The sequence below is a fragment of the Cheilinus undulatus genome, linkage group 6, assembly GCF_018320785.1.
Source record: "Cheilinus undulatus linkage group 6, ASM1832078v1, whole genome shotgun sequence".
Classification (NCBI taxonomy): Eukaryota; Metazoa; Chordata; class Actinopteri; order Labriformes; family Labridae; genus Cheilinus; species Cheilinus undulatus.
This window is the reverse complement of record NC_054870.1, coordinates 817,623-889,711: the sequence shown is the minus strand read 5'-3', so window position 1 is coordinate 889,711 and position 72,089 is coordinate 817,623. Positions and strand designations below refer to the sequence as shown.

The 72,089-nt window shown below is 41.5% G+C and overlaps 2 protein-coding genes across 3 annotated transcripts; one reads left to right on the top strand and one right to left on the bottom strand.

Annotated features, from left to right (window-relative positions):
• Positions 1-15,474: 15,474 nt before the first annotated feature.
• edaradd (EDAR-associated death domain) lies at positions 15,475-50,564 on the bottom strand. Its single transcript, XM_041788818.1, has 6 exons — positions 50,432-50,564; positions 28,076-28,134; positions 27,659-27,701; positions 22,061-22,134; positions 16,906-16,951; positions 15,475-16,588 (listed from the first exon to the last, which is right to left on the bottom strand). The coding sequence occupies exons 1-6, from the start codon at positions 50,448-50,450 to the stop codon at positions 16,200-16,202; spliced, it is 630 nt and encodes a 209-aa protein (XP_041644752.1). The 5' UTR covers positions 50,451-50,564; the 3' UTR covers positions 15,475-16,199.
• On the top strand, positions 50,261-70,112 carry calhm3 (calcium homeostasis modulator 3). 2 transcript variants are annotated; one of them, XM_041788816.1, is made up of 6 exons: positions 50,261-50,345; positions 50,541-50,649; positions 53,981-54,286; positions 61,244-61,371; positions 61,453-61,580; positions 69,454-70,112. In XM_041788816.1, the coding sequence occupies exons 1-6, from the start codon at positions 50,297-50,299 to the stop codon at positions 69,901-69,903; spliced, it is 1,170 nt and encodes a 389-aa protein (XP_041644750.1). In that variant the 5' UTR covers positions 50,261-50,296; the 3' UTR covers positions 69,904-70,112. The 2 variants fall into 2 exon arrangements, with proteins under 2 accessions (XP_041644750.1, XP_041644751.1); XM_041788817.1 differs by lacking the exon at positions 50,261-50,345 and having other exon boundaries at positions 50,569-50,649; positions 53,922-54,286.
• Positions 70,113-72,089: the final 1,977 nt, after the last annotated feature.

Genomic DNA, 72,089 nt, shown 5'->3' with positions numbered 1-72,089 from the left:
ACCTTCAGGTATGGTGGGGGTCCCTGGTCTCTGGCACCTTTATTTCAGGGCTGAAAAGGTTGAGAACCACTGTTCTAGGTTATTGACAACTCAGTTTTAGATCATTCATGGCAGATTTTATCATGTTTCTTCATGTTCACAATTTCTTGATGTCTTAAACTTACCACAGGCCATGACGAGGAAGTATGGGGGCCACATGTGGCCCTCAGTCTGCCAGTTGCTCGCCCCTGCTGTAGACGATGTGTTTCAGGGAAACATGCAGAATATGACACTTCTAATAGATTGCTTGTCCTGTTTTAGGGGATGAGATTGTTGCAGCCACAATTCACCTGGATCACCTGAGCAAAGATGAAGTGCTGAACATCCTGAAGGTCCTGGAGCCGTACGATAACAACATGAAGGTTCTGACCAAGAAGGAGCTCAACGCAAGTGCTGGCCTTGGCTCCTTGGGATTGGGTCTGCCGGACCCTGGAGAGGTACGACAGGCATCTCAGCCATATTTAAAAAAATGTGACTTTAGTCTGTGGGCATAAAGCTACTGCTTTTACCTGCAGTGCAATGGCAGTAAATGATGGGGCATTTGACCTCTGCAAAGTTCCACTGCAGCATTTAAAAGAGATACTGTCTGTATTCTCACAGCAAGGAGGAAGATCCATGCACTGTCCAGCTCCAAATGGTCAGTTTTATTCAGCCAGGGAAAAGTTTCAATCCACGAGGTCCCTCAGACCTGAGGACTGTGAAGTCTGCCATTTAGAGGATTCTAGAAATCCTTGTATGTTCACAGGACTGGCTAGGATTTTAAGTTTCACATAGCAGTGCGCTGGCTGAACTAAGTGGCCCAAAAATACACAGTGACTCTCAGATTCTGCAATAGCAGATTTTGTCTGCCTGACAATAAGCAAGGTAAAAGTCAAACTGTTATATTTTCTATATTATGCTGCAGCTAAATAAGTTAGAATACTGTTTGAGTTTCACTGATGGACCAATGGCCACACTAGTTTAAAGAAGCTCAGACATGAAACATGTCTAGTGAAGTCACATGACTGTAGTCCCTGACTAATGGCACACTGATGGTCAGGGTAGCATTACTGTATACAATATACATACATACATACCTGCATATATATATATATATATGTGTCTGCTTGTGTAGAGGGCAGCAGATTGGTACGCAGTTTTCTCCACAGCTGTAGTGTCAGGTCAGGTATGGGAGCATATGTCTGTTCAGCACTTCACCACATCAACTTTGGTCCTGTACTACTCTGACCTCCTGATGGCCATTGTCCAGACCTGTGCCACGCCCATGCCCCATCTCTCCCAGCTGAACCAGCGTTGGGTTCTGGGCACCCTGAGCTGGATCTGACTCAGACAAACCTGCCAGGTGCCCCTTAAAGCACAGCTGACCCTTCCCATCCCCGCTCTCCTGAGCATTAGACACATGGTTTTGCCAATGATACCCAAAAATGCTCCATGGTGTCAAATCAGCCAAAAAAGAGACATAAGCAAATGCGGTATATAATGTTTACATGGTAAGGTACAGAGGAGTCATGCTTTTCCACTTTAGTGTTGTAATATATACTGTACAGTCATGGACGAAAATATTGGCACCCCTGAAATTTTCCCAGAAAATACACCATTTCTCCCAGAAATTGTTGCAATTACAAATGTTTTTGGTATACACATGTTTATTTCCTTCATGTTCATCGGAATAACACAAAAAAATTGAAGAAAAAAGACAAAATTGACATAATTTTACACAAAACTCAAAAAATGGGCCGGACAAAATGATTGTCCCCCTTTTAAAACTGTGGGTAAATCATTTTATTTCCAGCATGTGATGCTCATTTAAACTCACCTGTGGCAGTAACAGGTGCTGCAATATAAAAATCACACCTGAAGCCAGTTAGAATGTCTAAAAGTTGACTCAGCCTTTGTGTCGTGTGTCTGTGTGTGTCACACCAAGCATGGAGAAGGTAAAGAGGAGCCCAGAATTTTCTGAGGACTTAAGAAGTGAAATAGTGTAAAAATATGAACAATCTCAAGGTTAAAGACCATCTCCAGAGATCCTGAGATTCCTTTGTCCACTGTGTGTAATATAATCAAGAAGTTTATAACCATGGAGCTGTGGCTAATCTCCCTGGACGTGGACGGAAGAGAAAAACTGACAAAAGAATGCAACGCAGGATAGTTGGAATGGTGGATAAACATCCTCAGTCAACTTCCACACAGATTCAGGCTGTCCTGCAGACTCAGGGTGCAAAAGTGTCAGCTGGGACCATACGTGGTCATCTGAATGAGATGAAGCGCTATGGCAGGAGACCCAGGAGAACCCCACTGCTGACAAAGAGACATAAAAAAGCCAGACTGGAGTTAGTAAAAATGTACCTGAGTAAGCCTCAATCCTTCTGGGAGAACATTTAGTGGACAGATGAGACTAAGGTAGAGCTTTTTGGAAAAGCACGTCATTCTACTGTTTACAGAAAACAGAATGAGGCCTACAAAGAAAAGAACACAGTACCTACAGTCAAACATGGAGGAGCTTCAAGGATGTTTGGGGTTGTTTTGCTGCCTCTGGCACTGGGTGCCTTGACTGTCTGCAAGGAATCATGAAATCTGAAACTATCAAAAAATTTTGGGCCGCAATGTAGGGCCTAGTGTCAGAAAGCTGGGTCTGCATCAGAGGTCATGGGTGTTCCAGCAGGACAATGACCCCAAACATACCTCAGAAAGCACCAAGAAATGGTTGGAGACAAAGCTGGAGAGTTCTGAAGTGGCCAGCAATGAGTCCAGATCTAAATCCCATTGAACACCTATGGAGAGATCTCAGAACTGCTGTTGAAGAAGCACCCTTCAAATCTGAGAGACCTGGAGCAGTTTGGAGAAGAAGAGTGGTCCAAAATTCCAGCTGAGAGGAGTAAGAAGCTTGTTGATGGTTATAGGAAGTGGTTGGTTTCAGTTATTTTTTTCTGAGGTTGTGCAACCAAATATTAAGTTGAGGGTGCCAATAATTTTGTCTGGCTCATTTTTTGAGTTTTGTGTAAAATTATGGCAATTTTGTCTTTTTTCTTCAGATTTTTTGTGTTGATCCAATGAACATAAAAGAAATAAACACGTGTATACCAAAAACATTTATTGATTGCAACAATTTCTGGGAGAAATGATGTATTTTCTTGAAAAATTCCAGGGGTGCCAATATTTTCATCCATGACTGTATATATAAATATAACTGAGCCTGGCGTTGTGGTTTAGGACAAGAAGAGAGTTTTAAACCATAAGTCATAACTGCTAACTTTTTTCCTCTCATGTACCGTTCTTATGACGCTATCCATGGTTTCTAGCGAGCCTGGAACTTGGGGGACTTTCTGGGGTCTTTAAAGATTAGATGTCCATGCAGTTCTGACACTGAACGTCTTTTTATCCATTTTATAATCCATATTTTGATCATTTACTAGCTTTAGCCTCAGTCACATATCAGTTTCCCACAATGCATTAGGAAGGGCTGTGACAACCAAGTACAGGATGTTCCGTCGTCACGTCGTGCTTTTGCCCAACAGCTCATGTGTAAACAATGTGACACTGGAGAGGAGAGCCTGAATGACTCAGAGAGAAAGAGACACAGAGAGCCCGTGACGTGTCTCTCTGTGTCTCTGCAGACAGGAACTGCAGGATAACTAATTCAAAAGAAGCCAAAAAAAGCATGAGGAAATTATATGTAAATATTAGGGAGTGTAACGGTTCACAGAGCTCACAGTTCGGTTCGTACCTCAGTTTTTGGGTCACATTTTGGTACGGGTTCGGTTCATTGATATAAATTAAAAAGTCCCAGATTTGTAATTCTAGATGTCCCTCGCTTATTACTACTTTTTTCTTCTGTTAACTTTATTGCAGCTAATATATATATATATATATATACACACACACACACACATATATATATATATGTGTGTGTATATATATATACACACACATATATATATATATAAATATGTATGCATTGAAGTATGCATTTGAATCAGTAAATCAATACTTTGATCCATCTAGTGTTACAAAGAACTATCAGTGATACCTGGTACATCCTGTGATATATTCAATGTAAGACAAATAAATAAAAAACAAAAGTATAAGCAAAATGGAAAAAAAACAGCCTAATATCTCATGATATGAAAAATTGAAAATAAATACAACATAATATGAAATAAAAATACGTGCTTTTTAGAACAATGTATCATATTTATGATTTTTGAAGAATGCTGAGACACTGCTTTTAATAAAAAGGCGGGACAGGGAAACTCAGAGTCACAGCGGAGCGCTGAAACACATGTTAGCTGTTGGTGTTTTTTACTTTTACCCATCCATGCGTAGTCTTTAAAGTGTTTGAGCAGCGGTAATATCTTCGACATTCTCTGCCTCCCTCCCCCTCTTCTTGGGGGTTAATCGCCATTAGCTAACGCTTAGCAGCACTGCTGCCACCAAGTTTAACGGGTAAATACTGCCACATTCCTTTTCTTAATGGTTTGGACATATTCACCAAACTGTGACCCCTGAACCGATACTGTACGGGCCGAATACAAAAACAAAAATACAAAAAAACAAAACAAAACAGCCCCAGGAAAATATGTGAATAAGATTTTTTGTCATAGAATGATTATTTTTTCACTTTTTTCACTGTCCCAAAGAGATGGGAGAACAGGATTGTGTTCAGGAAGTGTCACATGTAAAACTCTTTGAGTTTTCATTTCCAATTGTTTTTTGTTTTGTCTTTATAGTCCTATAACTTTTGTAAAATTCAAGTGGCATTACTGCAGCACACGTATTCTTAAAGTCCAGGTTATCCTGTTAAAAGGATGACTGTGCACTACAGGGTCCATGATTTACAAGCTTTAGAACACATAGTCCAGGGGAGACACAATGGTTACCGAAACAGCTGAGTGCTCAGAGGGTTTGGGATTTTATTCAGATAGGACAGGTGGGGCATGCAGCGAATAGCGCCTAGACCTGGAACCAGTGCCATGACCAGTGTGTTGAGGACTGCAGCCTCTGTAAATGGGTGCCTCCTGGGACCACTGAGCTGAACTGGCGCCCTGTTTGTCACTATAAAGTCTAATCTGTCAACATTATTCACACATTAAACACTGAAACAGACTCTATCCCACTTGTTCCTGGCCCCCATTGCACACTGAATTCTGGGTGTGAGTTTTAGTGCCTACTGTCACAGGTGTGTTCAGTAAGAATGAGAAAGTTAATCCTGAATATTAGAGCAGTTAAGAGATTAAAACGAGTGAACTAACAAAGTTAAGAAAATGTGATTCAGAAGGGAGCCAGGATGTTTGCATCTTTACAAACAAATATTTCCATGTTCGTCTTTTTTAATGTTAACCCTCTATGTCTCTTATTTCTTACCAACAGATCAACCTGAATGCACCGACTGAGGCGCCTGCTGTGTCCCTTAATGGCCTGGGTGGAGATCTGAAAGCTGGGCAGGGGTTAGGGGGTGAAATTAGTGGCCCCACTCTCAATGGAGGCCTTCCCAGTATCAGTCTGAATGAGCCCTCAGCCGACGCTGGGACCACGTTCACAATGCCCTCCCTTGGGCTGACTGGACCAGATGTGAAGGGAGATCTGGATGGAAGCCTACAAGCACCTAATGTCGCTGTTGCAGCCCCCCCGATAAACAGTCCCTCTATCAGCCTTGAGAAACCAGAGATCAAAACAGGCAATGCAAAATACAAGGCCCCAAAATTTGCAATGCCACACTTCAATTTGCCCAAAGTCAAAACCCCCAAAGCAGAAACAGATGTTTCAGGAGACATCAGCGGTAACATCGGGACCCCCAGCCTGGCTCTTTCAGGCCCAGACTTGAATCCGCAATTAGATGTGAAAACTCCTGACTTAGATGTAAAAGCCCCAAATGCTGATTTGGATTTAAAAGGGAAGTGGCCCCATCAGAACTGGAAATTTCCTAAAATTAAAGGTCCAGCTGCTGACCTGAATACTGATGCAAGCCTCTCAACGCCAAAGATCGACGGGGAGTTAGGTACCGTAGATGTTAACCTCCCCAAAGCAGATGTTGAAGGACCTGCTGTTAATGTTAAAAACCCAGATCTCAACGTTGATGCCCCGTCTGGAAAATTCTGGACATGGAAGATGAAAAAGCCTAAACTCCGTGGCCCAAAATCTGACCTTGGCTTAGATGCAAATGTGAACACACCTGATGTTGATGTCTCTCTTCCCAGTGTGGAGGCTGGATTAAATACCCCAGGTGCAGATGTTGATTTACCAACAGCTGGCCTTAATGGTCCCTCTGTGGACTTAAAGGGCCCAGATGTTGGTGTAGATTCTCCAGGGAAAGGCTGGCTTCACCAGAAATTCAAGCTACCCAAACTTCATGGCCAAAAAGGGGATCTGAATCTTGATGCAGGTCTGAACCCACCAGATGGGGAAGTCTCTCTTCCAAAAATTGATGGTGATTTAAACACACCAGGTGTTGATGTGAAATTGCCCACAGCCGATGTTGATGTTCCAGACGCTAACATTGATGCCCCCTCAAGCAAAATCAAGTTCCCCACACTCAAAAAGCCCAAGTTCATGCTCGGCGGGCCAAAGGTAAAATCACCAGACGTTGACGTTGATTGTGATGTCAAAGCACCTGACCTCAGTGTTGCTCCTCCATCCATCAATGGACCCAGTGTCGATGTTAACACACCAGGATTAGATGTAGATGCTCCATCAGGAAAGGCCAAGTGGCTCACTCTTAAAAAGCCAAAGTGGGGATTCTCTGGTCCAAAGGTTAATGGTCCTGATGTTGATATGGACGCTGGTGTCCCCGCTGCAAACATTGATGGTGAAATAAACGCTCCGGATGTCAGAGTAAAGGCACCTAGTGCTGACCTGGACATTGATACTCCAGATGTTGAAGCTCAGACTGGATTTTTCAAATGGTTTAAGAAACCTAAATTTGGCACACTAAAGAGTCCAAAGGCTGACATTGATGCTGATTTGAATGCACCAAACCTCAAGGGGCCAGATGTTAATGTTTCAGTACCAAAAGTTGAGGGTGGAATTGCAGCTCCAGGCCTGAATGTTGACCTGCCTGATGCTGGAATCAAGGGTCCAGATGTGGAAGTTGGAAGTCCAGATCTTAACCTGGAAGGACCAGATGGTGGACTAAAGCTGCCTAAATTTAAACTACCAAAATTCAAAGGACCCAAAGCAGACACACCAGACATTGATCTCACCGCCCCCAAAGTCGATGTTAATGCACCAAACCTCAAGGGGCCGGATGTTAATGTTTCGGTACCAAAAGTTGAGGGTGGAATTGCAGCTCCAGGCCTGAATGTTGACCTGCCTGATGCTGGAATCAAGGGTCCAGATGTGGAAGTTGATAGCCCAGATCTCAACATAGAAGCACCAGATGGTAAAGCATGGCTTCATAAACTTAAACTTCCAAAATTCAAAGGACCCAAGGTAAAGGGTACTGAACTGGATGCTGATATAGAGGCCCCTGGTTTTGATCTTACTGGCCCCAAAGTTGACGTTAATGCACCAAACCTTAAGGGACCGGGTGTTGATGTTTCAGTACCAAAAGTTGAGGGTGGAATTGCAGCTCCAGGCCTGAATGTTGACCTGCCTGATGCTGGAATCAAGGGTCCAGATGTGGAAGTTGGAAGTCCAGATCTTAACCTGGAAGGACCAGATGGTGGACTAAAGCTGCCTAAATTTAAACTACCAAAATTCAAAGGACCCAAAGCAGACACACCAGACATTGATCTCACCTGGTTTTGAGTCGATGTTAATGCACCAAACCTTCAAGGGGCCGGATGTTTCAGTACCAAAAGTTGAGGGTGGAATTGCAGCTCCAGGCCTGAATGTTGACCTGCCTGATGCTGGAATCAAGGGTCCAGATGTGGAAGTTGGAAGTCCAGATCTTAACCTGGAAGGACCAGATAGTAGACTAAAGCTGCCTAAATTTAAACTACCAAAATTCAAAGGACCCAAAGCAGACACACCAGACATTGATCTCACCGCGCCTAAAGTTGATGTTAATGCGCCTGACATAGAAGTCAATCCAGCAGATCTCTCTCTGTCTGCACCAAAAATCGATGGCAAAGTAGATGCCCCAGATATTGATGGTGATGTTTCTGGAAAATTCCACATGCCTCATTTCAAACTGCCGAAGCTAAAAGGAACAAAGGCTCAGCTGCCTGATGTAGATGTTGACACTGTTGATGTAAATGCCAAACTGCCAACAGCTGGTGTCAACCTTCCTGAGGCAAATATTTCTGCCCCTTCATTCAAAGGAGATCTCAGCCCTCCAGATGTAAATCTGAACACTGATCTCAACACAAAGGGAGTCAGTCTAGATCTGCCCAGTGCAAATGTCAAAGCCCCTGATGCACAACTGAAAGCACCAGATTTAGATGTGGATTCTGGTCTTGGTGACTTTAAACTACCCAATTTCAAGCTACCAAAACTGGGACTCTCAGATCCTTCAGTCAAGGCTGATGTAGAAGCCCCAAAGGTCAATGTAGACACTCCTGATGCAAACATCACCATTCCTGCAGTAGACTTGAATGCAGAGGGAGATATTAGAGCACCTCAAGTAGATGTGAAGGCTCCAAATATAGATGCAAATGTTGACAAGCCCAAATTGCCCCATTTTAAGTTGCCAAAGTTCAATTTGGGAGGAAAAGATGTAAAAGCTCCAGAGATTGATGCATCTGCAAACCTTGACGTCTCCCCTGACATGAAGCTCAAAGCTCCCAGTGTTGGAGGAGAAATCAGTCCACTCGACGTCGCCGTCTCTGGTCCCACAGTGGACGCTAACCTCAACAAACCAAACCTGGGAGTTGCAGGTGAAGCAGATGTTGACATAAAGGGATCTCCAAAATCAAAGCTGAAAAATTTCTTTAAATGGGGAGGGCGGAAGTCTGTTTCTGGTGATGATGACGGAAATGGTGTTGTAGTGGAAGCCGATGCCTCAGAATCCGAGCGGGAGGTTCCTGCATTCATATTCCACAGACTACCCCAAAACAGCAACATCACTGAAGATGCTAGCAGCGCCTTAGGCTTACCAAAATTCGACACAGATCCGAAGGATTATGTTTACAGCAAAGGAGTTCGCTTACCGATAATAAACACCACAGCAAAATCGGGAGAAAAAATCAACATCATGGAGCGATTAAAACTGGCAAAGGAGAAAATACCTTCAGCTAACGTGTCGCCAACAGAAATAAAAGATAGCATTGATCTGAAGATTGGGACCCCTGGTGTTGATGTCAGTGCTGCTACAGAAGACTCGTCTCTGGTGAGAGGAGGCACATTCAAGGTGGGGAAGCCTGATGGTCTACAGAGCCTGTTAGCTCCTGCAATTCCCTCATCAGATGAAAACGACAAATTGTCAGTGGGCCTGACCAACATGCTCGGCCTGAATATCAAGGACTCCGATCCTGAATGATTCCTGTATGGCACACGTGACATTTAAGGCTTGAGTTTTTAATCATTGTGAATACATGTAACTAATCCGCCCCATGCCATAGTTTGTGAATGTTACTGTTTATTGACACTTACCAGCTCCAGTATCCTTTTTGTGCAGTAGTTTTCAGTAGACTAACAATGAAACTTGTGTTATAAACCATGTGTATATTTCTGTTATTTATACAAGCTGTCTTTCTCTAATGTCTGTAGAAGTATGTTACGTTTTAAATGTCTGCCTCAGTATTTTATCAGAGAACATGGAGCTGTTTAGGACTCTAAAGCCCAGGTCAGACTACATGATTCTTCTCTGCTACGGTGGTCGCTGTGTCAGATTAGCCAATCACAGAGCTGCAAATTTAGGCCATGACCAATCAGACATGGCAGAGGTCAATCAGTGTGATGACGGGCAGGGCTAGACAACACACATAAAGATGACTGCACTCAAACATTCTGTCTTTACTGTGCTACACTGTACTTGTTTGTGTAATGATGAAGGATAGGATTAGCTTGATGCTAATGCTAACGGCAGTGACACCGGTTTTCTGCTATTTCTCACTTACATTTCTCTTTTTTTAACCATCGTGGTCCCTTGAAGACGCGTCATAGCTCTTTTTTCGTGTTGCCATGTTGTTTGTTTACGTTTGTGACTGCTGCACATGCAAAGAGCTCTGTGCTCTCATTGGTCAATGTCACTGACGATGGACAGAACTACAACCATGCTAGACTTCCTGATGGGAGGCGGGGAGGTTTCTCAAATGTGCTCTTGGCCCTCTGAGACATTCTACACAACAGATCCTCGGGGCTGACCAGTCCAGAAATCTTAGGACTTGTGTTGAAAGCATGTGGTCTGACCTCAGCTTTAGAGAGCTTTGATTTAGCTTTTCTTTTTTTTTAAAGATCAGAAAATTGTGTGAGTAAATATATTTGTTCAATAAACATACTGTATAATATAACAGAATATTCAATATTTCTGTCATTCTTTTAGTTATTATAGGTTAGGGACACACATTTGGTTACAAAAGTACACACATGACTTCGTGGTATAACATGATTTTACACCAGTGCACCTCTCAACTAGGGCCCAACCATTTGGGGAAATCATTTTGTTGTGATGTCTTCTCTCTATATTATGATTGCAATTTAACATGCAGATATTTACCCTGTTCTACATCTAATGTATTTCTAAAAGCAAGTAACAAGTCATCCTATTTTACAATGGACTAAATGTTTCATAGATTAAATCAAGACTTACAAAAAAAATCTAATTGTAATGATTCTGACTCACTGCAAATTTAGTCTGAACTGTTGTATTGAGGGAAATAATTACTTTTTTTTTTTTTTTTTAAAGATTTGTTTTTGGGCCTTTTCATGCCTTTATTAGATAGAGGAAGACAGTGGATAGACTCGGAAACTGAAGGATATCCCCTTAGCTCCATTATAACTTTTGTTCCGTTTTAAGTGTCTATGATGGCAAAATGTAGGAAATTTGGTTTGTAATTTGTTGTTAAAGAGAACTCCTGCTAGAGCACATCATCTCTGCTTCTGAAAAAAAAACAAATAATAATAATAATAATTATATATATATATACAGTGCTTAACAAATGTATTAGAGCACCCTAACCCTAACCAAAGTCAGGTTTCTGCCACAGCTGCCCTAAATTAACAGCATTGCTAATTACCAAAATCATTTTGATGTTTCTGCAATGGTTAATACACCAATATGTAGAAGCTCTTTAACCCAAATGATATTTTTAATGCTAAAATAGAATTATTATTGTTATCCATGAATTTTCAGATTTACTGATTTACAAAAGAACTGAAAAAATAGTAAAGCACATTAATTTTTTGATTGATATGTCAGATTATAGTTATTTACTGTCATTCCTGAACAGAAAAATGAGTTTTAGTGCTTGAATGTTATGCTTGATTCATTTCTGACTTCTCAGAGAAGCCCAGTGAGCCGGCTCAAATTTGGGTGAATTCAGTTTGAAATTCCTCATTCCTGTTCAAAATGGTAAAACGTGGAGAGCTGAGTGAAAATGAAAGAGTCCGCATCAAAGCACTTCATGATGCTGGATGGTCTCTGAGACAGAGATGACAGGTGGGTTAATACATTTGTTAAGCTCTGTATGTATGTATATAAAAACTGTAACTTTGACACATATTTTGTATAAAAAAAATGATTGCACCCTCTGTGATTCGATTTAACTGCCCAGAGCCACTTTTGGCTCCATTAAACATGCCTCAGCAGATGAAATGTTGACTCTCAAAGAACAACGAAATATTTTAAAATGTAAATAAATCACCCCAGTAAACAACACGAAATAATAGTGTTGTGTTACAACATATTCACTAACACATCCATCATATGATAGAAGATATGCATCTAAATATTGCATGAAGCACATGGAAAGAGAGGCAGGAGCGCCCCTGGTGATCAAGGAAGGGAGTATAAACTGGCACTCAGGTTTGTAAAACAAAAACATTCAAAATACACCAACATGTGACAGCTAGCTCCTTCTTCAGGATGACACACTGAGACATAGAGAGACATCTATACTAATGTTTGGGGGTCTTCATTTTTTGGCTAGAGGTGTCCTCCAGTTACTAGCCACTCTGGGTTTTCACCAGCCACAGTTTCGCTGTGGGGAAAAAAGATTTTATATGGCTCCGGCACGCTAAAATGAGCTTGAACTGGATTTAGAATCCTTCATTTTCAGTTTAAGACATTTTTCCTCATCCAACTGATAGAGAACACAGATTAATATTTGTGGTGTCATATCAAAGTATCGCACATCTGGGGTATGCCAAGTCAATGTTCGCTGTCCCTCACAAGGAAAACAACATACTACAGCGAAACCAGTCACACTTTTCTGTAAGAGACATTGGGTGAGAAGTCTTCAATCCTTTCTAGGTCTGATCTGATCCTCCAGTATGTTGAAACTTTTTCTCTCTGGCAGACGCACCTCACCTCTACACTGTTAGCGTGTGTGTGTGTGTATGTGTGTGTATTGATTTGTGCCACTGTTTAAATCGTATTAAAGCGTCTGTGCACAGAGACACTGAGCCACTGTGCAGTCATCTGGGGAAAAAAATGCCTCATTTTTGAGTAAACTGGCCTCACTGTAATAAGCAGCACCTTAGTCACAAATACTGGCAGTAACGGCTGAGCACGGCCAGAGTGAGCTAGCTAAAACAGCCAGCTGGAGTCACTGCTGCACACACCACAGCTCAAATCCACCCACATTTGTTGGTGGGTGTTAAAGTCAAGCCCTGCCTGGGTCTCAGAGTGAAACACGCCAAAGGAAGCAGTGGCCCATCAGTGTGAACACAGAGCTGATCACAACAAACACAGAGGGGGTTTGACTAGGAAGTTGTCACTCCAGAATATAAATATCTGGGTCCATAAGGTAGATCTGATTTTCCCTACATTGATACTCTGAATGTCACACGATAAAAGAGCTGAGGATCATGGGAAATTCATGTTTGTGTCAGATTTTGGCCAAATGATGGTACTAAAGAAATAAATCAGAGAGCACTTTGATAAACATTTATCAGTTAAACATTCAAACCATACTTTTGGCCTTTTGTTAAAAAACTGTTATGAAATTGTCAGAAAAGTACAAATGTATGTGTGGCCAGAGGAAACGTGAGTGAACCATTATTATTTTATTAAAAAAGAGGAACAGTGATCATTATTGTCTCAACAAAAGTTCAGTTAGATTTAGCCACCGATTGTTGAGATATTTTCAGCGTGGATGACCATTAACCACAGAGATGGACTAAAATAATCAAACCAAAGAAAATGACAACAACAAACAAAAACCTAAAATGTTACTGCTAACATGGCCATAAATGTTCATCAGTAGATAGATAAGTGCCATAACTGATGAGGGCCGCACCCGCTCCTTTCTGGGTGGAAACACCTGTTCACATTCATCAGCAGTGCATGGGAGAAACAGATTCTCTGATGGTTTAAAAGCTTAAAAATATTAAAAACAGTACAGTTGCATGTCTCCTAAAATTACTTCCATGTTAGAGGTGTTTAATGAGAGTTTTTGAGCAGGAGTAAGAGTAACTGATTACATTTACTCGTGCTACTGAAGTTGAGTTGTTTTTTATGTTCAGTCATTTTACTTGAACTGCAAAATACAGAGTGGCATCAAAAACAGAGTAGATCGAAACAGAAAGCCAAAGGTAGGAGGTCCATGCTTTCTGACATCATGAAACTGGCCGGTTGTTCGGCTTTTTATCATTTATTTTACAGGGAATTTTTATAAAATCAACATTTCTGTAACTATGCCAGAGTTAGCCATAAGGCTAGCTTCCATCTGCAGTCCCTGGCTTGATGTTAAACTTGGCTCCCTGACCTCTGGACATCCAGTAGCACATTGAGAAAACCAGCGGCTGCATCTGACTTTAGCTTAAGTCAGGCCTGGTGAGAGATCCTCTGGTTGTTAGTGCGCATGAAGGAAAGCTCTTATCTACTGTATACGCCCATATCAAAAACAGCTCCTCAGTACTGTGAGTAAACCAGATTTACTTTCTCTTTTTACAGAGACCGAGTTTAAATTCTACCTGAGTACATGTTTTACCCAGTAAGTGTGCTTTAACGTGAGTACAGCCTCTGGTCACAGAGCTCTTCTTTACACTCATTCCTCCTCTGAGAACAGGAAACAGACATTTACTGCTTAAGATAGCTTCAAGGACAGAATGCCACATGGTTGCACAGATCCCCGTGCTGTCTCTGTTATATTCTCAGAGCGTGTTTTCATCAGAACGCTGGTGTGGTTGCTCTGAGTGGGGAGCGAGGTTTCACTGCTCTCATAAATGTTTGACCTGAAACTCTCAGTGATGCTGAGGTTTTCTGCAGGAAGTACTCAGCTATTATCTCTTCTCAATGATGACTCATTAGGCTGGCCATTTGCGCCCATTTTGGGCTCTATTTGTCCCTCCTCCAATGATCTGGAGATTCGCTCGATTCAAGACTTGTCAGAAATGATTGTTAGTCCAAATCCTCCTCCGCTTGGTCGTCTGATCAGGCTCTGAAATGGCAGTGAGAACCAAGGGACTGGAGGATGTCACCAGTCGAATGTTACATTTTTTACAGCGAACAAACCCTCACAATGTCATCTTCTTCTTTTCCCTGCTCATCATAATGCCCGCCCCAGCAGCCAGCTGATGACGTCCTCCATGATTACGTTCTGCCTGCTTCTTTGAGATTTTGGTTCTCTAGGACTGCCACTACGCTGTTGTTACTAAAAGCAGCAGCTGTGAAGTCTGGACTGAACTCTTTAGTGCAGGGGTGTCAAACTCAAGGCCCAGGGGCCAAATCTGGCCCACAAGACCAGATCACATTTTTTATTCTAGCTGGCCCACTGAAGATTTAATAATGTAGACTAGACCTTACTGATGTGAAATATTCTTGGTAAGCACTAAAAATGAGAGACCGTAAAAAATAAAGAAAAAAGATAAAAAGTCAGAAATGTGGGAGGAGAAATTAATTTGTTTTCATTTTTGTATCTCTATGAAATAAAGTTAAGATTTTTATTGTTATCATGCATTTAGATCTTTTCTACTCCTAACTTTGAATTTTAATCCCATATTTTGACATTTTAACCCATTAAAGCCTAAAAACACAAATTATAGCCAGAAAGTTAGAATTTTTTGGGACCGAAATGATTATTTCACTTTCTACTGAAATCCAAAAAATCAAAATTCCCATAAAATTTGACATGTATATTTTTGTATCTCATTTGATACATTTGGTGTTTTTGGTAACTGATAATCCACTTGAGAGCATTTTTGTCAATTATCAGATTGTATTCAGAAGTTTTTTTTAGTAAGTTATAGATCTTATTGATTAGATAGACCCAGCAACTGACCGGCGACCAGTCCAGGGTGTACCCCGCTTCTCGCCCAATGACAGCTGGGATAGGCTCCAGCCCCTCCGCGACCCCGAACGGGATAAGCGGTATAGGAAATGGATGGATGGATGATTAGATAGAGGTATCATAAAAGTATGTATCAATTATGATACAACAGGCTTTAAGGGGTTAAAATCCTGATTTAGAATTTTAGTTCATATTTTTTAAAACATTATTTTGACTTTTAATTTTGGGTTTGACCTCTTGAACTAATACGTTTTTACATTTCTGTTTTTTCCTACTTATTATTTTGACTTTTTTAAATCATTTATCATCAGTGCTTTTTTCCCATAATTCCTCAGTGGTGATGATGGCAGTTTACAGTTAAATGTTGACCCTGTTAGGCTCTCAGGTTAGACCTGAATTCAGAATCCGGCCCCTTGTCTGACCCCCAGTCTGGTCTACTGCATTGGTTCATAAATGGTGTGAGTTTTAGTGTGCCCTGGGGATTTGTTCAACCATAAATGATCATTACAACATGGAGGATGCTGTTACAGATTCTACATAGTGTGTCTTGAGATTTCGGTGTGGTCTCTTGGACAAAAAAGTTGGAAACCCACTGGTCTAGCGTGTGCACTGGGAGAATCATAATGCCAAAAATCTTTTGAATAGTTGTTGGTCTCCCATGTCTTTAAACCAGTAAAGCTTTAAAAACTCATCTAATGTGTGGCCAGCCTTACTGACATGAAAAATCAGGAAAAATCTGTTGAAGTTTATGAAGATGGAAAGATCCCAAACATGTACAACCCTGCCGAAATACAAAGGAGAGGCTGGATAAATATTTCAGAGTCAGACTGGTTAATGAGTCTCTTGCCAGCGTGAGGGCCAAACCTTCTCTATCCAGCCCTGCAGCAGTCGCAGCACGTCGATGCGCTGGTAGATCCGGCAGAGTTCAGTGAGCTCAGTGACTGTTTTCTGGTTGTAGCGCAGCAGGAACTCCTGGGTTGGGCTGAGGGACAAAGAGCCCTGTGTCCGGTGCTCCAGCAGGGTCAGTTCATCGTAGCTCATCCCCCAGCGACTTGCAAAGTTCTTCCAGTTTTTGACAGTGCAGTGGTTCGGATCCAGCTTGAGCCGCAGTAAGTCCAGGAGGTCTTTGTCATTCATGAGGTCACTGATCTTGGGAGGAGGTGCTGGGCAGCAGCACTTTTCACACGGGCTGGTCAGGATCTGCAGTTCTTTGGGGCAGTCTGACAGGGCAGATGTGGACAGACTGCATTAGCTCAAGAAAATAAAAACATCACAAATAACACTAGATCAGCATCACATTTAACCTGTAAAACACATATGAGCTTTAAAATCACTTTAAAGTTAATTTCCATTTTCATCGTCTAATATTACCTCACATGCCAGACACGCTGCCTATGCACTAAACTGCAGAATATATGCTCAACAGGCAGCTGAAGACTCTTCACTGTCAGTGGAGCCAGTTCAACTTAAAGGCAAACAAATGAAATCCCCATAAAGTCCTTCTGTCATGATAACCACTACAAGTGAACAGAAATACCTGGTGAAATTGAAGTCAAGCAGGTGCATTCTTCATCTTCCACCGGCTTCAAAACAGGAAAAAAATGGATTCTATTAGTTGGAACATCACAGGAAACCAGTCATTTTTGACAGCTCTGGTTTACAGTGAATATTAAAAACAGATTTACCAGCTTGGAGGTTTTCTCCCTATTGATATAAAAATCAGTCATGGTCAATATTACTTCACTTTGCTGACAGAAAATTAAAAAAATCCTCTTTAATGTTAAAGGGAAAACAGATTTCTACAAATAAGTGTCCATTAAATAAAAATCTATGCTGTAAAATAAGTGACTACATAAATATTCCCTCCTTCTATTCAGTAGAGTCAGCTTTGGTTGCAGTCACAGCTCTGAGGCTGTGTGGATAGGTCTCAGTCAGGCTCAAATGATGCTGCTGAGAAACATCCCAAGAGCATGATGCTGCTGAGAAGCATCTCCACAGCATGATGCTGCTGAGAAGCATCTCCACAGCATGATGCTGCAGAGAAGCATCTCCACAGCATGATGCTGCAGAGAAGCATCCCCACAGCATGATGCTGCAGAGAAGCATCCCCACAGCATGATGCTGCTGAGAAGCATCTCCACAGCATGATGCTGCAGAGAAGCATCTCCATAGCATGATGCTGCTGAGAAGCATCCCCACAGCATGATGCTGCAGAGAAGCATCCCCACAGCATGATGCTGCAGAGAAGCATCCCCACAGCATGATGCTGCTGAGAAGCATCTCCACAGCATGATGCTGCTGAGAAGCATCTCCACAGCATGATGCTGCAGAGAAGCATCCCCACAGCATGATGCTGCTGAGAAGCATCCCCACAGCATGATGCTGCAGAGAAGCATCTCCACAGCATGATGCTGCTGAGAAGCATCTCCATAGCATGATGCTGCTGAGAAGCATCTCCACAGCATGATGCTGCTGAGAAGCATCTCCACAGCATGATGCTGCCACCAGCGTGCTCCACAGTGGGGATGGTGTGTTTGTGGTGATGTCAGTGTTTGGCGTCTTGTCTGATGGTCTCAAAGCTCCATTCTGGTCTCATCAGACCAAAGACCTTTCTTCCTCTTGACCATGGAGTCTCCCACAGTCCTTCTGGTGAACTCTAGTCCAGATTGAATCTGAGTTTTCTTCAACAGTGTCTTTCTCTTTGCCACTCTCCCATAAAGCTCTGACTGGTGAAGAACCCGGCCAACAGTTGTTGTCTGCAGAGTCTCTCCATCTCAGCTGCTGAAGCTTGGAGCTCCTTCAGAGTAGTCATAGGTGTCTTGGTGTCCTCTCTCACTAGTCTCCGTCTTGCACGCCCACTCAGTTTGTGAGGACGGTCTGATCTAGGCAGATTTACACATGTGACATATTCCTTCATTTCTTCATGGTAGATTTAACTGAACTCTGGGGGATGTTCAGAGACATGGAGATGTTTCTGTCTCCATCCCCTGACTTAGACTTTTCAATAACCTTTTCTCTGAGATGCTTGGAGCGTTCTTTTGTCTTCATGGTGTAATGGCAGCCAATACTGATGAACCAGTGACTGGACCTTCTAGACACAGGTATCCTTCTGAGACATATTCACTGACCTCAGCTGATCCCCATGTCTACTTGCACCAATTAGCTGGACCTCTGTTGGATTAGCTCAGTCACTTTAAAGGGTGAATATTTATGCCGTCACTGATTTTACATTACAGATTTATATTTAATTGCAAGACTGCATAGAAATCTGTTTTCACTGTGACATTAAAAAGTTTTTTTGTCAAAAAAGCAGAGTTGTATTGACCATGATTGACTTATAAAATCAATGAAAGGGTAAAACATCCATGGGAGTGAATTCTTTAATAGGCACGGTAAACAGAGTAAAAGGTTAGAGAGGAGACAGACACAAAACAAAGCACAGAGAAACAGGCAAAGTTAATGCATCCATCCATTACATAAACTGCTCATTATATATCATCTAACTGGATCAAGGGGAGCTGGAGCTAAACCCAGCTGGCACCAGTAGAGAGGCTTGCCAGTCAGTCGAAGGGCTGATGTAGGGAGACAATCAGGCACACTCACAACCATGGGCAATTAAGAGTCTCCAGTCAACCTAATGAGCATGTTTTTAGACTGTGGGAGGAGAGAACACATGCATTCATGGGAGGAACATGCAAACTCCACACAGAAAGATCCTATCCAATTTGAACCAGGAACCTCGCTGTGAGGCGACCGCAGTATCACTGTGTAACTCCACCCATAAAATTCAACTCGAGCCTGAATAAATGTACTTTAAGCTGTTTCTAAAAAGAGCTGATAGACTCTTCACAGCATAAAAACAGAGGAAGGGCAGCCATCGCTGTGGTGCTACAGCCTGAGAGGAATGATCTGTGGGATTTAAAGTTAGGGTGGGGGACCACCACGAGTCTTTTCGGCTTGATTGCCTTAGTGTAAGATTTATTCCTGAATCAGTGTTTCCCATCAGTAATGTAGACCATGGAGCTCGGCCATAGTTGTCCCACCAATGTTCCATTTCATAAAACTGACATCCCGTCTGAACCGTATGTGCACGTGAGCCGTGCTGTGAGCACAGAGTGTGGCACAGATGAGCGCTGTGTGACTGAACTGCAAAGACTCAAGCTACAGCAGAAGAAGCCTTTCAACATTTCAGGTGAAACATTTGTTCCTCTACATCTGATATCCTGGTAGGATCTGCATATCTGTATGGTTCTCGCCACGTCTCTCTCGTGTGTGTGTGTTGGCTCTGTATCACGCTGTCTAATGTCTAAATCTATAAATATTCTGGTAATGTTTCCATCTAAAGTGACCAAACCTCATCAGCGAGTGTGTGACTGAAAAGACTGAGCTTCAGTCAGACGTATCATTTTACAGTAAAAAAGAGTATTCACGTTAAAACTGCCTGTATCCACTAAAAAAGCAGAGAAAGTAGAACTAAGGGGAACCAGGTCAGTTCTGTCTGAGTGAAACAGTTTTCTGATGTTAGTTTTTTGGCTGATTCATAATTCCCTTAGTATACAGGAGGAACAGCGGGTTAATAATGACCAGCTACTGCTTTCTAAAATGTAAACTTAACACAAGATTCAAGTCACACATCATTTCCAGAGATTTAGCTTACTTTAGGCTGGCAAACATAAAATATCCACTCCACCATAAATGATGGAATAAAGTGCACAGTAGAACAGGAAATAAAGGCTGTGGGAGAGTTTTCTGGTGTGGTCTTAGTTTAAATCAGAGATGGTCATGTGACCTGCTGATGTTTTTAAATAAACATTTATAGACAGTGGAAGTCTTATTATGAATATAAACATAAAAATCCATTACAGACAAGGTATAAAATAATCTTTAGACGTCAATGATATTTTTTCAAAGAAAATAAAATCTGTTAACCTGACACGCCAGATCTGGAAAACCTTCAAAACTAAGTGTTTGGGAAAGGGCAGAGGATTTGAAAAAAAAAAAAAAAAAAACTTGCAGTGTGATTGGATGAACGCTCTGTCTGTCACATCGTTACGGGCCAATCAGAGCAACAAAATGCTTGACTTAGTTGCGACAGAGGTGCGCGTGCGCAGCTACCGAGGACTAACCTGAACCATGGCGACTGTAGACATGTCAGTACACGACTTTTGTGGTTTTTGAAAAGAAAACAACTCACTGCTGTTCTTTGTTCTTCTTTTAATGAAGAAATGTCGTCAAGTTCTGATAAAACTGGCGCTTTAGCAGCATCCACGCTAATCTCTTCCTCCATAACTGCACCGGCCTCTTGTTGCTGTTTGTTTATATCACGACTCCACTGCGCCTGAAAGTACTGCCCCTTGACGCTGATTGGTCCTGTCACTTTTGAGAAACAGAAATCGGGGAATCCATCTGCTTTGCTAGGTTAGAAATCTGTATCATCCAGGTCTTTATGATCAGGTCTGAGGAAAAACTGAAAACAGGATCAGGCCAATTGAACTAAAATCAGCGCCCTATGACTGAACAGAAAACTGTTTAAAGACAACGTGTCCATAGATTCAGCCTGATCACAGGAATGCTGTGTAAATTCTCTCTTAGGAAAGCTGAACTGAAAAATCAGGATGTGTTAAACTTTTACATGTCTCAACAAAAGCAACGTTAACCACCGCAGCACATCAAGGCCAGACGGAGATGAAGACACCCGCCCTGGAGGGATGAATTCATGTACCAGTGATGATCGAGCTGCCTGGAAAGGACAAATTCTTCCTTCTTATCCCCACATTTAACTCTCCATGCACGATTGTTAAGACTGTCTGTCTCTTGGAAAGCTGATGGACAGAAAATGACGTAAGTGCTCCTTCTGTGTTCCTGCTCTGTTATTAGCTGCATCTTTCAGTCCCTGAGGTAAAACCACATCCTGTAGACTCATAACTCGAATTAGAAAGTGCTCATCTGGTATCTCTGCCTAAGATTTAATGGCAGTTTCAGAAATGTCTTTAATATGCAGCTGGGGGCAGATCAGCGTCAGGATACTTGTGATGGCTGAATGTTTGTATCGGCTGTGTTTCATGATCACAGTAAATGAATACTCTCAGAGGCAGGGACTGTGGAAAATGACCCTTCACCATCATCAGCTATCAGATTTACGGTGCCAAAGACACAAACATTAGCAGCAGATCACCTTTCTGTATGACTGAGGAGAGCTATGGTTATATATGAATACACATTTATGATGATGAAGGGAGAAATGTGCCTGATGTTTGCTATATCCTTACTCTCAGTAATTTAATCTGTGATCCACAAGTACTCAGGATCAGATGAAAAGATTTAATCAGCACAAAGAGTCATCAGCATGACTGACACATCAGTGACATGTTCCTTTCCTTTCTATCTTTAATATCGCCAGGTGAAGGTTCATCGAGCGTCCTGCAGATGGAACAGTTTGTGGTTCATAAAGGTTTGATCTTGTGGCATTGTGTGTGACAGATGCCGAAGAGGAAAGATGAGAGGGGATGAGTGGGTGGGTAAGAAAGTCTGTGGACTGACGTGAAACTCAGCCTGAACTTCACCTACGTACGTAAATAACATAACTCAGCGGTAATCTCCTCTGTGGAAACGTGTGAAAGGTTATAATTGAAGGGCAATGCTTCAACCACTGGTGAAATGTGCAAACCTGCCTCCAGTGCAGAGATACAGACCTGTCTTATTCTGTCTGAGGAGGGGCTCAGGTATTCAGAGGGCATTGAGGCCAAGTGGAGAGTCACTGCATCTGCTGGAGAGACAGTTCACATGAAAACATCATTACTGACACGCATGCTTCCCAAATGTTCACTATAACAAGGAGAGGGCAGTTCAACAACATTGTGATAAAGGTCTGAAAACAACAGCACATTTTTAAGCAGCTGGAATCATGTTGTTGTTTTAGGTTAGCCAGCAGTTAGATGCTACTCACAGTAACGTCCTCCTGCTCTCACAGTGATGTAAATATCTACACCAGTGCTCCTCTCAACCTCTCATTCAGTTATAAAAACAGCAGACGTGCCAGCAGACAACACTGAGGTACTCTGCAGCTTGTGATATCAAACATTTCTCTGTTTTGATACTGCCATCGGCTATTTTCACTTATTTATTGACCTGTAGCAAGTTCTTTTTCTGAGTTTGAGCTAGAGTTAATTTTGGCTTACCAGAAATGCTTTATTTTCTTTAAAAATGAAAGCATTTTTGATAAGAATGTGAAGTAAAACACCATCCACTTGCAGAGAAAAAACATTTAAAAGTAAAGTGACGGCTTCTGGAGAGTGTTTTAGTGCAGAGGTTCTCAGACTTTTTCAGGTCTAGGGACCCCTCACAGTGCAGAAAACTTTCCAAGGACATCCACATAACCATCAGGCTAATTAAACATGTGTTAACTGCAGTTTGTCCTCCTCAATGCTGTATTTTAAACTCTTCAACCTCAGTTCAAGCTCTTGTCCATTTGAGTGTGGTTTCTCACTTTTTACAATCCTTTAAGCAGCCAAAGAAGAAGCCCACTGTGCTTTTTCTTGTGCTTTTTTTATGCCTGATGAGATGATGAAATTTACCTGATATATCACAGTCAAATCTGAGTTTTGATTGGCCAAAGCTGAATTATGTGGGTGTCACTGCTTTAGTATGCTGCTTTTATGGTACTGTGAGATGTGGTACTATACTGTGTATATAGTATAGTATAGTATATACTATAGTGTATATATATATATATATATATATATATATACACACTATAGTATAGTATAGTATAGTATAGTATATACTATAGTGTATATATATATATATATATATATATATATATATATATATACACACACTATAGTATAGTATAGTATAGTATATACTATAGTGTATATATATATATATATATATACACTATAGTATAGTATAGTATAGTATATACTATAGTGTAATATATATATATATATACACTATAGTATAGTATAGTATAGTATATACTATAGTGTAATATATATATATATATACACTATAGTATAGTATAGTATAGTATATACTATAGTGTAATATATATATATATATATATATACACTATAGTATAGTATAGTATAGTATATACTATAGTGTAATATATATATATATATATATACACTATAGTATATACTATAGTGTAATATAGTATATACTATAGTGTAATATATATATATATATATATATATATATACACACTATAGTATAGTATAGTATAGTATATACTATAGTGTAATATATATATATATATATATATATACACTATAGTATAGTATAGTATAGTATATACTATAGTGTAATATATATATATATATACACTATAGTATATACTATAGTGTAATATATATATATATATATATATATATACACTATAGTATATTATAGTATAGTATATACTATAGTGTAATATATATATATATATATATATACACTATAGTATAGTATAGTAGAGTATATACTATACTATACTATAGTGTGTATATATATATATATATATATACACTATAGTATAGTATAGTATAGTATATACTATAGTGTTATATATATATATATATATACACTATAGTATAGTATAGTATAGTATATACTATAGTGTAATATATATATATATATATATACACTATAGTATAGTATAGTATAGTATATACTATAGTGTAATATATATATATATATATATATAGACACTAAAGTATATACTATAGTGTAATAGAGTATATACTATAGTGTGTATATATATATATATATATATACACTATAGTATAGTATAGTATAGTATATACTATAGTGTAATATATATATATATATATATATATATACACTATAGTATAGTATAGTATAGTATATACTATAGTGTAATATATATATATATATATACACTATAGTATAGTATAGTATAGTATATACTATAGTGTAATATATATATATATATATATATATACACTATAGTATAGTATAGTATAGTATATACTATAGTGTAATATATATATATATATATATATATACACTATAGTATATACTATAGTGTAATATATATATATATATATATATATATATATATAATTTATAGTATAGTATAGTAGTATATACTATAGTGTAATATATATATATATATATATATATACACTATAGTATAGTATGGTATAGTATATACTATAGTGTAATATATATATATATATATATATATACACACACTATAGTATAGTATAGTATAGTATATACTATAGTGTAATATATATATATATATATATATATATATATACACTATAGTATAGTATAGTATATACTATAGTGTATATATATATATATATATATATATATATATATATACACTATAGTATAGTATAGTATTGTATATACTATACTGTGTATACTATACTGTGGTACTATGGTACTGTATGTATTTATTTGATTTTTTATTACATGGCATTACTTTAATCATTTTTTTTTTAATTATTTTGTAGACCCCCAAGTTCTGGCTCACGGGCCCCCAGGGGTCCTTGGACCCCAGTTTGAGAGCCCCTGTTGTAGTGTAGTCGCTCACCTTTACCAGGCTACTGGCAGAGGGAACGCGATAAAACGTGACCTCCTGAAAAGTGTGAATGCTGTCACTATGACCAGGTATCATCAGTGAGTCATTTAAACGTGTCCGTCTGCGTATCTCTAATGGCAGGGGTTAACAGAATAAGCCGTCTCCTAGTCCTGGATTCAGACCAGACTGGTGGAGCACTGCAGCACTCATTTATAGAACACATCTAAAAGTCAGCCTCATGAAGCACACCGGCCCTGCCCTCACCAGTATTTTAGAAAGCTGAGCTGTTTCTGAGCGTTCCCACCTTCTGAACATGTAAACAGCATTTTTGAAAAGTCCTTCCAGGGTAAACATTTTTAAAAACTCTGCCACTTGAGGCTGGTTTAATGAAGAGAACCACCACACAGTGAGGCTTTGGGCCCTAGACCTTCATCAGACATGAGCAGACTCTGAGGATGAACCTACATATATGTGCAGCCTGAACATTGTGCAGGTTTTATTGTATGACATGCTTTGTAACTATTTTTGTATGTTTTATATATTCTCACATTGGCAGAATTGTGTCACATGACTTGTCAGGTGACTCAGGCCATCATGACACCCCTAATAACGACACTCAGCCGTCGGCAGTGTTTCCACGCCATATTTGAGTGTCTGCTCTATAATTAGAAATTTACCATTTTAAAACATGAAAGTTGAGTTTTTTTCTCGACCATGATTCAACTAGTGCGCTCAAACCAAAACAAAAACATCCTGTTAAACTTTTTAAATTATTTGTATCCCTTAATTGGAGTCTGTTTGGTACAAACTGCTTAGCAATGGAACATTTGATGCAGTGAAAGGTTATTATAGATGAACAAAATAAATAAAACTAAATATAAAAATCATGTAACTTCACTTCAAGTGGAAAACAGGGCTTTCCAAAAACAGCCCACATTGAGTGTGTGGGATCACCTCCTGTTGTCCTGTGCCGTTTCTCATGCTGACAAAGCTTTGGCTTAATTTTTACTCCATTTTTTTAACATGCTATTTTAATCTTGTCAGATTAAGCACAATTTGTACATCATAATAAATGCATATCACTTCCTTTAATTCCCTTCAAGACCATCTATCCATCCATCCATCCATCCATCCATGCATCATCCATCCATCAATCCATCCATCTATCCATCCATGCATCATCCATCCATCAATCCATCCATCTATCCATCCATCCATGCATCTATCCATCCATCCATCCATGCATCATCCATCCATCAATCCATCCATCTATCCATCCATCCATCCATCCATGCATCTATCCATCCATCCATCCATGCATCCATGCATCTATCCATCCATCCATCCATGCATCCATGCATCTATCCATCCATCCATCTATCCATCCATGCATCATCCATCCATCAATCCATCCATCTATCCATCCATGCATCATCCATGCATCTATCCATCCATCCATCCATCCATCCATGCATCTATCCATCCATCCATCCATGCATCCATGCATCTATCCATCCATCCATCTATCCATCCATGCATCATCCATCCATCATCCATCCATCCATGCACTTATCCATCCATCCATCCATCCATCTATCCATCCATGCATCATCCATCCATCAATCCATCCATCCATCAATCCATCCATCTATCCATCCATGAATCATCCATCCATCATCCATCCATCCATGCACTTATCCATCCATCCATCCATCCATCTATCCATCCATGCATCATCCATCATCCATCCATGCATCATCCATCCATCCATCCATTAATGCATCCATCCATGCATCCATCCATCCATCCAGCCATGCATCCATCCATCCATCCATCCATCCATCCATCCATGCATCATCCATCCATCCATCCATCCATCCATCCATGCTGACAGAGTTTTGGCTTAATTTTTACTCCATTTTTTTAACATGCTATTTTAATCTTGTCAGATTAAGCACAATTTGTACATCATAATAAATGCATATCACTTCCTTTAATTCCCTTCAAGACCATCTATCCAGCCATCCATCCTTCCATCCATGCATCATCCATCCATCAATCCATCCATCTATCCCTCCATCCATCCATCCATCCATCCATGCATCATCCATCCATATATCCATCAATCCATCCATCCATCCATCCATCCATCCATCCATCCATCCATCCATCTATCCATCCATCCATCCATGCATCTATCCATCCATCCATCTATCCATCCATCCATCCATCCATCCATCCATCCATCTATCCATCCATCCATCCATCTATCCATCCATCCATCCATCCATCCATCTATCCATCCATCCATCTATCCATCCATGCATCCATCCATCCATCCATGCATCTATCATCATCCATCCACGAATCATCCATCATCCATCCATCCATCCATCCATCCATCCATGCATCATCCATCATCCATCCATGCATCATCCATCCATACATCCATCCATTAATGCATCCATCCATGCATCATCCATCCATCCATCCATGCATCCATCCATCCATGCATCATCCATCCATCCATCCATCCATCCATCCATCCATCCATGCATCCATCCTTCGGTTATTGATCTCACAAGCTACTAATAATCTGTAGCGACATCAGCCTGAGAGAACAGATCTCCTTGACATGTCTCTATAATGGAAAATAAAAGAACTAGCTAGTAATGCCCAGATGAGTCCATCTAGTGTGGTGGAAATGCACCCTTAAAAGGCCTTTAAAATGTTGTCTGTGTTGGTTATTTACCATGTGGATCCGTCACCTGCACTGGGTAGTTGGCCTCCAAAGACTTAGGGAGAGAAGAAAGCAGACAATGAAAGTGAATAAAAGTAAAAAAAGAGCCAGAGCTGTACATGTGCTTTGTTCATGAGAAGACAGGCCCGTTCATAACATCTGCAGCTGTGGAGGAAGATGGCTCTGTTGTGTGCACAGAGGGGAAAAAGCTTGCTGTAACCTGTTCCTGAATGAGCCCTCTGGCACTAGCATTCACAGCACAGTGTGTTCAGTTATGGTACATTTCTCAGCAGATTACTGTCAGACTCTGCTTTCTAAGGAAGAACAATGAGAAATCAGCACCGAGCAAACTAGATGAGGACAAGTCAAGACAATGAGTGGCTTAAACAAACACTCAATGAGAGAAAATAACAGAGAAGAGATGCTCACAATTTCTGCCACAAAGCTGCTGGTGTCTGTGTCCTCCACTGGTTCAGAGCTGCTTCTTTCTGTGGCAGAAAAACAGAGCATGTTTCATATCCTGTCACCTCCACACAGAGCGTTCACAGCAAAGACACATCTGTCAGTATGGAAACACTGGAGTGTGAGAGGGAGCTGAAACCTTGGATGTAGTCAAAGAAAAACAGAACTTAAACTCATGAACCGACCACGACACCGCTAGTCCAGTCAGTGACAGTGTCCTCCTGGCAGTCTGAATTAGCTTTAAATAAACATTACATTCTTACAGCATCAACAATATTTATCACCATTCTGTTGGCCTGAGATAATAATGGTTCCAGTTGTGAATCATGAGGACTCTTTCTAACCTCTGTTGTAACTACAGCTGTGAAGTGGCTGAAGGTCACTAGGCATCACTTTAAACCAGGGATAGAACTTCAGAAAGGGCCACATTCATTTTCTCTCTGCCAGAGGGCTACATTTTACAAACTGCAGTTAGAATTACCCATAATTATTCAGAACCAACAAACACAGTGCCTATAGACAGTGTTTTATGGATTTTATAAATCAGTCATGGTCAATATAACTTTGTTTTTTTTTTTTTTACAAAAATCCTCTTTAACGTCAAAGTGAAAACAGATTTCTACAAAGAAATGTCCAAATAAAAACTGTACTGTAAAACCAGTGAGTGCATAAATATTCCTCCTTCTAGTCAGTCTTTGTTGGAGTCTCCTGTGTCTGCAGTCTCAGCTCTGAGTCTGTGTGGATAGGTCTGAGTCAGGATCAAACATCTGGACTGGTCTGTGTGGATAGGTCTGAGTCAGGATCAAACATCTGGACTGGTCTGTGTGGATAGGTCTGAATCAGGGTCAAACATCTGGACTAGTCCGTGTGGATAGGTCTCAGTCTGGATCAGACATCTGGACTGGTCTGTGTGGATAGGTCTGAATCAGGGTCAAACATCTGGACTAGTCCGTGTGGATAGGTCTGAGTCAGGATCAAACATCTGGACTAGTCCGTGTGGATAGGTCTGAATCAGGGTCAAACATCTGGACTAGTCCGTGTGGATAGGTCTCAGTCTGGATCAGACATCTGGACTGGTCTGTGTGGATAGGTCTGAATCAGGGTCAAACATCTGGACTAGTCCGTGTGGATAGGTCTCAGTCTGGATCAGACATCTGGACTGGTCTGTGTGGATAGGTCTCAGTCAGGATCAAACATCTGGACTGGTCTGTGTGGATAGGTCTCAGTCAGGATCAAACATCTGGACTGGTCTGTGTTGATAGGTCTCAGTCAGGATCAGACATCTGGACTGGTCTGTGTGGATAGGTCTCAGTCAGGATCAAACATCTGGACTGGTCTGTGTGGATAGGTCTCAGACAGGATCAAACATCTGGACTGGTCTGTGTGGATAGGTCTCAGACAGGATCAAACATCTGGACTGGTCTGTGTGGATAGGTCTGAGTCAGGGTCAAACATCTGGACTGGTCTGTGTGGATAGGTCTCAGTCAGGATCAGACATCTGGACTGGTCTGTGTGGATAGGTCTCAGTCAGGATCAGACATCTGGACTGGTCTGTGTGGATAGGTCTCAGTCAGGATCAGACATCTGGACTGGTCTGTGTGGATAGGTCTCAGTCAGGATCAGACATCTGGACTCTGGAATTTTACTCTATTCTTCTTTGATAAACTGCTCAAGCTCTGTCTGGTTGATCAGGGATCAGGACTGAACAGACCTGTAAAGACCAGATACTAATCCTCTACTTGTTTAAGGTCTGGGCTTTGACTCGGCCACTCCAGAACATTCTCCTTGTTGTCTTTAAACCATTTCTGTGTAGCTTTCTCTGGATGCTTCGGCTCATTGTTTGACTGGAAAATAAATCTTCTCTAAGCTGTAGTTCTCTGTCAGACTGAAGAAGATTGTCCTCCAGGATTTTCCTATATTTTGGTGCATTCATTCTCCCCTCTACCTTTACAAGCCTTCCAGGGCCAACTGCTGAGAAGCATCCCCATGACACAATGCTGCCGAGAAGCATCCCCACGACACAATGCTGCTGAGAAGCATCTCCACAGCCTGATGCTGCTGAGAAGCATCCCCACAGCACGATGCTGCTGAGAAGCATCCCCACAGCACGATGCTGCTGAGAAGCATCCCCATAGCACGATGCTGCTGAAAAGCATCCCCACGGCATGATGCTGCCACCAGCGTGCTCCACAGTGGGGCTGGTTTGTTTTTGGTCATGTCAGTGTTTGACCTGCATTCTCAGCTTTAGTGGTTGGCTCCTCCCAGCCGTGCACGCCCTCACCCGTTGACAGTGTTTTATTAGTTGACATTAATTTGCCTTTCTGGGGTTGATTTGCTGTTCATTTTGATATCATTCTATACTTTTTTGCTTCTGCCATGGGTGAGTACATTGGGAAGTTTAATGTTTGCTACATGGTAAAATTCTGTGGTTATCTTTTCTTCATCAGTGTGGCTGCTGTAGTTCTATGACCTGCTGACTGACCTGTGACCTCTGACCTGTAGCTGGGGCCACAGGATGGGATGTAATGTTGACCTAGTGCTGATTCCCTATCAGGAGTCTGTGCAGTGAGTTGTATTTTGAAGTTGAGCCGATGTTTTCATGTTCTCCCTCATGTTTGGACTGATCTGCTCAGCGGTCACTGATGCGGTTTGGCTGTAGCCAGTACTGAAAACAGAAGTGGCATGTATCTTGAGTGCAGTGGCGTGGAGTGCACAGACAGAGCACCAATTTCAGATTTTCTGCTCACTGTTAGATGAGTTTGGCTGTTCTTTGGCTAAAATGCTTAGTTTTAGTTTCTGTGGTTCTTCGGTCATAGGGGATTCTTCTCAGGGGGCAAACCCAAAAGAGAAAGTTAAAATCATTATTTACTTTTCATTCTATATTCAAATGTGATGTTTGACTAAAGTGCAAGGCCTAAAATCCCATTGTGTGAAGTCTTGACCAATCAATAGGGACATTTGATCTTGGTCGGCTAGGGAAAGGGCTGGGTGGGCCAACAATACTAGAGGTTAGAGTAGATACAGTGATCTGAGACATGCTGTAGAAAGTGTAAATACATGCTGTTCACACCTGTGTGCACACAAACTCCTGCAGGTCAGAGTCTCAGGAGCCCCCACCTTCTCCAAAAAGCTGAATAACATTTACTAAGAAACCATTCTGAATAGGGTTGTTCTGATTCTGATCCCAGTCTCAGAAATACGTATGAAACTGCTTGCAGGTACTGGTATCAGCGAGTACACCAGTTTATGCACCGATGTGATACCGTTTGGTTTAGCTTTATGTCTTGCTTCGTTTAGCCATGCTAACTGTTAGCGCTATAAACTGGAAATCATTGTTCTTCACTGCCAGAAAAAACGTTGTGCACTGGCTATCGTTTTCAGAGCAGCACAGAAGAACCAGAGGACCCACCTTAGCAGAAAAGAATAGGGTCTGTGTGACGGTTTCTCTCTGAATGTGATCGTTAAAACGCCTTCCAGACGGGCGCCGTCGTACACGACAGGAAGTGACAGTTTATCAGAAGTGAAATCACTTTTGAACCATAAATCGCTGCCTCTTACTTGTTTTTCCTCCTGAAGCTAGCTGTTGTGTCGTCACATTGATGCCTTTGAATCCTTACAGCAGCATTTTCAGAGAGTCTGGAACTCGTGGGGCTTTTGGGGACTTTAATGATTAAATCCACACCAGTAAACCTGATACTGGACCTCTTTTTATCCACTTTAAACAAATTAAGATCATTTATTACTGCTAGCCCAAATGCTAACTCTAATGCTAACCACCATAACTGTTTGGGTCTGTCAGCCAATAGCAGGCTGTTCTGTATCACACCATGGTACCTGAGTAGAGCATGAGAGACAGAGCCTGTGCTGCAGCCCCCTGTATTATTACTTTAATATTTAGCAGTAAAACTCAATAATCAGCAGAAAAACTACTTTAGGCTCACAGAGACGCTCTACATTATGATTCTATTGGTTGAGCCATGTTCTGAGTCAGATACAGGTCTGAAATAATTCACTAGTCTGCACAGTCAGTCCAGAAAGTTCTGGTATTGGATCAGGACCCGGTATCAGTATTGTATCAGGAAGGAAAAAAATGGTACCGGAACACCCCGAATCCTGAACCGTAAACCACTGGGGCTGAGATACACCATGAAGGATGTGACAGTCAGTCTGCTGCTGTCAAAAACTCAAACTAAGAAGACTTTAGTTTAGTAAATACACAGCACAGCTTCTTTTCTCTTTGCTATAAAGCTCAAAACCCTGCAGGGCTCTAGTGGAGGAGAGCTGAGATCTTAGCTCTGTTGTTTGTTCAAAATCAAACAAACCGGACCAGTGAGGGAATCCGGCACAACTTCTCCAAACAGTTCAGGTGTTAAAGCAACAGAAGAGCCAGTATTCCCTGCTCTTCTCTGGGAACAATGGTGCATCTGTCTCTGTGTGGTTTTACTACGAAGAACCCACGAACTGCAGTGATTTGATCGTTTTGTTGATGTCTCTGTATAGTAGACTAACACTGACCTATGGCCCTGAAACAAAGTATTAAATTCATCTCTGAACTAAAATAACAGAAAACATTCAGCAACCAGAATGACACTTAAACAAATAGCTCCATCTCAGAGAGGGGAAAATTTAGAGCAGTAATATTCACAGGTGAACGAGGACAAAAACACAAAGGTGGCTCTGAAGCTCCAGAAAATACCTGGACGGGGGTACGCCGGCCTTCCTTGGGCTACGTCACTGTAAAGCCTTTGTGTCCACAGAGCTCCAAATAAAGATCTGCTTTGGCCTTTCTTAGGTTTCACTCTATGGCGATGGAGCTTTAATTAGCATCGGAAACTAGAAGAAGGATTAAGTGTTCCTGTGTAAACCAGCCGTTTCAGAACCTGAGGGACACAGTGGTCATGAATGTAGGTCTCAGAGGGAGGCCAGCCGGTTTATCAGACTGTTGAAGCATCATGAATTCATCCATAAAGTCATGACGATCAGTGGAGGAACAAGGTCAGTGTTCCAGTCATACTTTTAGATCATTACCTCCGCCAAGGAGGTCATGTGATCGGCAGGGTTTGTTAGTCTGGTAGCAACATAGCTCAAAAAGTTGTGGACGGATTTTGATGAAATTTTCAGGAAATGTCAGAAATGGAATAAGAAAGAACTGATTTGATTTTGGGAGTGATCCAGATCACCGTCTGGATCCAGGAATTTTTTAAAGGATTCTTCACTACTGGGAGAAAGGGCTGATGGCGGAGGTCTGCACTCTCTGAGTTCTTATTATAATTTTAAAGATTTATTTCTGGGCTTTTTGTGCCTTTATTCCATAGTGGAGGACAGTGGATTTGGAGACGGGAGGGATTGTGGGGAGAGACATGTGGCAAAGGGCCAAAGGCTGGATTCGAACCCGAGCCATCCACGCACATGGGCAGCGCCCCTGACTGCCATCTGTGCACCCCAACATACAGTCAGATTATTACTGACACTACAGCCAAACTGCCATGTCCTACTCTGACTTCAATAGGTGGTCTCAGGTATGACCCATGTGGACTTGGCCTGAGTATGTGGGTTAGCTCTGTGCATGTGCATCAGTAAAGCTTTAAAGCTTTAAACACCAAACGTCTCTTTAAAGTGATTCTATTAGTGCAGTATAGACCCATTTTATCCTTCGAGCCACACAGTAGATGTGGAATTAGGATGACAGTTAAAAACAATCAACTTTCATTTGTTTTAAAATGTAGTGAAGTACAATACTTTCCCCAAAATATACCTAAAGTAAAAGAAATAATTTTATATGTGCACAGAACGTACAATAGAAGCTGCTTAATCAGAGTAATTTGAGTAAATGTAATGAGTGATGTGTGCATCCCTACTAACGCAGACAGAAACTTGAGACTCAGTCAGAAAAAGGAAATCATTAGAAGCCATGCTGCAGGTTACATCCTTTCATTTACATTTACAAAATCTCTGACTTTATTTATTCATTTAATCACTTGTGTTGGGCCAAAACCTTGTATCTCCATTTTTCATTACTATTTTCTTTTTCATAAATCAGTGTCTGTACATCTGACAAACTGTCTGTGGAATGTTACAGATATTAAACCAATAAAAAGTGCCAAAAAGATGCTGACAATGGCCGCTCTGTGCTGAGATTATTATCATTATTAAATATATTTGGTTTTTGTTTCCTGAAAGTGGTGATTTTGGAGATATGAGGTTTTCTGACAGCTGTGAAATGCTACCTCATCCACACACGACTGTTCTGATTTTATGATGTAAATATTTAAATACAGCTCCAGATTTAAAAACCTCATCAACTTTCTACAAAAGAACATGAAAAGATGTTACTGTCCCAGGATTCATGAAACGAGGTAATGCTTTATAAAATACAGGTATTTATACAAACAGAGCCAGGTGAGCCCCTCCTCTCTGACGTACTCGTGGTAGTGTGGTTAGAAGCCTCAAACACACACACACACACACACACATCTATGATTCACTGGTTTTCAGCAGTGATGGTGGATTTCTATTCTGAGAATCTCCCGTTTAACAGCAGAGACCACATGAGATGACAGTTAGCTCCCTTTGAGGGGAAGTTAAAGGTTAATCCCCATCATCAAAGCTTCCACTGAATAGCCCACACAGCTTCATGGTTCTCTTTCATCAAAGTCAGCAGTAATCAGGAGTGGAATCATGTAAGAGGAACATTTTCTTCCATCCTGCTCTGGTAATCGATCAGTAACGTTCCTCTTATAAATAGATTCTACATGCTGACCTTTGTGTTTGGATGATGACTGAATTAAACATATTTTACAGTCACCAGATGTGAAAGCCTTGGTTCTCAACTGGTGGGTTGGGACCCAAAAAGTTGGTCTTGAAGCCATTTTCAGTGGGTCCCTGATGTGTCAGGTCAGGTCAGGAATAGGAGCACATGCTGGTTTGGCCCTTGGCCACATCAACCTGACGCATGTCTGGAAAATAAAGTGGCCAAAAGTCTATGATGTGCTTTTTTTTTTAGGGGACATGTTTCCATCTGTTTGCTTTGTCACTTCTTTTGTTCTATGCAAACTCTGTTCATTGAAAACATTTGGTTCTGACTGAAAACCTGAAGAAATTGGGGTCCTGGTTTGTGGTTATTGAGGTGGTGGGTCCTGACAGTCGACCAGCTGAGAGCCTCTAAATTAAAGCATGTCATCATGATCTGTGTCCCGTTAGGATCGCTGCTGCACCCCCTCCTGCACCTCTCCTCTCTCACTCTGGGCAGCACATGATGCTAAATGCATTTGAAGTTATTCATAACAGGGCGAAAGAGGCTCTGTGAGGAGAATATGGTGTTGCTTTAGTTCATGTGCTGGGCCGGATTAACCAATGGGCATTCTGGGCACAGGCCCAGGGTCCCATGTACACTGGGGGCCAGCAAGACGAGAGCGAAAACAGAAGTTATTTTTCCTTGTCCACACAGCGCTGAACGGACCAGACGTTGAGCCAGAGCCCTGCGTGAGACTGCTAACAGCCTATCTGCCATCCCTCCTGACCGTTAACACCTGCTCCTGCAGTACGTGTCATTTCCTCCCATATGCACCCAACACACACGTCTACTCTCTCCTGCAGTCTCACCCTCCACGTAAAGCACGAATGACAGACGCTGCGTTCAGTCAAAGAAACGATTATATTGTGTTCACTTAAGCACTAACCCAGTAACGATGTTTCCTGTTCTCATGGAAGTTTCCTCACTGAATGGAGCACGGAAGAAAACGCATCCAAACACGGATAAAACATGGGCGACAGCTCTGACTCATTTAACCCCTAGTGAGGTTGAAAATAGTAACGTCAGAGTCCTATTCACAGACTTTACGTACACATCATTTGTTTTTAAGTCTTTTGTCGCTGGAATTATTATCCAGATTATTGTTTGTGTGTTGAAATTATAGCGCCCTCCTGTCAGCTCTCACAGACAGTTTTCACTCAGTTTGCCCGTTTCTGATTTTCTGTCCTCGTCAATGATTTAAACGCTCAATGAAAGCAGGGCAAATTTTATGGAAAGAATGTTTTTTTCTCCTCAGATAACATTGTAATGGTTCAGTGTCTCTGCCAGTGCAGCACAGTGCCCATCAGCAGAGATGCTCGTGAACCTGCAGAGCTAGAAGAGGAGCATTAAAACTTCTGTGTGCATGTTCTGGACCAGACTGAGCCTCGGTTACTGACTTAAACTGTTACAGTGTGAGCAAATTTTACGTTTGAACTCTTGAAATCCTACTGTAATCAGTTTTCTCCAGTGTTTGATACCCCACGTTTCTGACTCTGTTTTGTCATTATTATGTGTCAATCCTAGGATATCTGTAGGTCAGAGGCCGAGCCATGGGGGGTCAGGGTTAGGGTTAATCTTTAAGTTTGGTAAAATGAATGGTGTTGTTGAGTGTAATGATTGATAAAGGCAAAAAGAAATATCCTTGATGATGATAAACAAATGGACCCTGCTGATCACAGCATGGAAACGCCATTCCTTGGGCCAAAAAGGGGGAAAAAAAAGGTTTTTTTTGTTTATATTTCAGAATTTTCATAGATATGTATCTCTATTCACACATTTTGCTTTATTATTATTATTTTTGTTTTTGCTTTTAAATAATTTTTCCTATAGCAAAGTTTTACACAAAACCCTTACCCCATCCATATTATGAAGCTTTAGAAATAATCATCAGATATTTATGACTGCTTAAGGAAGAATAAAAAAAATGTTTTTATCTTCAAATTGTTGTCAGGGGGATAGATTTTTTTCAAACTTTCTTTAAAACAGTGCATTTAAGAGCTGGTTATGCAAAAACAAATACATTCAGGGATGCATGCTTTACATGGATAGTCACTGGCTCCCTGGACCATCCTACGTCTGGGCTAAGCCCAGTATGTTTGACACATCTGGCTCCGCCCCTGCTGCAGGTGTTGATCAGTGTGAATCCTGTGTGACAGAGGGTCTACAGGTGTAGGTTTCATCCTACGGTCTGTAGCTCATCAGTGTAACTCCTGGAGAACCTTCAGGTGTTTCCAACAAACCCCAGCCTAATATTCAAAACCCGGACTGCATGGGTGTGCATGGTTGTTTGTATTGTGCCCATGGGCCTCTGCATCGTAATCCGGCCCTGCATTTGTGTGTGCAGACTCACTCATATTGGCGTCATTTTGATTCAATCGCTGCTTCAGCCTGTCTCGTTCTCATCTCACGTCTGTCTCTCTATTAGCTGTTATCAGTCACAACCTTCATGTTCAGGCCGTTTTATACTTCAGCTGTTAAATTTAGTTTGTCGTCTGACAGAGCAGACACACCCTCACTAACACACACGCCTGCGCTGTCACAGTCACAGCTCATATAAGAAAAAAGACAAAATCATTAAAGATATATTTCTGTAAATGACAGAAAGATTTTCTTTTGACTGTTTGAAACATGGATGTCCTTAAAGAGGGATAGTTTAATTTTACTGATGCAGCTCTACCTCCCAACGCTTTTTAAAGTACTTTAAAATAATCAACATGTTTCTATTATTACTGCCAGCGGAACAATAAGTGCACGAAGTAAAGATGTAGACTTAAAATGAAAGGAGATTTTTAACTGAAGATCTGAGTCAGAGTTAGACAAACTGTACATCAGCACTAGCCATCATTACAGGAGGATTTATTTAAGCAGACAACACAGTCTGGAGGTTATCATCAATAACCTTTGAATGCTGAGGCTCACCTCCATCCAGATGTTTAACAGCTGCTTACTGGGTTAAATCTGTGGTTTATCCATCATTACAGGGAGACTATACTCCCACAACAATACCACACAGGCCAGATAAACACAAAACAAATACACTTCCAGTTTGTACTTTTCAAAGCCTGGTTTAGTATTTCTCTGTAGAAACTTTGTCATCTGTACAGAATGCTTTAAAGCTGAATGTGGTTTAGTTTGGATTTTCAATGAATCAAGTCCCTTGTAGGAAGATTTACTGAGGTAAAACTTTTTCAAGATTTATTTTGGGCTTTTCCTGCCATATTTGATAGAGGACCAGTGATAGAGCTGGACAGAGACATGCAGTAAAGAGCCATGGGCCAGGTTTGAACCTGGGCCACCCACGTACATGCGTAGCGCCTCAAGACCGCTAGGCTGTCTGCACACCCTAGGTGAGACTTTAGAGCTAAAACAAGCCTCCAGTCTGAAACAGGTGTAAGGTGTCATGCATCCAAAGAGGCCTGAACGTTTTAATAGAAGCCCCAAATGTAAAACTACCAGACTCTACTTCTCTACTCCTCTACCAGCTCGGCTCTACCCAGCCTCCATCTGCACAGGAGGCCCTCGGTGTGTCTGTATCAGTATCAGTACCAGCTACAGTAAGTTTGGAAATATCCGCATGTTAGATACCAGCAGAGATCAATAATGTGCATCTCTAGTATTTAATAGTCCCATTCATACACTCATACACTCGTGTCATACATGGTGGGGTCTTCACAAATTCACATTAGTGTGTGACTGCTAGAAATGGGGATCAAACCCTCAACCTTAAGGCTGAAATTTCGGCCTGTCCATCTAAGGTTAGGAGACGAAGGAAAGCAGCAGACTTCAGGAGCTGACACCTCTCATTCTTTTGGCCATTTTACTCCTAAAGCTCATGTGAAACATCTCCTTTGATTCAGTAAGTAGTAGTCAATAAAACAAGTCAGTAACTTTGAATAAAGACTTGCAGATTCACAGTCAAAAACACTGTGACCCTGGGTGGTACTGAACTCTTCTATAGAGGACTTACAGCAAGTCACCAAATGATCAGGTGTAAGCTGAACCCTGGATCAGTTGAGCATTGTTTCTCCCTCTCTGGGAATGCAGCGGCATGTTTCTGCACGCTCTGGATAAAGTTCAAGAGATGAAATATAAACCACATCATACTGCATTGCTTAGGGCCGTAATTCCACGCAGGTGAAGCCACCTTTTCAGCACTTTGACCACCCATGTCTCCTGCAGCATGAACAACAGTTTCAGCTGGCCGTACAGTGGGCAGTTTGCTTTATTTGGGCTTGTTTCCACATAAATGGAGTTGAATGACAAGCCAATACCTGACCCAGACTGCAGGGAAGTCTAGACTGAGAGCAGCGACAGACGCCCACCTTTCACAAACTCTGATGATGGCGTTAGCTGAGGGTGGGTGGGTGGCGTGTTTCCTTTATGGCGTCTGAGTTTGTATGGCTGAGCTGTACAGGATTAGACTGGTGTACTGGTCTTTATGATCAGCCTCATAGAAATCATTCCCCAGACACTGACAGCTATGATTTTACATTCTTTGAAGTTGTCTGCTCTATGAAGCTAAAAGTCATTATCACCATTATTTTAATGACTATTAAACACGAGCACTCACTGATTTTACTTCTGAGGACTTTACTTCTTCTAAGGAGGAATTTACATATAAATCTGTGGTGTTGCTTTTAGTGCAGCAACAACAATGTCAAAAATTCTCTGGGTAATTTTCTGTTGTTTAGGATTTGACTAAAAGATTGCTCAACACTAATAAACATTTTGCATTTTGTACAAAGAAAGTTTAAAAGATCATGCAGCACTGAGCAGTGCTGGTCCTAACTCACTGAAAATGCTGAGTGTGGGGGTTTCTGTTAACTAATAACCTATGGCAGGCTCTGTATAAAAAGACGCTTAGTTTTTAAAAACTGATGCATTGCCTGCCGGTGCCAACAGACGCACTGACAGTCTCACCCATGGTCTCACTGGATGACTGAAAGTCATGGCAGAGGGTGAATATTCCTCTATTCCTCCCAACATTGTGAGTATTCTCACTACGATTCTTTACGCTCCGTCTCGTCTCCTTGACCGGGCGTGCGTCTTTCAGACTCTATAAACTCCAAAACTTTGAATAGAAATACACCCACAAATGCTGCTGGGACTGAAGTTACTCATGTCGCCATCACCTGGTGTAAAGTGGTAACAGCGCTGACCTCCGCCATTAGCCATATCTCCCAATAGGACAGAATCCTTAAAAAAAATCCTGGATCAGGATGGTGATCCGGATCAGTCCCAAAATCTGATCAGTTCTTCCTTATGCCATTTCTGACATTTCCTGAAAATGTCATCAAAATCCGTCCGCAACTTTTTGAGTTATGTTGCTAACAAATGAACAAACCCACCCGATCACAGAGCCTCCTTGGCAGAGGTAAATGTGTATATATATATATATATAGATATATAGATATAGATATAGATATAGATATCAATATCTATATCTATATATATATATAAAATAGGAATTGTCACTTTTAAATTAATGTAGATACTTCAGTGCAAAAACTCCAGATAATGTGTCTTTAAGTTGACTTCATTACTTTTTATTTTTACTGTAGTTTAACCTGTTTCTTTTAAAGTTATTAACACTGTTACAGAAATACAATTACAGAAACTTTAAAGCTGTCATTACTCTTAGCTTTTACAGCCGACAGCTGATGATGAGGTTAGAGCAGTGGTTCTCAGCAGGACACTGAGAGGGGTCTCCAGATGCCAAAAAACCTAGGAACATTTTTTAATTTACACTGTTCCACTTTACACCAATTTTGCCAGATTTCAACCAGTTTTTGTCACTTTTCCCCACGAATTTTGCCAACTTTAACACATTTTTGCAGCTTAAATCCCATTTTTTTTCAGCTTTAACCCCTTTCCAACACTTTTATTCTGCCTGTTTTTGCCACGTCTAAACCAAATCTTGCCACTCTCTGCCTATTGTTGGCTCTGTTTTCCCATTATTACCACTATTAACCGCTCTTTACCACTTTTGAGCCCACATTTCACAATCTGTTATGCCCATTTTTGCCAGTTTAAGCCATTTCTGCCTATTTCTGCCTCAGCTCACCCTTTTTTCCAGTTTATATCATTTTTTCATCTCATTTCAACAAACTTCCACCCTGTTTTGCTACTTTAACACCATTTCAGTCACTTTTTAATCCTCTTTTACCACTTAATATGCCCGTTTTGCCACTTTAGAACATTTTTGCCATTTTTTTGGTAATTTTTTTGCCAAATTTATCCAACTTTAGGCATTTCTTACCCATTTCTGCTACTTTAAACTCCAATTTCACCACTTTTCCCAGTGTTTTTTTTCCCATTACTAACCCATTTTAGCTGTTTTTAATGTATTTAATTCTGTTTTAAACAAAAGGATTAACATTCTTAAGAGGGCTACTACTGCACAAATGATTAAAATTATATTTGTTTCTTTGATAGGAGTGGTTATGATTCAGGTATAAATAAAATACCACAGCTTAACTTTACATTGACCATACTCTTGCTGGCCCCCAGTTTGGCTGGGCCATTTTTCCCCCTAATGTGCGGCCTTGTCTCCACATGACTGTGTGAGTGTGGGTCTGTGTGAGTGTGGGTCTGTGTGAGTGTGGGTCCGTGTCAGTGTGGGTCTGTGTGAGTGTGGGTCTGTGTGAGTGTGGGTCTGTGTGAGTGTGGGTCTGTGTCAGTGTGGGTCGGTGTGGGTCGGTGTGGGTCGGTGTGAGTCAGTGTGAGTGTGGGTCTGTGTGAGTGTGGGTCCGTGTCAGTGTGGGTCTGTGTGAGTGTGGGTCTGTGTCAGTGTGGGTCTGTGTGAGTGTGGGTCTGTGTCAGTGTGGGTCTGTGTCAGTGTGGGTCTGTGTCAGTGTGGGTCTGTGTCAGTGTGGGTCTGTGTGAGTGTGGGTCTGTGTCAGTGTGGGTCTGTGTCAGTGTGGGTCTGTGTGAGTGTGGGTCTGTGTCAGTGTGGGTCTGTGTGAGTGTGGGTCTGTGTCAGTGTGGGTCAGTTTTGGTCTGTGTGAGTGTGGGTCAGTTTTGGTCTGTGTGAGTGTGGGTCTGTGTCAGTGTGGGTCAGTTTTGGTCTGTGTGAGTGTGGGTCTGTGTGGGTCAGTGTGGGTGTGGGTCTGTGTGAGTGTGGGTCAGTGTGAGTCTGTGTTGGTCTGTGTGAGTGTGGGTCAGTGTGGGTCTGTGTGAGTGTGGGTCAGTGTGGGTCTGTGTGGGACTGTGTCAGTGTGGGTCTGTGTCAGTGTTTGTCTGTGTCAGTGTTGGTCCGTGTCAGTGTTTGTCTGTGTCAGTGTGGGTCCGTGTCAGTGTTGGTCCGTGTCAGTGTTGGTCCGTGTCAGTGTTGGTCCGTGTCAGTGTGGGTCCGTGTCAGTGTTGGTCTGTGTCAGTGTGGGTCTGTGTCAGTGTGGGTCTGTGTGAGTGTGGGTCTGTGTCAGTGTGGGTCAGTGTCAGTGTGGGTCCGTGTCTGTGTGGGTCAGTGTCAGTGTGGGTTGGTGTGGGTCTGTGTGAGTGTGGGTCTGTGTGAGTGTGGGTCAGTGTCAGTGTGGGTCCGTGTCAGTGTGGGTCAGTGTCAGTGTGGGTCCATGTCAGTGTGGGTCGGTGTGGGTCCGTGTGGGTCGGTGTGAGTCAGTGTGAGTGTGGGTCCGTGTCAGTGTGGGTCTGTGTGGGTCTGTGTGAGTGTGGGTCTGTGTGAGTGTGAGTGTGGGTCTGTGTGAGTGTGGGTCTGTGTGAGTGTGAGTGTGGGTCTGTGTGAGTGTGGGTCTGTGTGAGTGTGGGTCTGTGTCAGTGTGGGTCTGTGTCAGTGTGGGTCTGTGTCAGTGTGGGTCTGTGTCAGTGTGGGTCAGTGTCAGTGTGGGTTGGTGTGGGTCTGTGTGGGTCCATGTCAGTGTGGGTCCGTGTGAGTGTGGGTCTGTGTCAGTGTGGGTCAGTGTCAGTGTGGGTCGGTGTGAGTCAGTGTCAGTGTGGGTCTGTGTGAGTGTGGGTCTGTGTCAGTGTGGGTCTGTGTCAGTGTGGGTCAGTGTCAGTGTGGGTCGGTGTGAGTCAGTGTGAGTGTGGGTCTGTGTCAGTGTGGGTCTGTGTCAGTGTGGGTCTGTGTCAGTGTGGGTCCATGTCAGTGTGGGTCGGTGTGAGTCAGTGTGAGTGTGGGTCTGTGTCAGTGTGGGTCTGTGTCAGTGTGGGTCTGTGTCAGTGTGGGTCTGTGTCAGTGTGGGTCCGTGTGAGTGTGGGTTTGTGTGAGTGTGGGTCTGTGTCAGTGTGGGTCAGTGTCAGTGTGGGTCTGTGTGAGTGTGGGTCTGTGTCAGTGTGGGTCCGTGTCAGTGTGGGTCTGTGTGAGTGTGGGTCTGTGTCAGTGTGGGTCGGTGTGGGTCCGTGTGGGTCGGTGTGAGTCAGTGTGAGTGTGGGTCCGTGTCAGTGTGGGTCAGTGTCAGTGTGGGTCTGTGTCAGTGTGGGTCTGTGTGAGTGTGGGTCTGTGTCAGTGTGGGTCTGTGTGAGTGTGGGTCTGTGTCAGTGTGGGTCTGTGTCAGTGTGGGTCTGTGTCAGTGTGGGTCGGTGTGGGTCCATGTCAGTGTGGGTCCGTGTGAGTGTGGGTCTGTGTGAGTGTGGGTCTGTGTCAGTGTGGGTCAGTGTCAGTGTGGGTCCGTGTCAGTGTGGGTCAGTGTGGGTCTGTGTGGGACTGTGTCAGTGTGGGTCAGTGTCAGTGTTTGTCTGTGTCAGTGTTGGTCCGTGTCAGTGTTTGTCTGTGTCTGTGTTGGTCTGTGTGGGTCCGTGTCAGTGTTGGTCCGTGTCAGTGTTTGTCTGTGTCAGTGTGGGTCTGTGTGAGTGTGGGTCCGTGTCAGTGTTGGTCCGTGTCAGTGTTTGTCTGTGTCAGTGTGGGTCTGTGTGGGTCCGTGTCAGTGTGGGTCCGTGTCAGTGTTGGTCTGTGTCAGTGTGGGTCTGTGTCAGTGTGGGTCTGTGTCAGTGTTGGTCTGTGTGGGTCTGTGTCAGTGTGGGTCTGTGTGAGTGTGGGTCTGTGTCAGTGTGGGTCTGTGTCAGTGTGGGCCTGTGTCAGTGTGGGTCTGTGTCAGTGTGGGTCAGTGTCAGTGTGGGTTGGTGTGGGTCTGTGTGGGTCTGTGTGAGTGTGGGTCTGTGTCAGTGTGGGTCCGTGTCAGTGTGGGTCAGTGTCAGTGTGGGTTGGTGTGGGTCTGTGTGGGTCTGTGTGAGTGTGGGTCCGTGTCAGTGTGGGTCCGTGTCAGTGTGGGTCAGTGTCAGTGTGGGTCCATGTCAGTGTGGGTCGGTGTGGGTCCGTGTGGGTCGGTGTGAGTCAGTGTGAGTGTGGGTCCGTGTCAGTGTGGGTCTGTGTGGGTCTGTGTGAGTGTGGGTCTGTGTGAGTGTGAGTGTGGGTCTGTGTGAGTGTGGGTCTGTGTGAGTGTGAGTGTGGGTCTGTGTGAGTGTGGGTCTGTGTGAGTGTGAGTGTGGGTCTGTGTGAGTGTGGGTCTGTGTGAGTGTGGGTCTGTGTCAGTGTGGGTCTGTGTCAGTGTGGGTCTGTGTCAGTGTGGGTCTGTGTCAGTGTGGGCCTGTGTCAGTGTGGGTCAGTGTCAGTGTGGGTTGGTGTGGGTCTGTGTGGGTCCATGTCAGTGTGGGTCCGTGTGAGTGTGGGTCTGTGTCAGTGTGGGTCTGTGTCAGTGTGGGTCTGTGTCAGTGTGGGTCTGTGTCAGTGTGGGTCCGTGTGAGTGTGGGTTTGTGTGAGTGTGGGTCTGTGTCAGTGTGGGTCAGTGTCAGGTGGGTCTGTGTGAGTGTGGGTCTGTGTCAGTGTGGGTCCGTGTCAGTGTGGGTCTGTGTGAGTGTGGGTCTGTGTCAGTGTGGGTCTGTGTCAGTGTGGGTCGGTGTGGGTCCGTGTGGGTCGGTGTGAGTCAGTGTGAGTGTGGGTCCGTGTCAGTGTGGGTCAGTGTCAGTGTGGGTCTGTGTCAGTGTGGGTCCGTGTCAGTGTGGGTCTGTGTGAGTGTGGGTCTGTGTCAGTGTGGGTCTGTGTCAGTGTGGGTCTGTGTCAGTGTGGGTCGGTGTGGGTCCATGTCAGTGTGGGTCCGTGTGAGTGTGGGTCTGTGTGAGTGTGGGTCTGTGTCAGTGTGGGTCAGTGTCAGTGTGGGTCCGTGTCAGTGTGGGTCTGTGTCAGTGTGGGTTGGTGTGGGTCTGTGGGGGTCCATGTCAGTGTGGGTCTGTGTCAGTGTGGGTTGGTGTGGGTCTGTGTGGGTCCATGTCAGTGTGGGTCTGTGTCAGTGTGGGTCGGTGTGGGTCCATGTCAGTGTGGGTCCGTGTGAGTGTGGGTCTGTGTGAGTGTGGGTCTGTGTCAGTGTGGGTCAGTGTCAGTGTGGGTCTGTGTCAGTGTGGGTTGGTGTGGGTCTGTGTGGGTCCATGTCAGTGTGGGTCCGTGTCAGTGTTGGTCTGTGTCAGTGTGGGTCAGTTTTGGTCTGTGTGAGTGTGGGTCAGTGTGGGTCAGTGTGGGTGTGGGTCTGTGTGAGTGTGGGTCTGTGTGAGTGTGGGTCAGTGTGAGTCTGTGTGGGTCTGTGTGAGTGTGGGTCAGTGTGAGTCTGTGTGAGTGTGGGTCAGTGTCAGTGTGGGTCTGTCTGGGTCTGTGTGAGTGTGGGTCAGTGTGAGTCTGTGTGGGACTGTGTGAGTGTGGGTCTGTGTGGGACTGTGTGGGACTGTGTCAGTGTGGGTCAGTGTCAGTGTGGGTCTGTGTGGGTCTGTGTCAGTGTTTGTCTGTGTCAGTGTGGGTCTGTCTGGGTCTGTGTGAGTGTGGGTCAGTGTGAGTCTGTGTGGGACTGTGTGAGTGTGGGTCTGTGTGGGACTGTGTGGGACTGTGTCAGTGTGGGTCAGTGTCAGTGTGGGTCTGTGTGGGTCTGTGTCAGTGTTTGTCTGTGTCAGTGTGGGTCTGTGTGGGTCTGTGTGAGTGTGGGTCAGTGTGAGTCTGTGTGGGACTGTGTCAGTGTGGGTCAGTGTCAGTGTGGGTCTGTGTGGGTCTGTGTGAGTGTGGGTCAGTGTCAGTGTGGGTCTGTGTGGGTCTGTGTCAGTGTTTGTCTGTGTCAGTGTGGGTCTGTGTGGGTCTGTGTCAGTGTTTGTCCGTGTCAGTGTTTGTCTGTGTCAGTGTTGGTCTGTCTGGGTCTGTGTCAGTGTGGGTCTGTGTGGGTCTGTGTCAGTGTGGGTCTGTGTCAGTGTTGGTCTGTGTGGGTCTGTGTCAGTGTGGGTCTGTGTCAGTGTTGGTCTGTGTGGGTCTGTGTCAGTGTGGGTCTGTGTCAGTGTTTGTCTGTGTCAGTGTGGGTCTGTGTGGGTCTGTGTCAGTGTTTGTCCGTGTCAGTGTTTGTCTGTGTCAGTGTTGGTCTGTCTGGGTCTGTGTCAGTGTGGGTCTGTGTGGGTCTGTGTCAGTGTGGGTCTGTGTCAGTGTTGGTCTGCGTGGGTCCGTGTCAGTGTGGGTCGGTTTAGGTCGGTGTGGGTCTGTGTGGGTCTGTGTCTGTGTGGGTCCGTGTCAGTGTGGGTCGGTTTAGGTCGGTGTGGGTCTGTGTGGGTCTGTGTCTGTGTGGGTCCGTGTGAGTGTGGGTCTGTGTGAGTGTGGGTCTGTGTCTGTGTGGGTCCGTGTCAGTGTGGGTCGGTTTAGGTCGGTGTGGGTCTGTGTGGGTCTGTGTCTGTGTGGGTCCGTGTCAGTGTGGGTCTGTGTGGGTCTGTGTGAGTGTTGTCGTGTAGTTTGGTTTTTGCTCACCTGTGCTGTTAAAGGCAGTCAGGTGCTGCTGAGTTCCTCTGGAACTTTCTCTAGGATTACTGCTGGGTTTAAGGAGAAACTGTGTCTAACTATTAGCTCTGCTGCTGCAGCCTTTAACCAGGACCAATGGATAAAAGAAACAGGTGGAGAAGTGTGACAGGAGCTGTTTGAGCACCAGTTTCTCCTCCACAGTACCTGTGACTAAACTAACTCTCTTCACATCCTGGTTGGCTTCATGATTTCTCTCTGTGCTGCTGTAAACTGCAGTTTAGTGATTAGTGAAGAGAACTAGATAACATCTGAGGATGATGTAGGATTCCAGACAAACAGTCATTATCATACTCTGTGTTCAAACACGACCATCCTCTGGGTCTGTGGTGTAGCACCTACAGGGAGGAAATACACTTGGTTTCACAAAGGCTTCAAGGAAATGATGAAGATGACGCAAGCCCTGACACACACAGAAGAACTGAGGTGGTGTTTGCTGCTAGGTGAAAGCCGCGCTGTCGATCTGCACTCTTCAGGGTCAGTACTTGGTACCAGAACTGCAGCAGGACAGGATGGATTGCTTATTTTGGTATTTTTCTAAACTTTTAAGGTCAACGAGGCTCATTCACTAACTACTGTTAAGAATGTGTTCTTAAAACAACACGCTTTTGACATGATTCTGACATTCATCACAGTTTCTCAGCGGGGGTGCCATGGCACCCTGGGGTGCTCTGTGACATCATCAGGGTCCTGTCAAAATGTTTTAAATTAATCATAATGAAGATGAAGACCATGAGCTATCCCGGTATAAATAATCAAAATTGTCACATATGACCTTTCTCTGAAATCACATCAGTATTTTGAGGCATGTAAAAAGCCTCAGGTTGTTTTTAAGTTCATTTAAAGGCATTTAAATCTCTCTGAGAGATTTAAGGATCTATCTTGTTCATTCTAGTATGACATGAATGGTGAAGATTGTAGTTTCTGACTTGTACATTTTGACAGGGGTGACATAAGATTTTATTTAATTTTAAGGTTGTCTTGACAGAATAAGGCTGAGAAATGCTGTTGTAACCTTCCACACAAAGCCTTCTGGAGTCACCGGCAGCAAGGACTGGTTGGTAATAACATTTACCCAGGCATTAAAAGATAGACATGCGCTGCTTTACCACCATGAAGACGGTGCTGTGTAATGAGCAATCATTTCTGACAAGTGCTGTTAGAATGTGTGGCTGTTTCTGGCAGCAGTACTGTCTGCGTATGAAGGTGCTATAAAAGTGGGGGCATGTATAAGAAGTCTATATAATACATCACTTTCAGAAAAGAATGACAAAAAATATTAACCTTTTTTAATGATATTCTAATTTTTTGAGATGCACCAGTATACTGGCACAGCACGGCACACGCTACAGCCCAGCGCTATGGTGTTCTTTAAAATCACACTGTTGGTTGTAACCCTGGTTGTCATGTGATCCACAGCCATGTGAGATAAAAGCATGCTAAAATGACCTGAAGTTAAAGGCCAATAACTTTACGGCTTGCAGCACATACAGCAACATCAGACACAAAAACCATCGAACGTCTTTATGACGGTTTAAATGTATGTCGAGCCTTTGTGTGCTGATGAAGTTGGCTGTTTGAGATGCACAGTGGTATGTGACCATTCTAAAAGCTTCCTGTAGGCCACAGTGAACACGCTGATCCTGTAAACCAGGGTACATTTCTAGGAAGGTTGAACACTATTAAAAAATGAATACCGCCCAATCCACACAGCATAGACCAGGAAGGGCACCCTCCCCCTCACTGTGTGACATTCAACCATGGAACAAAAACGTTGGTTCTCTGTAGCTGAACATCTGATGAAGGGCAGTTGTAATGGACCGAGTCCTCAAAAACAAAGGAGTAAGCGGCAGAGGGTTGGACCTGAGAACAACATCTGGGCTCTAGTTGACGCCCAGTGGGCCACAGTGTTAGACGGTGAACTTCTGCATTATGAAGGTTTCAATCACAGCCAATGGCAGACAATGATCGGGCTCCATCACAACAACACGAGTGAGATACAGCAACAGAACGGCTGTGTCGTCTTTCCTACGAACAGCTCTGTGTTCATCACGTCTGATAGCAGCTGTCTGAGCGGCTGATCTCTTCACCTTTATTTCTCTGGCCAGTATATTTAGTACCCACTACTGACACTATTCAGCCTGTTTAGGTTTATTTAGCATCTTTAGGGTTAAGTCCAATCAGTTTCATTTACCACAGAACTCCAACCAACCCTGTGGGAGAGAAAAGGAGGAGCCTGAGCGAACGTTAACGGCTCTGAATACTGATGTCAATGCGGTATTTCAGTTTCTTATTTGTGGATAAATTTGCATAAATGTCTAAAATTCTGACACGCTGTCATGATGGGGACCAGATGTAGATCAAAGAGAACAGAGAGGATTTATCATAACTGTTCTGAATGTGCTGTAGTCATTTAAACACCAGAGGACATGATGAAGGAGGGATGACCACCATCTGCATGGTGTTCCTCTGCTGTTAGTCTTGTCCTGCATCCACTTCACTCTAAATAACAGACCACGCTACGGTGCACTCATACACATGAGAACGACCTTCATTCTTTCTCCGGGCATCATTTCTATCCTGAGAGCCAGCATGCACATGTGAGGCTCCCCTACAGCACACACACATTTCTGACATGATGCTTTTAGATAATTGTCATCTGCTCAGAATGCTGGGGATGGAGATTTAAGGGCATTTGTTTTGATATTTTAAGGGATGTTTTTGTATTAGTTTTGGGGAAATGTTTGTTTTGGAGAATTTCATCAGATGTTTTGGGGGAATTTGTGTTGAAATTCAAAACTAGTCTGGTAGTTTGGTATTGGTTTGGTTTTGTTTATTCAATTTTCAGGCATTTCAATGAAAATTTGGGAAATATATTTGTTAATTTTTGAAGCTTAATTTAATTTTTTTGAAATATATTTGCTTTAAAAATTTGGTGGGAATATTCATGAAAGTTGGGCAATTTCTTATGTAAATTTAGGGAGAATTTGGTTGAATATTTGGGGGAAATTTCCATTTTTTATAAAGCTGTAAACATTTGGGGAAACCTATGAGAAATTTTGAATGGAATTCCAGACTTGCAGAAGTTTTCCTGAATATACACTGATTTTTGTAGGATTTGTTATTGGAATGTTAAAGCTTATTAATAAAATTTTACTGAGACATTTGGGAAATATTAGAAGACATTGTGGGGTCCTTTAATGTGATATTTTAGAATATCTTCATAGAAAAATCTTCACAGAAATGTGAGCTTATTTTTTGAAATTTAGGAAATGTGTTTGAAAGACACTCAGAAGTTTGACTAATGCTAAATTCCTGGGATAGACTAAAATGCATTTCAAACACAGCTCAATAAAAAACCTATGGTTCTTTCATTTTTGATCTTTTCCTCCAGTCAGTCTGCGCTGGATGAAGACCATGATGAAGACCATGATGAAGACCATGATGAAGACCAGTGAAACTGAGCAGGTAGAGTGAAGACTCTCACTGGGCAGATTCAGAAGGGTCAGAGGTCAGGAAACTTTAACCTGGTGTGGTGTTTTCAGACAGCTGAGAGGGGAGCACGCTTTGTTTTACCACAGACTGAACATGCGCCTCAGTCTGTTCTCACTGTGGAGCTCCTTCTGCTCTAATGCTGAGACAAGAAGATAAGAACAGTGACCTAAAGAGCGTAAATGAAGGTCAGTCTGACACAAACACACCTGACGCTGCTCCTCACTATGAACGAAGGTTCTGGAAACAGCGTAGAAGCTGATATCTGACTTACCGAAGTGTTCCTTGCTCATGTTTGAAAATGTGGCGGATTATTATCAGGACTGGATTCAGCTTCAAATGATCAGATAAAAACCCAAATGCTGGATTCCTCCTCTCCGCAGTGGAACAAAGCTCCTGGGGTCCAGCAGCGGAGGCTCTCACTGATCAAACACCAGGACTGCACGGGTACCAGGAGCTGTGCTGCCTTCAGGGACGGCTCGTAAATCCAAAGTAAGCCTATCAGTTAAAGTAGCAGTGAATCTCCTCCCTCTAGCTGAGGGGCTGCAGCAGGAAGAGGATGCTGGGAGGAAGCTAACAAACTCTGGCAGGTCAAAATGCAAACATCAAACTCTGAATACCGCGTTCTTTCAGTGTGTGGCGCCCTCTCCTGGCCGTGAAGCTGCTTCACATCAATGTCACGGTCTGCCAGAGTTCCTCTGACTGATGAAGGTGAAATGAGGGAGAGGAGGGTAGCAGCTTGAATAGGACAGTTAAACAGAGGTGGGGTTAAAATGGGCCATCGGGTGAAATGGACCAAAAAGGTCTGGAGCATGGAGGCTTTCTAAACTTTAACTGATCTTGAATTTTGCTTTAACCCTTTGTGACATGCATTAAAAGTTTATTTGGCCTGAGGTTGCTCAGCTGGGTGGGACAGAGGTTTAAAGTGAGGTGAAGGAGAGAAAGAGAGCACAGCAAAGCAAAACCCACTCAGAACTAACAAGGAGAGATTTTTAGAATAACCTTGATCTTTTATTTGGCATGCTCCTTTAAATAAAACAATTAGATATGAATAGAAGCTTTTATTTTTCATTTATTCTGATTATTTTGAAGAAAGTCATTTTAGACACTGGCCAATTTTAGCGTACCCAGTCAGGAGACAAGGACCACCACTGACTGCCACATAAATATACACTCTTCTATTTAAACAGAAAACGGCTGTGTGTGTCTGAAGATGAGCTAATGATAATAATAATCCCTTTAGTGTTTTAGTCTGTACAGTGGTGTTGCAGTCAGTAGAGTAGGCGACAGTAGAACATGAATGCAGAGCAGGAGGACAGAGGAACAGGAACCAGAGAAGGGTAAAGACCATGCAAACACATGTCTGATGTCCGTCAGCTTCTACAGAGAGAGCAGAAAACCAAATGTTTCAGAGAGCCAATGAAATAATTCTGCAGTGGTGACATGTTTGTTACTGTAGCATATGTGAGAAAAGATCTGTTTTTCTGCCGTTAAGATAACAAAGACTTTCTGGTAAAATAACTACTGGCACATTTCACCTGAAAACACCGGTGTAGCTCAGAACCGGACATCCTGATAGTCTTCCTCTGATCATTTAAAATGTATTTATTTATTTATTGATTTTACCAAATTGAACACATAAATATCCAAGAGGTCTGTGTCCAGTTATTAAGATATCATTAGACCTTGTGCATGTCATATTTGATAACCAGGCAGACAGTCTACGAAGCCGATGAACACCCCTGAGCTTAAACCACATAACGAAATTATGGGTGTGACATCACCAGGATGAGCAGAGCAGGCGTCTGATAGGAGGCTGACCCTGGACCAAAGCTATATAAACACAAGTCCCATACATCACATAAGACATTGTGTGTCTCTTTTTGTGTATCTTGAGTGGCTGTACTTGTCTCCGCCTCTTCTCTGGTTGCTGTGCATCTCTTTGTGGTTAATTTGCAGCTGTTGTGGTTTCTCTGTAGCCTTTCTCACAGGAAGTGTTTAAATTCACCTGAAGCTGAAAACCAAGTTTCTGGTACACCTCCAACCTTTAACCATGAAAAGCAGCTGCTGTATTCAAAATGCTGTTTCTAACTACTTTGGTCATTCTAACAGAGAAAGAAGTGGAACTAAAGTATGCTGGCTGACAGCTACAGTGTATGGACAAAAGTATTTAGCCACACTTGTTATTGAATTCAGGTGTTTTAATCAGACCCACAGGTATAAATCCTCCACTATCCATGCAGTCTCAGTGATCCTAAAGGGGTCGGTCTGAAGAACTCAGAGACTTCCAGCGTGGTTCTGTGACGATGACACCTTTGACATAAGATGGTTGGTGAAATTTCATCCCAGCTGGATATTCCACAGTCAGCTGTCAGTGATATTATTAGAAGGTGGAAGAGTTTAGGAATAACAGCAGCTCAGCCACAAAGCAGAAGATCACAAAAAAAATCATAGAGCAGGGTAAATGACTGCTAAATGACTGGGCAAGAATCTCCAAGTCTCTGCTAGTTCATAGCTGAAGAGTTCTGAACTTTCATTTGCATTAATGTAAACAGGAGCTTCATGAATGGGTTTCCATGGCAACAGCTGCATGCAAGCCTCATATCACCAAGTCCCATGAAAGCATCAGATGGAGTGGAGTAAAACACACCAACACTGGACTGTGGAGCGACCAATCATCTTCTCTGTTTACAGTCAGATAGTGAGTCTGGATCTGGAGGATGCTGGGAGAACGTTACCTTTTGTTTCTATTCCAGCATGACTGTGGCCCAGAGACCAAAGAAGGACTAGAAAGACATGGTCTGATGAAGGACTGGACTGGTCCACACAGAGTCCTGACCTCAACCCCATCCAGCACCTTTGGGACATCAGAGCCTGACCTCATAAATGCTCTACAGAATGAATGGAAACACATTACCACGGAAACATGCTAAAATCTTGCAGAAAGCCTTCCTAGAAGAGAGGAGGCTGTTAGGGACGACTCCATTTAAAAGTACATGGATTTAAATACAGTATCATTACAGTCCCTGTCAGAGAAATGTCAGGTGGACAAATACTTTTGTCCATATACTGTATATCAGCCCTGCCCCTAAATATGAATTATGGGTCATTCTTAAACCAACACAAACAGTGCCCATGAAAACTTGTTAGCCAGGCCTTAAATCTGATTCTGAGCTTAAACTTTCAGCAGTTTAAGGTGGAGTGAATAAATGACCTGGGGTGCTTTGGCAGCCAGCTCCTAGTGGACACTTGTGGACCTGCAGGTTTTGCACTTCTGTATGGCTTCATTTATTTCTGTTCTGGAGGCCGGCTGCATGAAAATATTCACTGGTTGGACCTTTATGAAAAGACCTTTACATGGGGTGAAGTGTCTCCTCCCACATTAGTGGAGGGCGGGGACTGTACTGTCCTGAAGCTTTGAAGTTGGGCTATAATACAGCCCTGCCTCTCAGTAAAGCTTCTGTGAGCTCCCACAGTGAGATGGGTGTGGCTGCACCGTCACCTGCTCAGGTGTGTTTATGCATTCTCAGTCTCTCCCTGAATCACTGCAGGTCTCTGTTGTCTTCCATCAAAGCTCAGCTTATCTATCCAGACTTGGTCTTAGCTTAAAAGTAGACCTCTGCCAGGATTAGCGGTAGGGAGAACTTCTGGATTTAAACTAAAATGTTAAGAATATCACAGACTTTTTTCTTGAAGGTATTTCAACATGAGCTCAAACATGCTGTACCAGTATCAGTGACTCCAGGATGTGTTTGTGTTTACAGGCAAACTAAAGCGACACATCAGCAGCTGGATCATCTCTCTGTTTCCTTCCTCCATCCAGAGCACAGAGTCTTTCAGCTATGGAGCGTCTGAAGTTGGTCCTGCAGTACTTCCAGTCCAACTCTGAGTTCATCTCTAACGGTATCTGTATCATCCTGGCCCTGGTCAGCGTTAAGCTGTACACCAGCTTTGACTTTAACTGTCCGTGCCTCCCTCAGTACAACAAACTGTACTCTCTGGGCGTGATGATCGTCCCGCCCATCATCCTCTTCTTCCTGGGTGTCCTGGTCAACAGACATACAGGCGTCATGATGGACGAGTGGATGAGACCTGTGGGGAACAGACACAAAAATCCTGCCATCGTTAAGTGAGTCTGACATTTTGAATTTTTATAAAAAGACACACCTGCCCATGAACCTGTGCTTTCAGAATGAAATCTGAGTCCATGATACATGGAGAAGTGAAAGAACTGATGCTGCTCTAACACTGACATGATGACTGACTCAGAGGAGTACAGACCAGTGACGGTCAGACTGCTTCTGTCCTGTTGGTCTGTGTTAGAGCTCATGAAAGAACCTGGTCTGATGTTCTCACCAGATTCAGCTGACTTTAAAAATAAGGTCAAACGACATAGAACTGCTTCACCGAGAACTTCATCTCCTTTACAGATGAACAACTCCTTCACTATACAACACTCACAAATATGATCAGTGTTGGGGATAACGTGTTACAAAGTAATCTGTTAGAGTACTCCACAGATAGCAAAAGACGTGAATTCAATGTTGGATTTTGGTCAGACTGGTTATTTTTGGTTGAGGCTGAAAAGTCTATGTTGTTTCAATGTTTATAGTTACCATTTCAACATTTGAAAAACTGTTGTTGAATCAGTGTAGTATAGATGATTGTTTTTCAATGTTGAAATGCCCCACATTGAACTGACATCGTTTCAATGGTGCTGATGGGGGTGGGGGGTGGGGGGGGGTCTATATTCGGGGGTGGACAAGACCGAGACCGCTCTCCAGTACTACAGCATGACAGGTACGGTAAAGGTCCATTGGGTTATTCAAAGTAAAAGTCCAATCAGTTTGGTTTTGTGGTGAGACGACTCACATTTTCATACACTTTTGATCCGAAGTGTTTCTGAGATACTGTAGCTCTTTGGTTGTTGCAGTAACATGCATCGTCTTTACTCAAATTAATAAATGATTTAAAAAACATAAGTTTGTAAGAGATATTAACCCATAAGCTATCTTCATTTCCATCTACATCTTCTTCTCTGCCCAAAAAATGCTGTGGTGAATTTCCACCAGATGCCCTGTTGTTTTTGCATATTGCACACACATACAGTGATGGCCTTATTGCTCATTGCTAAGTGCTGCCTTGAGCTGTTGGAAGGCTCAGTCTGGAAGGAGTTCGGCCAGAAGGAATTGGGCTGGACAGCGGAAGGTCGCTGGTTCATGGAGCAGAGCTGGACCTGGTAGCTGGAGAGGTTCCATCACATCTTGAGCACTGTTGAAGTTCCCTTGAGCAAGGCACCAAACCCCCCAACAGTGTAAACTACGAATTTCCCTTCAGGGATGAATAAAGTAAAACTTTGCTTTACTTAGTAATAACATTGTTTCAATGTATAATGCAATGCATATATATAGTTGAATCAATGTTGATGCAATTCTACATTCTTTCAATGTTGCTCATATCATAGTTGAATCAAGGTTGATTCATTGTCAGAATTGATTGGAAATTTCCATGTTGATCATAGCGAGCACTTTCAATGTTTTTTTCAGTGTCTGACATCAATGTTGATTGCAATCTTCAGCCTGACTGTATCGCAGTGTTGATTCAATGACTTTTTGCTATCTGGGTCAGATTACTTTTTTGTTGTAACAAGTAACGTAACGCATTAGTTTTACAATTCAAGTAATCCCGTTATTAGTTACATTTTCATAAAAGTAATCCATTAATGAAAGAAAAATCCCAAATTTTCTCTCTCTTCCGTTGCTTCAAAATGAAAGAAAGTAAAAAGGAAGGTCCTTGAAGCGTCTGCTCTGTTTGTCCTTCTCTCTTCCTGTAGTCATGTTGGCACGTAGCGCCGTGCCAGCAGAAGGTCATTCTGTGCCATTGTGCAAGTGTTGGTAGCTTGTTGAACCAGTGAGATGACGGAGAGGACAGCAGGACTCTTGGAATTATCCCCATTATGATGGATTTTTGGATGAAAGGGACAAGAACAGCATCCTGGTGAAACGTAAGTTTAAAAGCTCCGTTTGCTCTCACAGAATCAGCTGTTCAGCCGTTCCAGTGACACGCTGTTTTTTTGCACAGTGGTTCTGTCTGCCTCTGCTCAGCTTGTTGTCAGACTGTGAGTATGTTAAAGAGCTGTAAAGGCTGTCCTGTCTGTTAGTGCTGTTCTCAGGCTACACAGATACAGATTATGGGCTGGAAATGACACTGTACATTGGCATTACAGTCTGCACATTAAAACGCAGACGTGCGGTCGTTATCTGTCGTTTTTACAACCAACGAGTGGCTAGAAAGTTTTAATATACGTGACGCTAAAGTACTCTAACACGTTACTGTTAGGAGTAGGTGAAGCAGAAATCTAACACGTTACTTTTCTCAGATTGTAACGCAGGATTGTAATAAGATACTTTTCTCAGTATGTAACGCAGGAACCTAACGCGTAAGTTTTCTTAGTATGTAACAGTAATCTAACACATTCCTTTTCTCAGCATGTAATGCAGTATGTGAACGCGTTTCTTTTCTCGGTATGTAACGCAGTAATCTAACACGTTTCTTTTCTCAGTATGTAACACAGTAACGTAACACGCTACTTTTTTAAGTATGTAACCAAGTAACGTTAAACATTTCTTTTCTAAGTATGTAACACAGTAATGTACGCGATACTTTTCTCAGTATGTAACGCAATATCTAACGTGTTACTTTTCTCAGTATGTAACGCAGTAATCTAACGCATTACTTTTCTCAGTATGGAACGCAGTAACGTAACGCTTTACTTTTCTGAGTATGCAACACAGTAACCTAACTAGTTACATTTCTCAGTATGTAACATAGTAATCTAACACATTTCTTTTTTCAGTATGTAACGCAGTAACCGAATGCTATATTTTTCTCAGTATGTAACGGAGTAACCTAACACGTTACTTTTCTTACTATGTAATGCAGTAATCTAACACATTTCTTTTCTCAATATGTAACACAGTAACGTAATGCGTTACTTTTTGGAGTATGTAACACAGTAACGTAACGCGTTACATTTCTTAGTATGTGATGCAGTAATGTAATGCGATACTTTTCTCAGTATGTAACACAGGAACCTAACGCGTTAGTTTTCTCAGTATGTAACGCAGTAACCTAACACGTTACTTTTCTCAGTATGTAACACAGTAATCTAATGGGTTTCTTTTCTCAGTATGTAACGCAGTAACGTAACATGCTGCTTTTTAGTATGTAACGCGGTAACGTTACGGGTTACATGTCTGAGTATGTAACACAGTAATATAATGCGATACTCTTCTAAGTATGTAACACAATATCTAACATGCTACTTTTCTAGGTATGTAATGCAGTAAACTAACACATTGCTTTATCCAGTATGTAACGCAGGACCCTAATGCGTTAGTTTTCTCGGTATGTGAGGTTTAACCCAACAATGTACTTTTATCAGTTTGTAACGCAGTAACTTAATGCATTACTTTTCTTAGTATGTAACACAGTAATCTAATGCATTACTTTTCTCAATATGTAACACAGGAACCTAACGCGCTAGTTTTCTCAGTATGTAGCGCAGTAACCTAACACGTAACTTTTCTCAGTACGTAACACATTAACCTAAAGCGTTACTTTTCTCAGTTTGTATTGCAGTTATCTAATGAGATACTTTTCTCAGTATGTAACTCAGTAACCTAACACAGTACTTTTCTCAGTATGTAACGCAGTAATCTAACACGTTTCTTTTCTCAGTATGTAATGCAGTAACATAACACGCTACTTTTTTGAGTATGTAACCAAGTAACGTTAAACATTCCTTTTCTCAGTATGTAACGCAGTAATGTAATGCGCTACTTTTCTCAGTATGTAACGCAAAATCTAATGTGTTACTTTTCTCAGTATATAAAGCAGTAACCTAACACAGTACTTTTCTCAGCATGTAATGCAAAATCTAACGTGTTACTTTTCTCAGTATGTAACGCAGTAACCTAACAAGGTACTTTTATCAGTGTGTAACACAGTGACCTAACGCATTACTTTTCTCAGTATGTAATGCAGTATGTTAACGTGTTTCTTTTCTCAGTATGTAACGCAGTAATCTAACGCGTTACTTTTCTCAGTATGTAACATAGTAACCTAACGCCTTACTTTTCTCAGTATGTATTGCAGTAATCTAACACATTCCTTTTCTCAGTATGTAATGCAGTAACCTAACACGTTACTTTTCTCAGTATGTAACACAGTAATCTAACACGTTTCTTTTCTCAGTATGTAACGCAGTAACGTAACGTGCTGCTTTTTAGTATGTAACGCAGTAACGTTAAGGGTTACTTTTCTGAGTATGTAACGCAGTAATGTTATGCGATACTTTTCTCAGTATGTAACGCAGTAACCTAACACGTTACTTTTCTCTGTATGTAATGCAGTTATGTAATGAGTTACTTTTCTCAGTATGTAACGCAGTAATCTAAAGCGTTACATTTCTCAGTATGTAACGCAGTAATGTTATGTGATACTTTTCTCAGTATGTGGCGCAGTAATCTAACACGTTTCTTTTCTCAGTATTTAACGCAGTAATCTAAAGCGTTACATTTCTCAGTATGTAACGCAGTAATGTTATGCGATACTTTTCTCAGTATGTAACACAGTAATCTAACACGTGTCTTTTCTCAGCATGTAACGCAGTAACGTAACGTGCTGCTTTTTAGTATGTAACGCAGTAACGTTAAGGGTTACATTGCTGAGTATGTAACGCAGTAATGTTATGCGATACTTTTCTCAGAATGTAATGCAGTAACCTAACACGTTTCTTTTCTCTGTATGTAATGCAGTTATGTAATGAGTTACTTTTCTCAGTATGTAACGCAGTAATCTAACACGTTTCTTTTCTCTGTATGTAACGCAGTCAACTAATGAGATAATTTTCTCAGTATGTAACACAGTAACCTAACGCATTACTTTTCTCAGTATGTATTGCAGTTATCTAATGAGATACTTTTCTCAGTATGTAACATAGTAATCTAACATGTTACTTTTCTCAGTATGTATTGCAGTTATCTAATGAGATACTTTTCTCAGTATGTAACATAGTAATCTAACATGTTACTTTTCTCAGTATGTAAAGCAGCAGTCTAAAGCGCTACATTTCTCAGTATGTAACGCAGTAATCTAACATGTTACTTTTCTCAGTATGTAAAGCAGCAGTCTAAAGCGCTACATTTCTCAGTATGTAACGCAGTAATCTAACATGTTACTTTTCTCAGTATGTAAAGCAGCAGTCTAAAGCGCTACATTTCTCAGTATGTAACGCAGTAATCTAACATGTTACTTTTCTCAGTATGTAAAGCAGCAGTCTAAAGCGCTACATTTCTAAGTATGTAACGCAGTAATCTAACATGTTACTTTTCTCAGTATGTAAAGCAGCAGTCTAAAGCGCTACATTTCTAAGTATGTAACGCAGTAATCTAACATGTTACTTTTCTCAGTATGTAAAGCAGCAGTCTAAAGCGTTACATTTCTAAGTATGTAACGCAGTAATCTAACACGTTACTTTTCTCTGTATGTAAGGCAGGAACCTAACACATTACTTTTTTCGGTATGCAATGCAGTAACCTAAAAAGTTGGTTTTCTCAGTATGTAACAAAGTAATCTGACACGTTTCTTCTCTCAGTATGTAACCCAGTAACCTTACGCGTTACTTTTCTCAGTATGTGACGAATTAATCTAACGTGATGCTTTTCTCAGTATGGAACGCAGTACTCTAACGAGTTGGTTTCAAAGGTGATGTTTTTTTTGTTGTCTCTCGGCCTGCTTTGGCATGAATATGAGTTCTGCTCTGAGACACTACAGCAGCATTAGCCTGTGTAGCTCAGCTTAGCTCTGGAGCAGTGCATGTCTACTACCTTATTTTGTTTTGTCTCTCTGATTGGCACATTATGAATGTGACAGACAGAACATTTGTCCAATCATCTTTTGCAGATTCTCTGAAGTCCTGCACAAACACTGTGTATGGGAGGGTTTTCTAGAAGAGGGGTTTTCAAACTTTTCAGCCCACGACACCCAAAACAAAGGTGCCAAAGACCAGGGACCCCCACTGTACCTGAAGGTGGCTGAGCACATTCTAGAATAGTCATGTGGAGACAAGGCAGCCAATAGGGGGGATAAAGGGGGAGAGCTTTCTGATTCCCAGCCAAACTGGTGGCCAGCAAAACCATGGTCCAATGTAAAGTTAAGCTGTGGAATTTTGTATTTAACCCGAATAATAACCACTCTTATCTAAGAAACAATTCATTGATTCATTTGTGTGGTAAGTAGCCCTCTAAAAAATATTAATCCCTTTATTAAAAACAGAATAAAAATACTTTAAGATCAGCTAAAATGGGTTAACAATGGCAAATAAATGGTGGGAAAGGTGGTGAAATCTGATTTTAAAAGTAGCAGAAATGGGTTAGAAATACCAAAAATTAGATAACAGTGGCAAAATAACCAAAGAGATTGGCATAAATGTGTTAAAATGGCAAAAACGGGCATATTAAGTGGTAAGAGGGGATTCAAAACTGGCTAAAATGGCGTTAAAGTGGCAAAAATAGGTGCAAATTTAGTGAAATGGGATTAAAATTGATATAAACTGGCAAAAATGGGGATATTATATTGTGAAATGTGGCTTTAAAAGTGGTGAAAGGGGTGAATAGTGGCAATAATGTGTCAACAAAGCCAACAATAGGCAACGAAAATCACTCTTTTGTAAAGTGTAGGGATGGAATTCAAAGTATGTTGAAATTTTCTGATGATTATGGCAGCGTAGGGGTCCATTTCGATCAGATCCTGTATAAATGGCTATAAATGATAGCTGAGGCCAGGGGCATTATGTGTCTGAGCCTTTCTGGTAAACGCCATATCTTAAGGTTCCTCTGAGAGATTTTCTTAAACTAAGCACAAATGTCCACAACGTCTCTGATGATCTGTTCACAGGGGTGGTTTATTGTTGGACCGGTGTTTGGGAGACAGTGTAACACAGATTAGTTGAACCAAGAATCAAACCACTAATCTGTGAGTCAGCTGTTTCATTTCTTAACACAGGTGTTCTGCCTCTCTGCAGGTACCTGTTCTCAGCCATGATCCAGAGGGCCCTGCTGGCTCCAATGGTGTGGATCCTGGTCACCCTGCTGGATGGGAAAATCTTCGTCTGTGCCTTCAGCGTGAGCGTAGACCCTGCGCTCTTCTCAGGTACTATAACCTGCATAAAGGAAAACAAATGTTTATTTACATAGAACTCAGTCTAATGCATCATGTGACATGTTTCCTCAGGACTGCCCAACAACACAGGTCTGGATGTGATCAAAATCATGGCCAAAGTCCCCTGTAAAGAGGACGTTATCTTCAATAACAGCTCTTTCCGCAAAGCAGTTTCCCGCTACGTCCGCTTTTACTCCCAGGTAAACTGGCACGTGATCAGCGTACAGTAATATGCAGAAACACATACTAGTGGTCCAGTACCGGTGAGGGCCATCAGTGTGATGTTAGATCAGGGTCAAAGTTCATTTATTCCACACACCTGTTGTTGAGTTTATATTGAACTGTGGTAAAATGGATAAATAAGACTGTAACAGATAAACCCCTGTGTTGTTTAATGTGCACGTCTCCTTTGCTCTGATTCAGCATTAATGGTAGCCGTGGGTCGACTAGAGAACCAGGCTGCAGACATCGGACCTCCATCAATGCATGTGCATTTAGGTTTCAGCTTTGATCCGTAACCAAGAGGATTCTTAGAGTATGAAATTATGGACTGTAACATTTCTGATCAATGTGGACATTTAGATAGTGGTTATAACACCTTATCAAATGGCTTATTCAAGTCACTTTTAGTTTATCTTTTCCTGTTTAAATGCCTGCATTTTTTCCAACTTTTGTTTGGCTTATTTTCTTTTTATTTTAGATTAACCTTTGTTCTGATCTGCTTTTATTTCAGAGCTAGGAGAGTGGATAGAGCTGGAAACAGCTGAGGGAGTGGGGTGAAAGAGCCAGAGAATGGAGTTAACCCAAGGACTAAAACTATGACTAAAAATGTTCATCGACAGCCTTTTTTTCCATGACTAAAACTAGACTGAGACTAACAAAAACAGATCTGTGATGACTGAAACTAGACTAACAAAAATAGATCTGTGATGACTAAAACTAGACTGAGACTAACAAAAACAGATCTGTGATGACTGAAACTAGACTAACAAAAATAGATCTGTGATGACTAAAACTAGACTGAGACTAACAAAAACAGATCTGTGATGACTAAAACTAGACTGAGACTAACAAAAACAGATCTGTGATGACTAAAACTAGACTGAGACTAACAAAAACAGATCTGTGATGACTAAAACTAGACTGAGACTAACAAAAACAGATCTGTGATGACTAAAACTAGACTGAGACTAACAAAAACAGATCTGTGATGACTGAAACTAGACTAACAAAAATAGATCTGTGATGACTGAAACTAGACTGAGACTAACAAAAACAGATCTGTGATGACTAAAACTAGACTAAGACTAACGAAAATAGATCTGTGATGACTAAAACCAGACTAAGACTAACAAAAACACATCTGTGATGACTAAAACTAGACTAAATCTAACACAAATAGATCTGTGATGACTAAAACTAGACTGAGACTAACAAAAATAGATCTGTGATGACTAAAACCAGACTTAGACTAACAAAAACAGATCTGTGATGACTAAAACTAGACTAAGACTAACAAAAATAGATCTGTGATGACTAAAACTAGACTGAGACTAACAAAAATAGATCTGTGATGACTAAAACTAGACTGAGACTAACAAAAATAGATCTGTGATGACTAAAACTAGACTGAGACTAACAAAAACAGATCTGTGATGACTAAAACTAGACTAACAAAAATAGATCTGTGATGACTAAAACTAGACTGAGACTAACAAAAATAGATCTGTGATGACTAAAACTAGACTAAGACTAACAAAAACAGATCTGTGATGACTAAAACTAGACTAACAAAAATAGATCTGTGATGACTAAAACTAGACTGAGACTAACAAAAATAGATCTGTGATGACTGAAACTAGACTAACAAAAATAGATCTGTGATGACTAAAACTAGACTAAGACTAACAAAAACAGATCTGTGATGACTAAAACTAGACTGAGACTAACAAAAACAGATCTGTGATGACTAAAACTAGACTAACAAAAATAGATCTGTGATGACTGAAACTAGACTAACAAAAACAGATCTGTGATGACTAAAACTAGACTGAGACTAACAAAAACAGATCTGTGATGACTAAAACTAGACTAACAAAAATAGATCTGTGATGACTGAAACTAGACTAACAAAAATAGATCTGTGATGACTAAAACTAGACTAAGACTAACAAAAACAGATCTGTGATGACTGAAACTAGACTAACAAAAACAGATCTGTGATGACTGAAACTAGACTGAGACTAACAAAAATAGATCTGTGATGACTAAAACTAGACTAACAAAAACAGATCTGTGATGACTAAAACTAGACTAACAAAAACAGATCTGTGATGACTGAAACTAGACTGAGACTAACAAAAATAGATCTGTGATGACTAAAACTAGACTAACAAAAACAGATCTGTGATGACTAAAACTAGACTAACAAAAATAGATCTGTGATGACTGAAACTAGACTAACAAAAACAGATCTGTGATGACTAAAACTAGACTAACAAAAATAGATCTGTGATGACTAAAACTAGACTAACAAAAACAGATCTGTGATGACTGAAACTAGACTAACAAAAACAGATCTGTGATGACTGAAACTAGACTAACAAAAACAGATCTGTGATGACTGAAACTAGACTGAGACTAACAAAAATAGATCTGTGATGACTAAAATTAGACTAACAAAAATAGATCTGTGATGACTGGAACTAGAATAGGACCAACAAAATAGATCTGTAATGACTAGAACTGATAAAAACTAGACTAAAACTAAAAAAACAGATCTGTGATGACTAAAACTAGACTGAGACTAACAAAAACAGATCTGTGATGACTAAAACTAGACTAACAAAAATAGATCTGTGATGACTGAAACTAGACTAACAAAAATAGATCTGTGATGACTGAAACTAGACTAACAAAAACAGATCTGTGATGACTAAAACTAGACTGAGACTAACAAAAATAGATCTGTGATGACTAAAACTAGACTAACAAAAATAGATCTGTGATGACTGAAACTAGACTAACAAAAATAGATCTGTGATGACTAAAACTAGACTAAGACTAACAAAAACAGATCTGTGATGACTGAAACTAGACTGAGACTAACAAAAATAGATCTGTGATGACTAAAACTAGACTAACAAAAACAGATCTGTGATGACTAAAACTAGACTAACAAAAACAGATCTGTGATGACTGAAACTAGACTAACAAAAACAGATCTGTGATGACTAAAACTAGACTAACAAAAATAGATCTGTGATGACTGAAACTAGACTAACAAAAACAGATCTGTGATGACTAAAACTAGACTAACAAAAATAGATCTGTGATGACTAAAACTAGACTAACAAAAACAGATCTGTGATGACTAAAACTAGACTAACAAAAATAGATCTGTGATGACTGAAACTAGACTGAGACTAACAAAAATAGATCTGTGATGACTAAAACTAGACTAACAAAAATAGATCTGTGATGACTAGAACTAGAATAGGACTGACAAAAATAGATCTGTGATGACTGGAACTAGAATAGGACCAACAAAATAGATCTGTAATGACTAGAACTGATAAAAACTAGACTAAAACTAAAAAAATAGATCTGTGATGACTAAAACTAGACTAACAAAAATAGATCTGTGATGACTAAAACTAGACTAACAAAAATAGATCTGTGATGACTAAAACTAGACTGAGACTAACAAAAATAGATCTGTGATGACTGGAACTAGAATAGGACCAACAAAATAGATCTGTAATGACTAGAACTGATAAAAACTAGACTAAAACTAAAAAAACAGATCTGTGATGACTAAAACTAGACTAACAAAAATAGATCTGTGATGACTAAAACTAGACTAACAAAAATAGATCTGTGATGACTAAAACTAGACTGAGACTAACAAAAATAGATCTGTGATGACTAAAACTAGACTAACAAAAATAGATCTGTGATGACTAAAACTAGACTAACAAAAATAGATCTGTGATGACTAAAACTAGACTAACAAAAATAGATCTGTGATGACTAAAACTAGACTAACAAAAATAGATCTGTGATGACTAAAACTAGACTAACAAAAACAGATCTGTGATGACTAAAACTAGACTAACAAAAATAGATCTGTGATGACTAAAACTAGACTGAGACTAACAAAAACAGATCTGTGATGACTAAAACTAGACTGAGACTAACAAAAACAGATCTGTGATGACTAAAACTAGACTGAGACTAACAAAAACAGATCTGTGATGACTAAAACTAGACTGAGACTAACAAAAACAGATCTGTGATGACTAAAACTAGACTGAGACTAACAAAAACAGATCTGTGATGACTGAAACTAGACTAACAAAAATAGATCTGTGATGACTAAAACTAGACTAAGACTAACAAAAACAGATCTGTGATGACTGAAACTAGACTAACAAAAACAGATCTGTGATGACTGAAACTAGACTGAGACTAACAAAAACAGATCTGTGATGACTGAAACTAGACTAACAAAAACAGATCTGTGATGACTAAAACTAGACTAACAAAAATAGATCTGTGATGACTGAAACTAGACTAACAAAAATAGATCTGTGATGACTAAAACTAGACTAAGACTAACAAAAACAGATCTGTGATGACTGAAACTAGACTAACAAAAACAGATCTGTGATGACTAAAACTAGACTGAGACTAACAAAAATAGATCTGTGATGACTAAAACTAGACTAACAAAAATAGATCTGTGATGACTAAAACTAGACTGAGACTAACAAAAATAGATCTGTGATGACTAAAACTAGACTAACAAAAATAGATCTGTGATGACTAAAACTAGACTGAGACTAACAAAAATAGATCTGTGATGACTAAAACTAGACTAACAAAAACAGATCTGTGATGACTAAAACTAGACTAACAAAAATAGATCTGTGATGACCAAAACTAGACTAACAAAAATAGATCTGTGATGACTAAAACTAGACTAACAAAAATAGATCTGTGATGACTAAAACTAGACTAACAAAAACAGATCTGTGATGACTAAAACTAGACTAACAAAAATAGATCTGTGATGACTGAAACTAGACTGAGACTAACAAAAATAGATCTGTAATGACTAAAATTAGACTAACAAAAATAGATCTGTGATGACTAAAACTAGACTGAGACTAACAAAAATAGATCTGTGATGACTGGAACTAGAATAGGACCAACAAAATAGATCTGTAATGACTAGAACTGATAAAAACTAGACTAAAACTAAAAAAATAGATCTGTGATGACTAAAACTAGACTAACAAAAATAGATCTGTGATGACTAAAACTAGACTAACAAAAATAGATCTGTGATGACTAAAACTAGACTGAGACTAACAAAAATAGATCTGTGATGACTAAAACTAGACTGAGACTAACAAAAATAGATCTGTGATGACTAAAACTAGACTAACAAAAATAGATCTGTGATGACTAAAACTAGACTAACAAAAACAGATCTGTGATGACTAAAACTAGACTAACAAAAATAGATCTGTGATGACTGAAACTAGACTGAGACTAACAAAAATAGATCTGTGATGACTAAAACTAGACTGAGACTAACAAAAATAGATCTGTGATGACTGAAACTAGACTAACAAAAATAGATCTGTGATGACTAGAACTAGAATAGGACTGACAAAAATAGATCTGTGATGACTGAAACTAGACTGAGACTAACAAAAATAGATCTGTGATGACTAAAACTAGACTGAGACTAACAAAAGTAGGTCTGTGATGACTAAAACTGACTAAAACTAAGTTTATTTTCGTTAAGATGAGTAAAACTAGACTAAGACTCAGTTTTTGTCAGACATTCTAGATCTGTGATATTTCTCCACTGTGGGTAAATCTGTCAAAAACAATCCATATGTTTCTATTCTGCCTCCCACCTGTAGAAAGCAGGGACCCCAGGTTTGGCAGAGAACACACTACCATGATCTGGTACCAGATTTGGGCAAGAAAATAAATGCTTGGACTTAAATTAAAGACTTAAATGTGAGGACTTTTTATGGACTTAAAGTAGACTAAAATTTATAAGGATAGAAATGACAAAAAATGTGACTAAAACTAAATGCATCTCATTTTAAGAGTAAAACTAAGACTAAAATGAAACATAGCTTCCAAAATGAACACTGCACCCATGTAGATGGGACATGGCCTAACCACCTCTGCTCCCTTTGGATTATTTAATGGCAAACACTGTCATTGCTGAATAAATCTCACATCTAGCCCTGCTTGCTCTCCATTTGCATCAGTGTCTCTCTTCTGCAGTGAAACTTCTGTGTCCTGTTATAGAAATAGAGTTAGAAGTTGTAGCTGACAGCATTGTATGGCGATAAACACAGACTCTGCTGGTGCATGCTCTAACAGAAGTCACCTGTGCATGAATGTAGAGATATGCCAAAGATGCATCCATTAATGGAGGTCCGCTGTCTGCAGACAGGAGCCTCTTGGGGCCAGAGGCATCGAGTTTTTTCAGGTCGTCTGTTTGCACAGACATTCCTCCGTTCAGGCCAATCGTGTGAAAATCTTTAGATTGTCTTTGAACTTTTCACAAATGTCCATTCTTAAGAATCATGCTGTTTTCCCCGAAATGATCAGAAATGTGAGCAGCTTCTACTCCTCAGTGATTTCCTACTGCCCTGCTGTTGTTCATGTATGACTTTTGCTTTGCAGAATCTTGATGAGTCTTAGAGGTGCAGTGTGTAATATTCAGCCTGGTAGCATTCAGCAGAACAAACTTGGCAAAAACAGAATATAATATTTAAAGCAGGCCTCCGTGAGTGTTTAATCACCTGAACATGTAAAATTGTTTTATTATTCTTTTGTCACTTCTGTGGTACCGTAGTGGTACTGCAGTACAATGCAAGATAGAAAACATCCAAGATGGCGGAGCCCACGGAGGGGATCCTCCCCATGTATGAATAAAGGCTTATTCTAAGTGAAGAAAGATTAAAGGATTGTATATAGTCAGGTGATTTTAGATAGAACTACTTAAAAATATCATGTTTTATTTTTCCGCTGAGTGCTTCTAGGATAAATATTACACCCGGAACCTTCCATGTACATTTGTAGATGCTTTTTCCTGCTGTATTAACTGACAGTCATGAAGTGCTCCTGAGCCCATGATGTCTTATCCACCAGAGAATGATGCCAGTTTGTTATGCAGTGCCAAACTGGCACTGCTGGGGGAGGGGGGCCGTTAATGGGTTAAGGCTGATCTGTATTTCTGATTCCATGTCTGTCATCAGAAGGATCCATTTTGGAAAACTTCAGTCTGAAAAGTTTGTCCCTGATCAGAAAAGGACCTGACCAATCGGCTTGGTTGGAGGAGAATGAGGAGGGAACTTTGGTGTAGTTTAGTTGAAGACCGGTAAAGACCGGTGGCTGATGAAGCCGGCTCCAGCGGGACTTTAGTTTACTAAGTAGCTCTACTGATAGTGAACAGTGATAACAGCAGCCTGTTGAACTCATATGTAGTTAAATCCTCGGTGGTAGCACATATGTGCTACGTTATGTTGCCCTCCCCAAACACCATAGGCTTAGACCCAGAGGGTTTTTGAAACAGTCTACCTGGTGTGTCAGGTTCGGCCTTCCTGATGGACTATTTGTCCGTGAAGTCTCCAACTAAGTGGAGAACCTCACGCATTTCAGGAGAGCTCAGTTCATACCCAGCCTTGGTACTATCAGCTGTTACCAGCTGACCTGATGAATGTTCCAGGTGTTTCAAGAATTCCACAACTTCCTGGTCTTCTTGCCCATGCCCCTGTTTTTTGGAACATGTTGTAAACAACAAATTCAGAATGCACTTGTTTTTAAAAACAATACATTACAGTTGATCAGATTAAACATTTCATATCTTGTAATTGTGCTGTATTAAGTAGAATATAGTTTTTATTCACATTTACACAACGTCCCTGCTTTTTTGGAACTGGGCTGTGTAAACGCCATGTCCTAGTCTGACTAAAACTAGGGTAAGTCTTGTTACTGGTAATAATGGCCCTTGGTGCCTTTGCTCCCTCTGTCCAGGCGATCGGCTGGTCCATCCTCCTCTTCCTCATCGTCCTGGGATCAGTGGGGCGTCTGGTCAAACCCTGCATCGACGACCACGGCACCTTCCTGCAGACACGCTACTGGAGCAACTACCTGGACGTGGAGCAGAAGCTCTTTGATGAAACCTGCGTCCTGCACGCTCGGGACTTTGCCCGTAAATGTGTTGTGCAGTTCTTTGAGGACATGAGAGAGGACGTGGTGATCCGACTGCCCTACCCAGCCTTCATCACCAACACCCGAGAGGAGTGGGAGGATGAGGAGGAGGAGAGACTTCATGGGATATCCAGACAGGAGCAGATGGACCAGCTGCTCAACAAGTGGTACTACTGTAAACCAGAACTGGACGTCACTAGGATGGCACACAGACCCAGAGCATGTGTCACCTGGGAGGACCGCCATGGGAAGACTTTATTCTCCGACATCTGAACTCAGTGAACCCAAATAGTCAAACATTCAAGGATTTGTTCAAGAAAGCCTCCTAGTCAGAGCCCTGTTAGTGAAGCAAGGATTGTGCCATTCCAACTGTTCTGGGAGGGTTAAATATCTCCTTTGTTCATAGATTTGCCATTTTTCTCCAAATAATCATGACTCACAGCCTATCTGAGAACAAAGTTCAACTTTTTAATACTAAATGTTTGCTGCCAGCATTAATCAGGACTAATAAAAGGCTCATGCTTTACCAGCTAATAAGCTGTTTATTGTCTGTGGTTACAGAATTTCTCGTTAATGTGTGCTATTAATGAAAATCAATGCACTCTAATAAGGGTAAATTTCCCGCTATGGCAGTTATAGATCCCTGGTGGTTCTAGAGTTAATGTTATTTCCCTTTAAAAACTCACAGCAGCTGAGTGGACAGTCAAACGTCATCTGTACCTGATGTTATCAAACACATAGCATTTACCATTCCCATTTTCTGCTTTAATCCATAATAACTTCTGCTTTCTGTTTGTAAATTCACATTATAATCTTCTATCTGCCCAAACCCTCACATTGGATTTCAAAATAAAAGCAGGTCTGTATTCACACAGGCTAATTAGTTAAAAACTGTACAAAAATCCAAAATAAAACTGGTTAAATGCAAAGCAGTGGAATTTTAAAATGTGCCAAAAAAGGAGATTAATCCAGATTAACTACAGAACTTTTGAGATTAATGCCCTTTAATTGTTTGACAGTCCTACTTCTAAGTCAGCTGGTTGTAAAATGTCAAACAGAATTTTTGGCCAGACAGGGGTGATCCCTTCACCCCCTCATCTTTCTGTTTTACATACACACCCATGTACCTAATGAGGCGTTCAGGTTCAGTATGGGATCCTCTGCTTCTCTCTGACTTTAAAGAGGACAGGTTTTTCTAACACTAATATGTGCACCTGGTCTGTCCACAATCCCCTCAAATACCAGAAGACCCCCCCCCCCTTCAGAAAATGTGTGCTGAAACAAGCCGTTCTCAGATTTTACCCTTATGACCTCACATGGGGAGTAAGCCCCGCCCCCAGGTCTGGTTGGCCCTTCCCGCTTGGAGTTCCACCCTCCTCTGCTGATCTTGCTCTCAGCTGCCAGTTGAGATGCTGGATAGCTCAGTGGGTTACCCTGCTGACTTTAATCTGAAGTTGATGGTTCGAATCCCAGTCAGGTCCTTAACTTTGGATAACGGTGTCTGTAACATCAGGAGAACCACATCCATTTCCTGAGAAGGGTGTGGTCAGGGGCGGAGTCAGACAGCTCAGTAACATTTAAAGCCACAGAAACAGCTCGTTCCGAGCAGGGCTGAAACAGAGGGCTTTTTAGACATGCAGAAATCCTATACTAGTGTTTTTTTGGCAACAAACATCACAGGCATGTTTTGAGGACCTCTGAGAACAATATAAACTTGTCTTAAAGGGACAAAGTATGTCCCCTCTAAGTGATGAGACCAGAGCTGTTCTTGGGGCCAGGCCTGGCTGTGAGGATTTGACTATGCCTGGGCTGAGGCTGCCTGTTTTACATGGAGGTTGTTGACATGGAGCTAACACACACATCGATGGAAACATGCAAATTTATGTTTTAAAGCAAACAACTCAACAGATCAACACAGGAACAATCATATTTATACACGCTTATATTAGAGCAGTTAGTTTTACATGTCGTCTCGGTCAGATAACTCGGGGATCTCTCCTGCTCAAAACTTTCAAATGAAGTTTGTCTTGATCAGGGTCTGTGTCAACAACTGGTGTTTTTTCTGCTGCCAGGGTCTTTTTTCCAACAGAGAACCAGTGTAGTCGAGTCCAGTGTTCTAAATGCTGGGGCCCAGGGCAGAAGCAGCGTTAATTTAGTCGACGCCCCTAAAAATGTTTGACCACAACCTTTTTCCATGAGAAAGACTGGACCAAGACTGGCCAAAAATAGATCTTTGCTGATTAGAACTGACTAAAAGTCAGTTTAGTTTTCGTCAAGATGACTAAAACTAGACTAAAATGTTTCTTCCATTTTTGTTGGACATTCAAAATCCATGATTTTCTCCACTGTGGGTAAATCTGTTAAAATAATGCATGGAAGGGAAACAAATCTCCTCTTTTCATGGCTGCTCCTCTCTCACCGTCTTCATGTTTACATACAGTGCTTAACAAATGTATTAG

Excerpts from the sequence above, each read along its gene's own strand:
- calhm3 (XM_041788816.1), top strand. The coding sequence starts at position 50,297 with ATGCTGAGACAAGAAGATAAGAACAGTGACCTAAAGAGCGTAAATGAA. Across the intron at positions 50,650-53,980 it reads GGACGGCTCGTAAATCCAAA|AGCACAGAGTCTTTCAGCTA; the intron begins GTAAGCCTATCA and ends TCCTCCATCCAG. Across the intron at positions 61,581-69,453 it reads ACGTCCGCTTTTACTCCCAG|GCGATCGGCTGGTCCATCCT; the intron begins GTAAACTGGCAC and ends CCCTCTGTCCAG.
- edaradd (XM_041788818.1), bottom strand. Across the intron at positions 22,135-27,658 it reads GCAGGTGACGGATCCACATG|CAGATGCAGTGACTCTCCAC; the intron begins GTAAATAACCAA and ends CTGTCTCTCCAG. Across the intron at positions 16,952-22,060 it reads CCTCAGACAGAATAAGACAG|CCGGTGGAAGATGAAGAATG; the intron begins GTCTGTATCTCT and ends CCTGTTTTGAAG.